General features: G+C 38.8%; 2 long non-coding RNA genes and 1 pseudogene across 3 annotated transcripts; 1 reads left to right on the forward strand and 2 right to left on the reverse strand.

Moving 5' to 3' along the window:
* Positions 1 to 3,057: 3,057 nt before the first annotated feature.
* Positions 3,058 to 4,451, reverse strand: LOC145823536 (uncharacterized). The gene is made up of 2 exons (XR_014365820.1): positions 4,338 to 4,451; positions 3,058 to 3,475 (listed from the first exon to the last, which is right to left on the reverse strand). It is a non-coding gene; the product is annotated as an uncharacterized LOC145823536 (long non-coding RNA).
* Positions 4,452 to 9,665: 5,214 nt separating this feature from the next.
* On the reverse strand, positions 9,666 to 43,076 carry LOC114304384 (uncharacterized; annotated as a pseudogene). The gene is made up of 2 exons (XR_014328225.1): positions 42,286 to 43,076; positions 9,666 to 10,711 (listed from the first exon to the last, which is right to left on the reverse strand). The product of XR_014328225.1 is annotated as an uncharacterized LOC114304384 (transcript).
* Positions 27,269 to 30,158, forward strand: LOC145789827 (uncharacterized). Its single transcript, XR_014328226.1, has 2 exons — positions 27,269 to 28,252; positions 28,289 to 30,158. It is a non-coding gene; the product is annotated as an uncharacterized LOC145789827 (long non-coding RNA).
* Positions 43,077 to 72,089: the final 29,013 nt, after the last annotated feature.

Consider the following 72,089-nt stretch of genomic DNA (forward strand, 5'->3'; position numbering starts at 1 on the left):
AAAGGCCTTATCTTAAAGCTTGATTTTGAGAAAGCATACGATTCAATAAATTGGGAGTTTCTCTGCTTCATGTTATCAAATTTTGGATTTGGCTCAAAATGGATCATATGGATGAAGAAGTGTGCCTCAACTGCCAAAGTCTCTATAATGGTGAATGGATCACCTACAGCTGAGTTTAATCCCCAAAGGGGGCTTAGACAAGGTAACCCATTATCCTCTTTTCTCTTTAACATTGTGGCTGAGGGTCTTAACATACTGTTACATAGAGCTGTCCAGTTTGGATTGATTAAGGGTGCATCAGTTGGTTCAAATGACCTTATTATTACTCACTTACAATTTGCTAACGACACAATTTTGTTTTGTGAGGAAAAAAGGGAGGAGGTACTTAATATCAAAAGAATATTGAGGTGTTTTGAAATTTTGTCTGGGTTAAGGATTAATTATCATAAGAGTGTAGTGTGTGGAGTTGGAATTAATGAAGAGCTCACTAAAGACTTTGCTGCCATCTTGAACTACTTGCATCATAGGTTACCACTGAAATATTTAGGGATGCCATTGGGTGCTAATCCTAGGAGAAGGACTTGGTAACCTGTCTTTGAAAATTTCAAATCAAAGCTAGCTTCTTGGAAGAAAAGGCTCATTTCTTTCGCTGGTCGGTTGACAATGATCAAGTCTGTGCTATCCTCATTACCAGTTTTCTACCTATCTCTGTTTAAAATGCCTGAAGGGGTAGCCAAGGAGATTGATAGAATTCAATCTAGATTTCATTGGGGGGTGATGAACTTAGAAGGAAAATTCATATGGTAAAATGGGAGGAAATCAATCACCCAAAGCAAAAGCAATGGGGGTCTTAGCATTAGAAATGTGAGAACTATGAATGACTGTCTTATTCTCAAATGGCGGTGGAGATTTGGGTATGAAACTAGCTCTCTTTGGAAACAAGTAATTTGTAGCAAGTACCCACAGTTTAGTGGGTTTTGATGGCCAGACCAAGATGCAAATTCTAGGGTATCTATAGTGTGGAGGGGTATATTGGGGGTTGCTGTTAAGTGCCCTGAGTTGCTGGAGTTCTTTAAGGCCAACTCAAAGATCATTATTGGGGATGGGAGGCTCACAAAATTTTGGCTGGATCTGTGGGTTGGCAATGATTGTTTAAAAAATTTATTTCCTAGATTATTCTCCATGTCTATTGATAAAGGTGAATCAATGGCACTGGTTAAGAGCAGAAGTAATGGAAATGAGGAGTGTGATTTGGCTTTCAGAAGAGTATTGTTTCAATGGGAACTTGAAGAGTTGAGGAGGTTAAAGGAGTTGTTACATACTGCTCCAGATCTCAGGAATGGTGTGTTAGATGGTTTGAATTGGGCTGCAGATAAGTCTGGTGTCTTCACTGTTGCTTCTGTCTACAAGTGGAGTGAGTTACCTTCTACTCTGCCTGCAAAATTAAGGGATCTCATCTAGAAGAATGCTGCCCCTTCGAAAGTGCAATTTTTTGGTTGGTTAGCATGGAAAGGGAGGATCAAGACTTCTAGCTATTTGCAATGAATTGGAGTACTCAGAGCTAATTCAAATGTTAACTGTATATTCTGCAGGAATGAAGTGGAAACTGCTACTCATGTGCTGCTGTGCAGTCCTTTTAGTTGGAGAGTTTGGTCCAATATTATTGGGTGGTGGGGTGTATCTTGGGTGCAGCTGGGGTCAGTGTCTAGACTTTTTTAGTGGTGGACTGGTTATAGATGTAATAATAGACTGAAGGTGCTTTGGAAGATAATCCCAATGGCAGTGCTTTGGTCTTTATGGAAGCAGAGGAATGAAAACCTTTTTAATGACTCAAAGGTGGTCTTGGAAAAGTTGTGTGAACTTATCAAAACACGGATTGCATTGTGGTTCAGAGCTTATAGTCCTTCTTTTTGTTATTTAGTCAATGATCTAGTGTTCAATTTGCAAAATGTGAAATTCTGCATCATGCACTGATGGGGTATAACCTGTGAACTGCTGCACTGATGGGGTGAGCTTGTGAACTGGTAGTTTGTAGGTGCCTCTCTTGTCTTGCTGCTGCACTGATGGGGTTTCCTGTTGCTAATGAGTTGTTGTTGTGCTACTACGTTTTATTGCTGTTGCTTTTGTTTATATCGATGTATTGCTTTGGTTTATATTGCTCTGGTTTTGCTCTGCTCTGCTGCTCTTTCTGGTTTTATTTTCTTTGTTGGCGTCTCATCAACTAGGAGGTTGGAGCTATGTTCAGCTCCAAACTTCTCTTTATTAATGTGTCTTTTCATACTTTGTATGGTCTTATCATCAATAAAGTCTTTCGTTTTGCCGATCAAAAAAAAAAAAAAAAATCTATCCAACTTGACCCAAAGTGTATCTGTGCAAATGCACAAGTATATTAGAAAAATTATTTGGTATCCATAGGCACATGTAGTTCAACACATAAAGAAGTTTACAGATAAATGATGAGCCATCTTTAGAAATCATTTTTGATCATTTGTTACCATGGAATGCAAAGAAATTGATAAAAATGTAAAGAAAAAAAAATAAGTACCTTCAACTTCAAAATTTGAACTAACTTGTGAAGCCAATGCTCCACAATAAGCAGATGTAGTACAGTAGCAGCAAATAAGATGAGGCTATATGAGAGGGAAAGCAAACAAAGCAGGCCAGGCAGCAGAAAATAACACCAACAATTCAGACCAGCTCAACCACACCAACAAAGCAACAAAGCAGGCTAGACAGTAGACCAATATCAGATCAGGCTATATGATAGGAAAGGAAAACAAATCAGGGAACATGAGACCTTAATAAAAATTTCAACCTTCACTTATTTATAGACAACAACCTAAATCTCACAAGAGATTCAACATTTCTCACAATAACAGCAGCTGGAGAACATCTACATATATATAAAAGTCTTAACCATTTACCTACCATTCATATTCAATAATGAAATCAATGCCACCTCCCATTCAAATGGCATCCACCTAATAAAAATTGCATCTGAGAATAAATGCCATCTACCAACTAACCATTCAACTATTGAACTAACAAAGTCCAACATAATAAAAGTCCAATAGAATATTAATAAAAGTCCAAATAATGAGTCCAATATAATAGTCCAACATACTCAATATTAATAAAAGAAAAAAAAATAATGAGTCCACACAACAGTCCACAATTAATAATAAAAGTCTTAAACATGAAATAATTAGGAAATTCAGAAACATCCAACTTCAGAAACAATTAGCCGCAATAACTTGTGGTGGTTTTCTCGATCTCAATCTCTAATTTCAGAAACCTCATTCAAACTTCATCCGTAGGAAGAGTCATGAAGCACTCACGACGCTTGTCTTTTAAGAACAATCTGACAGCCCATACATACAACTCATCATCTGAGGACACACTGTCACGACCTACTCCCCGTACCCAAAAGTTAAGCATTGTGATGTCTAGTAACTGAAGTTACCTTTGGCCAATTCTTGAACAAATAAATAAACGTGAGCAGAAATAATATTAAAGTGAGGGTACCAAAATAATTATCGGAGCTTCTATTTTTATTACAAAATTTATTGACCAAAAAGGCCGATATTTACATATAAAAATATCATAAAAGTGCGGTGTGTGTCAATTTCACAGTCTCGCTTCTAAGACTTTCTAAAAGTTATTTCTAAATTGCATTGTTTTCTGAAAAATTGGTAAACAGTTACAAGCACATGGTAGAGTGAGAAATATTATACCAAGAGTATAAGGGATACAAAATAACCATGGATAGTTATGTAACTAAAATATGTAGGATAACTTAGTCTAAACAAATAATCATTTAAGTAGCAAAACTGAGATTATGTAAATAAATAACCATAACCACGGTACCGAATAAAACAGAACAGAAGTCACAGGAGCGACAGTTAGAACAGAGATGCGGATTCAAGAGGTGGCTCGTACGGACTATAGAGGTGGCTCCCACAATAGTGTAGCACTTATCTTCGCACAGCACTTTACTCCGCACAGAACAGAGGTCAATAGATCCATGACAATAGAGGGCCACAAAGTGACCAAACAGAAGCCAATGGTTATTTAAGTCTCCCAAGGCGTGAGACTCCCGTGGTGGTGCTTACAAAACATAATTGTTTATAAGGTTATAATCAAATATTCTTTAAAATATAAACAAACATATCCATGGATTTCATTTTAACAAATAGGGTTCAGAAAATAATCCACGTAATTGAAATATTAATATAATTTATAATAATTTATAAAACATAACTTGTATAAAATAAATAATGGTAAATCAAAACATACGTAAAATATATTATGGTAACTCAAGGTATAATATAACTCACCTTAACTTTAATACCTTAATCTTTTGTTCCACTACCAAAGACCTTCTTCACTTCCAATATTCTCTTTCCCTTCTCTGTTTGCTTTATCCTTCATATCTCTCTTCTTCTTTTTTTCCTTTTTCTCTTTCACAGGTTGATCAACTCCTCCCTATTTATAGGGACGTAAAAGCCACATCCGGCCAACACGTGGCAGCTCGAAGATTTGCTCAGGATTTATACTTATCAAAATAAATATTTAAGATAATTACACTTTGGCCCAGTTTTCTAATATAACTATATAAATAAATTAATCCCTAATTAAATTACACTCTATCGTATACCAACAGAAAATTAATTATTTATTTTACTACCCCACCCATTATTATTATTATTATTATTATTGTTATCAATATTATTATTTATTTACTCTTACTTTTATATTTATTTATTTATTATCTTTTACTTTAATTTGGCCCAACTAGTATTATAATTCCATATTTCTGTTAATTTAGACCCAAATAATAATCTCTAATTAATCTCATATTTGATAATCCAGTGCCAAATTAGATTCTGTATTTATTATTATTTATTTAATAATATATTATCACATACAACCATAATACTAGTATAAAATTTATGGAACAACTTAAATTTTCGGATTGTTACACACACTAGGGATGCTTTCCAACTTCGCCAAACATTTTGCAATTGAAGGATATCTTGATGAGGTTTGTGTTGAAGTTGCTGAAGACGACTCAACCACATTAACTATACGATCAAGTGTCTTGTTAAGTATAGATGCACTAGTAAATTTCTTATTTGTCTTGCTCTTGGTTGATGAACCATTAGTGTTTGATGGACGTTTTTTGTTTAAATCTAAAGGATGAACCACCTCCAAATCAGCATCATCATGAAATTCAGTATCATGTGGGGTATGAAATTCCTCCAGAGTCTCATCAGTGTGAGGCATAACCCCTGAGCAAGGGGTGTATGCCTATTCTCATGTAGCAGCTGCATCTGAGAATAGTATGTCTAAGTCTTCAGTGAATTGCAATGGCATACGCTGAAATTTAGCAGCATCAAGATACCTCTGCAACAATTACAAAGGAAAATTTAACAATTTCAAGTAACAAAATTTGGTCTATTTAAACAAAAAAAAACAAAGAGAATATGTACATTAAGCAATTCACTTACCTCAAATTTCTTGGTCCACCACTCATCAGATGTAAATATAACTCTAGTCAATGTATCACGGCCTGAGCCTGTCTCACCCCTTAACAGATTATTCCATAAAAGCCAATCTTTTTTCAACACATCCCAATGATTTTTCATTTGTATTCATTGTTATGCTTTTCCAGTTATACTTTTAAACTTAGTTATCACATTTTCCCACCTGACCCTATCTAAGTGTGTACTAGGTCTATGTCCAGCTTTCACTTGCTTAACACAAAGCTTAATAAAAATTTCATTTGATTTTGCATCCCAGTGAACTTTAACGGATGGTACTTGACTTGATTTTCCCTTGTTCTTCCTATTTTCAGATTGTGTTTTCTCTTGGGTACTCATTCTATGAAAGAAAAAAAATTCTTTAAAACAAACTCATTCATTATTGCTTGCATTACAACAACTAGATTAGTACAAAACAACCATACATGACAACTACGTCAAACATATCAACATTCATTGAGTACAAAGCTTAGTACAATAGTTCATGGTAAACTACATTAGCACAAAAACACCAGGTATCTCTAAACGGCACCTATCATCATTTGAAGAGTAATGCAACTAACATAACAATACAAATTGTGAGTAGACCCACAACAAGCTGCTTCATGAAAGCATTGGATTGCTCAAGCATTTGGTTTTTCACTTTTAGTCTTACAGGCTCCATATTTTGATTTTGATCAAGCATTCTCTCGTTCCTCAGCCTCTCTACCATCGTCACAGATTTTGGGGTACACCACCTCCAAAATTGACAATTTCTTTTCTCACAAATGAAATACAGTCTCTCTTTAGATGGCTTGTCAGACTCGGTACCCCTTATGGCAGCTCTTAGCCCACAATCACATTTCAAAGCCTCATACCTCAAGTCGAAGGTCTCAGCACTAGAATAATAGTTACTAGATAATGACATGCCTCTGCATTAATTAGGAAGAATTGAATCCAAATCCTCTAAAATTGATTGGAAAGTTAATTGTAAATACATTGCACTGAAGAAGTATTGATTGAATAAAATGTTTCTAACATATTGACAATTCGTTTGCCACAATTTTTTTCGACACCATTTGATATATCCTCAATCAAGTCCGTGTCCAAATGATGTATTGCAACTAAAGGTGTAAACTTCAAAATTTATATTAATATGACCAAAAAAAAAAAAAAAAACCAATTGTAAATTGTTACATATAGATTAACCAGCAACATGACTTGTCCAAAGTTGGCACAAGAAATACAAGTCTTTATGGACAATACATTATCTTCGAGTAAATGCAACGTTACTCCCAATTATCTAGAATGATTTTCAGACATAGATGTTTTGTCCCTCTGTTTATTCTATCACCAGCCTTATGCTATTTATTTTTTACTATGGTTGTAACGCTGGCTGCTGCTTTATTCAGCCTCATCTCTCTCTACTTTACACAGAAGTAATCCTCTATTTCACTCTGGTAGGAGGAGTCTAATAGTGGAAAGTGTGAAGCCTGCAGCCCACTCTTATTATAGGACAAGTGGGAGGAACTCTGGTTTAACTTGGCAAACAGTGTACTGTTCCATAGTCGACTCGAAGGTGGCATTATTTGTGTGGAAGGTGCTTGATCAAATCCTGATCTTTGATAAATTATTAGGAGCCGGTTTATTCTTGATGTTTCTTGCATTAAAAACCGATATGCTGATTCAATAAACTATCTTTTGCTTCATGGCCCTGTTGGCTATGAAACATAAGGGGTATTGTGGAAAAACCTAAAAAAAAAAACCTACAATATGGATATGGCTAGGCCGATAATTTTTTTATTTTTATAATTTATAGTTAAAGGATCCAAACTACAAAAGAAATAGAAGAATTACAAAACAAAGTATGATTTGTAACAACCAAATAACAATTCAAAAAAAACATCAAACAGTATGAAAGTAACAATAAATTATACACCAACATATGAACTCTAAAATAAAACCTAATTATTTCTTTCTTTTTCTTTTTCTTTTTCTTAGATTTTAAATTTATTACTTTTTATTTCATGCAATTTTGATTGTGCATAATATCAAGAAGCAAATGAATTGTTTCTTTAAAAAAAACATATCGAAAAGAGGGGAGAATTGAAGCAAGAAGAGAGAGAGAGAGAGAGACGAATAGAAAGAAGAGGAAATGATGAAGAATCTTGCCTGAATACTTAGGTGTCGGACTCATAGAACGGCTGCAGAAAAAAAAAAGAAACAAGAAAGATGATGAAAATTGGAGAAGAAAAAGAAAACGAAGAGAAGAGCAGAGAGTGTGATCTGATCTCTGTCTGTGTAAACCCTAACTCGATGTGTGTATATATATATATATATAACAAACAAAGGGTATGAAATTTTACCTTTTTGGTGCAGATCAACGGAAAACAGGGAGGAAAGGAGTTCAATCGGCTGATCTTGGAGATGTGGAGGATCGTCGTCGGTTGTTAGAGAGGAAATGAGAAGAGAAGAGGAGAGTGTGAGAGGAGAGGAGCGTGCTAGGGCAACATAGAAGAGGGTTTATATAGTGGCAATTCAGTAATTGTTGAAGTTTTGGAGGGACATTTAAGTCATTTCATCCCCCCTAACTAGCTGTGCACATAAGTTGTTTGAATTAAGTATCTCTCGAGCAGTTTTGGAATTTAAGCTGAAAATAGTTTTAAATAAGCTATAATCTGATAATTTAAGTTGCACTAAACACAATATTATAACTTAAAATTAAGTCAAAAGTTAAATAAGCAACTTTTAAATTCTACCAGAACAATGTGAAGAGAGAGACAGAGCAAATATATTGAAATGTATGTCCCATGGTCCACTTGCACTCACTCATCTATCTACATTTCTTCCAATAAAAAAAAAAAAAAAAAAATCTATCTACATTTCTGCAGTGCGGTGGCCTCACCTATTTGACCTAGGAGAGAGAGAGAGAGAAACCATGTGGTTCATTTAACGGGCCAGAACATGATTCCCATGGAGCATGGACCCTAATTAAAAGTTTGTTTCGATACATTGGTTTTTGAAACCGGCCATTCAACCTTACATGACTTCTTATCTTCAAAAAAAAATAAAAATAAAATAATCAATCTTACATGACTTTGTCTTTAATTAATTTTTTTTAAAAATAAATAAATTGTGTTGTGAGTAAATAATATAAAGGGATAAACACCTTCTTTAGAGTGTAAATGATATAAAAGGATAAACACCTTCTTTAGACACGAGAATAACTCAGCCCCCTTTCAGTGGAATCTCCGGTTTTGGTTAACTATTAATAGACTTGTAAGCCAAATTTAATGAGTATTAAATTATTTAAATTTGATTTAAAATTTTAATTAGTTTTAAAATGTGTTTTAAGTTTGGTTTGATTATCTTTGAACAAATTTCAAATGAGTAACTAGAAGTGGTTTTTGAAGAAGCGTTAAAATTAAACTGTCTTTTTATCAAATAAAAGTCCGAGTACAATTTATTATTATTATTATTATTATTATTTTATAGAATGGAACACAATTGTGATATAAAATATAGGCCTCACGTATAGATCCTACTTATGCGGGTCTCATAATTTTATCTCATACCCTATGTCTTATTATTTAAAAAAATTCTGTATTCCTATAGTGTTCTGTAAATGATTGAAAAATGTTAAACCCAGTTCATCCACATATGTAAATATGAAGTTTGAATTGCTGGATGTCCTCCATCTTTGATAACCAATCATCATCAAAAAATTCTAAGCAGTCATAGCATATACTATTTCATCATCAAAATGACTTCTCTAGTGAATCACATTCTGCTAAGGGATAAACAATCTGCTTTTTTTTTTTTTTCCAAGGATCTTGATCTTATCTGCAGTTTCATGTCCAATTTATCCTTAATTTCAGTGCATGCACACTTGCACATTAAACCAACTACAAAAAAAAAATACTCAAAAACAAAAAATTATTCAAAAAACTCGTGTGGTCCTGAAATACCAACACTAAATTAAATTATAATCACATGGATTCACATTTCGAATAACGATTTAACATACCCTAACTGCATTCCTTACTATCTGCCTGCATAAACGTCTGTGTTGCAGTAAGCAATTATAGAATCAGCAAATCGCCAAAAAGCATATTTTTCTATTATTATTATTGAACAATTTGTGGTTATCAACCAAGAAACATTACACTAATATCATGCCATCAGCAAATTGAATATACAACTTGTGAAAATTTACAACTTCCGAGTTATAGGAAATAAATGGAAATAAACTTGTCCATATTTCATTCTTCATCACAGCAATGAAAAGGGGCAATACGCAATAAACTGCCGTAAAAAATAATTCAAACCACATAAAAAAACCTATCCGCAAATGACATAAAAATGCATACATCTGACAATCCGAAAATCATATATGTGAATAGAAACTACTCGACCTCTGTTCATCCTAACTTTTACATGGAAATTACATTATGCATTGACTATCCTCCATGACAATCTGGTTGCTACACAAATAAGATCACAAACTCCCAAATTTCCAAGTCTGTATAAAGTCTTAAGTGACCATGGCATTGGCTTCATCTTCATCCGCCTCTCCTGGTGGCACTTCATTGAACATGTACTGGCACTGATATTCCATCAAGCATTGTGTTGATCTCTTCACATCCCAAAACAGTTCATAAACTCGACTTATATCCTCCATTTCCACAAGCTTTCCCTTCCGCTTGTGGCAAGCTAATGCGGCAGATGTAATTAGGTTGATGGCATATCTCAAAGACGTATCTACCCCAATCTTTGTCAATAACACTTTCGCATCTTCGGACATCTCCACATCTTCCCCTTGGGATCTGATGTCTAGAATTTTCTGAATTTCTTCTTCTGTGTAGGGCTGTGTGGAGGTGATGAGTAGGCGATCAGGGAAATCAATTGGAATCCCATGGGGAGACTTGTAATTTGTGCCTCGGATTGTAGTGTGATCCCTCTGTTGGTGGCAACAACCAATATCGGTGCCATATCATTTTCTAAAGCACGGTTTAGGAAAGAGAAACACTCGATGTCAAGCATGTGGACTTCATCAATGAAGAGGACACCAGGCACTATCTCTGCCTTTCCTTCCTCCCTCCACTGTGCAACCTTTGTGTCAATTTGTTCGCTCACTTCAGCGCGAATTTCTCTAGTATCACCGGTGAAGAGAGCCAGAAATCCCTGTCCTGAAATTAAAAGATGATTGTGAGAGGACAAAAAAAAGAAAGCTAAAAATCAGGGGAAATATATCTACATGTGATGTTCCCACAAGTATAAAGCAATGATTTTACATTTTTATTTTGAGCAAGGGAAGAGAATCAGTGCAGGATAATTCATGGAATCTGTTCAGAAGAAAAAGAAAAGAAAATAAAAGTAGCGTTTCCTACCAGGTACCATGGATCGGTGTGGAAGAGGTATTCCTGAACATTTTCAGAAGTTCTTCAAATTGTATAAGGTTTTCAAAGCATAAAATAGTTGGTTATAGGATTATTGCGCAATTTTATTTTTTTTAAAAATTGTTAAACCAAATACTTCTGGTGTTACTTAACACCAGTTCCCTTACTTCATTCAACCTTGATTCCAAGAATATTAGTATGTCAAGTATCCAGGATTGTTATTCTCCCAATTTAAGCATCTTGTTCCAAATATGCCCAACCACACACTTAGGTCTCCTATAAGGTCATCATGTCATGCTTCTTTGAGCTCTTCCTTAATCAAATAAATTTTGGCACAATTTTTTTACCTATGTCATAGGGACTCCTTAAAATGTATTACGTATCTATGTTGGACACTCTACACTTAGATAACGAATTCACCTAACATATTCAATACTTCGACTTAACCATAAATATATGCATATTATGCAATAAATGATCAATAACACAATGTGAATACCATTTTATCCTAAAAAGTAAAAATATATATATATATATATTAAGAAATATGAATATTCTAGAGTGTTCCCACGTCCTAAGACATGAGAATTAGATAAATCAGAGACATAATTGAAGCCAACATCCTACCCAAGTACATGTAACATAGTGTTGGTATGAACCAAAACTTTGTAGGGGCCCATATGTGCACCTCAGCCTCTTCAGTGTACCTCCAAACTAATTAGCATCGGATGCTTCGGTCAAAGCCTACTAATCTAGGTTGCACATGTAAACAAGAACATAGAGAACAGAAATCTCCAGCAGCATCTCTATATATGCTAGTGCACATAGACATTTTAAAACAAAGACCCTACATAATATATGGATTAGACGAGAGCTGATAGCTAGGCACCATCTTTATATTCTCTTAAACAGTGTTTTAAGTTTCAACACTGAAACCCAGGTTCGTAGCTCCTAAAACAACTTTGTTGTTTCCATTATGTCTTCCATGTTCATCTATGTTATCAAACATTTACTGAACCTCATATATATATATATATATATATATATTTGTGGCTTGACTTTTCGTACTCCTTTCGGAAGACGAATAGCCTCACAGTTCGGACTCTCGTGGTTCTGAATCTGATTTTACAAGTGCAATGTGAAACAGTGAAAACACAAAAAAAGCCTAAATCTAACAATTCTTTTGAAAAATCGATATTTGAATCAAATGCCAAAAATGAACTGCTTTGCTAGATTTCAGAATCGCCACCTAACCCAAGACTCGTGCCAAAAGCCATTAGTCTGTCATCACTAAATTGTCTCGGCTCGGGAACTTAGGTACAAGAGGGGAAGATCATGAATTGAGCACCTCACTCGCTCGATCAAAGATCGGTCTCTATTAATCATGATGTTATTTTTATTTACATTATATGCTCTTGTTCCGATTATTAGCTATTTTTACTATGTGACGCACACACAAATATAGACTAATTTGCAAGAATTAGAACATTTGATTTCGTGTTTTATTTGAAATCGTTTCGTGAATTTGCCATTTAAAAAAATGGGCTTAAAATGGACATTTAATCAAACTATCCCAATTCAAGAAACTAGCCTTCATCCACAAGCATTCAAAAAATTATATCAATTAAACACTTAGCTTTATGGAAGTATGCTTTGATATGGTAACACAAACATTTAATGCAAGATGCTAAAACATAAAATTACTCACCTAGTACTCCGAGCCAAAACAAAGCAAAATAATTAAAAAAAATATGCATGCTCCTAATTAATGCAATATGGCTAATGCTATGCACATATTTTGTATTTTATAGGCTCGGCTATGAGTATGGCATATGATTTTATTCAAAAAATGCGATAAAGCACATATTTAAGTAATGAATTTGAACATTGATATTGGGTTAGTATGATGAGCAAAGCCTTGGATACATGTAAGGCAATGTATGCAAAGCATAAGAATGCTAATTTGAAAAAAAAAAAAAATGATGCTCTACACTAACCATCGTAAGCGAGTAAGTAAAAGGGAGAAAGACATGGGGTTGGAAGACATACAACTTATAATATAATTGTCCTCATGCAAGAGGGTGCGAATCAAAGTCCGAAAGTCCGAATTAAATAAATTATTACAAAACCAAATAAATAAATAAGTAAAGAATTAACTAGCTAACTACTCTATTATAATAAGGATAATCATGAGAATTAAACTAACTATTTAAGCTAACTAGCTATAACAATTACAAATAAACAATAATAATAATTACAACACTAATAATTAACAAGACTAATTATAACAATAATAAATTAATTAATTACAACAATACACGGAGCATTAATTAACAATAATGATGTAAGCAAGGATGCACAAGGGTTGCATGCACAATGTCCAAGAACAGCTCTGTCTGCCTAGGCCTGCTCTGTTTCAACTACAATCACTGCCCTCTGTTTTCTGCAAAACATACTGCTGACCAAACATTGATGGTCGGCTGTGCCTTAATTTCATGCAAAATCCTGTTTTGTGCTCTGAAATGAAAATAGTGCAGATAGAGTTATTCTAGACTCTGTTTGTCCCTCTCACACTCCTATGTCATGGGAAAACCTCGAGAGAAGGTTGGAATCATTTCCAAAACCATCAATGAGCAAGTTGATTGCTTGATGATTTCCGATATAATTTCGACAAAAATCAATAAATGCAATGCCACTCCCTTCTATCATAGGGTGAACTCAAAGAGGGAGGTAGAAACGCTTCAAGATTCATCAAAACATCATGAATTGATGTAAGACAACCTTTGACACAATGGATTCAACATAACGTTTGGCCGAACCTCAGCAATATAACTCATTTTTTTTTTAGGTGGGTTGGTTCATTTTAAGCCAAATTCATTAGTTTTTGCCATTCTTTAATCCATTAAGTCTAAGATGATTGTTACGTCCACTAAAGATTACATCCACTAAGTGAGAAACATGTTAAACGGGAGGTGATTCTCAACATGAACAAGAGACTACACCGTTGACAATGAACCTCTGTAGAGATTAAGTCATTAAGCATAAATCGCTAGTTTACGTTTTGAATAACCGTCAACCAATTGAAACAACTCTCAAATGAAAGAAATGAATAGCAAGTTGATTTAATAAAATGAGGTTCTTAAACATGGAAGTTAGTTAAAGAAAAGCTAAGGACAATATACAACAAGCTATGTATACAAACTTATGAGATAACAATCAAGCTAATCAAAGCATGAACTGTTTAAACAACCTAGAACAACCCTAAAACAGCCTTCAAGAGATGAAAAACAGCGGCTCAAAGTGCACGAAAAGAGCCTAAAAAGCTAATCAACAAAGAGAGAAAACAAGGTTAGTAAACAAGAACAAGGAGGGGTGACTAACCCCTCCACTTTTGAGACTTCAAAGCATGATTTTTAACCTCTTTTTAACTCTGAAAATTAATTTAGAAAGCAAAGAAAAAGTGTAAAAGTAAGGGTTTGAGCTATAAGTAAAGGTGTAAGAAATAGTGTAAACTCTCTCTACCCTTTTGATAGCTCTTCAAATCCAAACTTAAACACTTGGAAGATCATCAAAACAACACAAAACTACAAGAACTAGATAGCAATAGATAGAACAAGAAGTAAAAGAGAGCATGACAACTTTATACCTCTCAACGAAGTGAGCTTTTGTTTATGAATCAAACTAAGTCTCAACACACTCTCAAACTTGAATTATGGTGTTCAAGGCTCAACCAAAGTTCCTAGGCTAAGGTGTGAAGGTGTATATGGTGTATGGATATAGAGTCAAGGTGATAGGCTTGCTCAAAGGGTTGCTTGCACAAGAAGAAGGAGAAGAAGGAGCTCTCAAGAAGGTGTAGAGGCTTTTTTGAAAATTTTCAACCCTCAAAACAGAGATATATGGACGTTTTTATAGAATTTGAGCAAGAGGAGTCATAAATATCTTCAAAATGGATAGCTAGCAGGCTCCTACCCAGAACAGTGTTTCTCGCTACTAAGGCACGGTCGGCCTTCAATAACCACGGCCAACCCTCAATGAGGCACGGCCGGGCCACAATGTGTTCCCCTGTTTTCCTGCTTCAGACTTGGCACAGGGTAGTACAATGTGTAAAAATGGATTTCTAGGGTATAATCAGTGAGAATATGAAAGGTTTGGTATTGTTTCGAAGCTTAAACATGGCCCCTTTGTTCAGACCTCGAACCACGCACAACACCACTTTCATCATCGAGTGTACCGGGCAAAGCGCTCGAGCCTTGCAGGCGGTCAAAAATGGGGTGTTCACAATTGCCCCTCTTGGACAGAGCTCGAAGTCATAAAGTGACGTGAGTGAATATCAAAGCCCAGAGACGACCCATTTGTCATAAAGTGACATGAGTGAATGTCAAAATCTAGAGACGACCCATTTGACAAAGCCGCAAGGCTTGGGCAAGAAATCAAGACATAAATGCAAAGATTGAACTCGAGGGCAAAATGCAACATGACATGCAACAAATAACTTATGATTATGCAATGAAACATAATGTAAATGAAGTAATGAAACAACGCTACAATCCAACAAGAATGCAACGTTTTACGAAAACGTAAATCAAAGCAAAACAAATCCCGCCGTGTCTCACCCCGAAAAAAGTGAATGCAGACTTCACATGAAAAGGAAAAAGAAAGCACAAACCAACCTACCTAGAAAGGATGTAAGAAAATGTAGACGTAACTACGCCTCGCGTAGGAAGGGTGAAGGGTGAAGGGCGACATAACCATCGAGCGCACCTGAGGTTTCAACTGAGATCCTAACGCATCTCATGCGATAGGGGGAAGGGTGGTGTGAACAAACAGGTGCACCTGATGTTTTTAACCAATGCAAACAATCCCACGCGTTGCACGCGAGAGGAGGAAAGGTGGTGTGAACACCGGGCACACCCGAAGTTTTTAACCGAGGTAAACAATCCTCATGCGTCGCACGCGAGAGGAGGAAAGGTGGTGTGAACAACGAGCTCACCCGCTATTTTTAATCGGGGTAAACAACCCTAACGCGTTGCATGTGATAGAAGGAAAGGTGGTGTGAACACCAAGCGCACCCGATATTTTTAGCCGAGATAAACAATCCTCACGCGTAGCACGCAAGAGGAGGAAAGGTGGTGTGAACACCTAGCGCACCCACTGTTTTTAACCGAGGTAAACAATCTTAACGTGTCGCACGCGAGAGGAGGAGAGGTGGTGTGAACAAGCGCACCCATTGTTTTTAATCGAGATAAACAATCCTAACGTGTCGCACGCTAGAGGAGGAGAGGTGGGTGAACACCAGGCGCACCCAATGTTTTTAACTGAGACAAACAATCCTAACGCGTCGCACACAATAGGAGCAGAGGTGGTGTGAACAACAAGCGCATAACCGAGGTAAACAATCCTAACGTGTTGCACACGAGAGGAGGAGAGGCGGTGTGAACACCGGGCGCACCCGTTGTTTTTAACCGAGGTAAACAATCCTAATGCGTCGCACGCAAGAGGAGAAATGGTGTGAACAACGAGTGCACCGACTGTTTTTAACCGAGGTAAACAATCTTAACGCGTCGCACGCAAGAGGAGAAATGATGTGAACAACGAGCGCACCTACTGTTTTTAATCGAGGTAAACAAACCTAACGCGTCGCACGCGAGAGGAGGAGAGGTGGTGTGAACAAGCGCACCTGTTGTTTTTAACCAAGGTAAACAATCCTAACGCGTCGCACGTAAGAGGAGAGATGGGATTGAAAAAAAAGAACAAACAAATTTTCAGAATTTGGTAAAATGAAACAAACTCCCCCAAGAAGGCCTCGGAAAACATAGTCCACGAAGATAATTCAAATCAAGACACAACGCATAAATGTGAATTAGAAGCAAACACGAATTCTACGCAAAGACATTTAAAATCAAAGCAATCAATGCGATGTAATAAAGTGAAAGCCAATTTGCCCATCTGTTGAAACAATGAACACAATGCACCGCGTTTCAATTTGGTTGTAAAAAGGATGATGATTTTACTGTAGCACGAATGATTTTATTTGGAACTCCTCTGAATAAGATTCAGGCAAAACAATTAAAAGTTCAAACTAATTAAAAGTATTAAACAAATCAAATCAAGTCAAATCATAAGTTAAACTATGAGTTAAATAACTAAGTTTACACAATTTAAATCAAGAAACAAATAAATCAAATTATGCATCTACACAATAAAACAAAATAGAATAGAATGAACAAAATTCTTCTCTTTTTCTTTTCCGAAATCCCTCTTTTATAACCACTCATTTTCCTCTTCCCTCATTTTCCTCTGTTCTTTTGTTTTGTTTTGTTTTTTTTTTCTTTTTCATTGTTTTTCTTCTTCTCTTTCTTTTCAACTCTTTTTTTGCTTTTCTTTCTTTTTTTTTTCTTTTTTTTTTCCCCCTTTTTTAGATTAAAACTCCATAATACAAGAAATAAAATAAAGTAAAAAAAAACAAAACTAAGTTTACACTGAGAGCCGGCCGGGCCTCAATGAAGCATGGCCGGGTGCCACGATAGCCGGCCGGGCTTCGATAGCAGCAGGGGCAATTTCGGGCATCCCGCACGTTATGTTTGTTTAAAACAAACTCAAACCCTTATTTTCTCACACCCTCTCATCCAAAACTCCCTCCCCTCTCTCTCTAGATTTCCCCTTTCCTTGAAATACCCAACAACCCTCGCCATTTTTCCTTTGAAACCCTTCCCCTCCTCTATACTTTGAACCGAACAAAACTTGATTTGGTGGAGTTTGAGCTTTTCCTTCGGTTTTTCTCACATTTGCCCACACTTTCCTTCTATTCCCCTTTGATTTTCCAAAACTTTTTCACTCTCTCTCCTAGTGTTTGAATTTTGGGATTTTCACCTATTTTCACTCATCCTCTCACTTTTTCTTCACTTCCTCCACTTTTCTCCATGGCTAGTGACGAGGTTTCCATCCCAGACCCCGTCATTGGTATTAGGGTCGTCTTAGGCGCAGATATGGAGGCCGAGGATGCTCCCGCATTGCCTCTCCTCATTGACAGGCCATTTGATGCGGCCACTTACCAGCCACGTACACATGTTTCGCCCCTAGGTGGTATCTTGAGATTTGAGGGCCTCATCCCCAAGATAGATGAGGACATCCTGCTGCGAGAGCCCGCGGAGCACTTGTTCGTCAATGCCTCAACGGTAAGCAACTTTCCTTTGTTTTGATACATTGTTGAATCTCACAAGTAGACCACTAGTTAATGCCATATAGATTTCCCATTTACAGGTGATAGCTAGGAGGATTGGCGGCTACGGATCCATATCTTGCTCCCGACGCTGGTATGACAGACTGCCCGTAGAGGTCCACGCACTGGTTGATGTCGCTAGCTTTGGGCCCTTCTGCTCAGGGCTCATACAGATAAGGGTCGAGTCGTTGCTGTACAGGGCCCTAGTAGAGAGATGATGGGACACTACGGACTCATTCCACTTCTCATCGATCGAGGGGTTGACTCTGATCCCATACGATTTTTCAATGCTCACTGGCCTACGGGTCGGGGTTGGCTCCCGATCCCATATGATCCTGACATGACGCAATGGAGAGTTGCACAGCGTCAGCTTCTCCGGGCAATCCCAGACACCACCAGTCACGAGATGGTGAGGTATAGTTGGTTCTTTGATCATTTCTCTGAGTCCCAACTCGCTACTACAGATGAGGTCGTCCATTACACATGCGACTTCCTTATGTATCTCCTTGGTACTACCTTGTTTGAGAATAGAGAAAATACCGTGGGGTTATATCTTCTGAGGGCACTGGTGCACCTACCACAGGTGACAAAGTACGATTAGGGTGGCGCTGGCCTGGCCACCTTATACTGCTATATGAGCTTCGTATCCCGCCGTAAGGCGGATTCACTCGGTGGCTACTGGAGAGTTTAGGAGTTACACCTCATATTTACTTCTTTTGTTCAGCTTTACATTCTGTTCAATTTTAAATTTCCTGCTCAACTTTGCATTGCATTTCCTGTTTATTCTACTCATTTATTTCGTCTATCTTTTTCTGGTTACAGCTCTGGGTTTACACATATTTCACCTCTTTGGCTACAGTCCCGGTGAGGCCGATTGAGTTGTCAGTACCCCGCTCCCAGTACTACAACTCCCGATTTAAGCGCCGCCGCCGCGTAGACCGAGACTTTCCCTACTTTTGCCGTTTCTTTGACACGATCACTGCAGATCAAGTAACAAAATATCAACCTTTAACTTTTACATACTGTAAGCATACTGCACTGTTTCCCATACTACACAGTCATTCTTATACTGTACTGTCATTTTCATACTGCACTGACTTATGATATCTGACGTTTACTTCTACAGGTTGACTGGCATCCTTGGGCGGGCATTCCCCAGGCGTCGAGGACGACCTATGTCGCTGCATAGCATGCCTTCACCATGCGGATTCTGCTTGAGGGCCCCTTTGGCCGGCTTACTACCTGGGGAAGAGGTTTATCTACCAGATACGAGGCGTCGCTGACCCCGACATTCCACATCCTCCTCCTCCTCCAGTCATGAGGGTAGTTGATGAGCTTCAAGATGGTCCTCAAATCGACCTCCTGATGTTGGGAGCGGATGGTGATCATCATCATGAACCCGATGACTTCACCACCTTCTTACATACTCAAGTGATGGTGCTTCTTAGCCTGGGCGTGGTTCGCGCTGTTCTGGAGGTTGCTACTGCTGTTGCTGGGGCTGGCAATGCCCCTGCTGGAGGTGCCCCTACCATTGCTCCCATTCCTGGGTTTCTCGTGATTCCCACTGAGATCATGTACATGCGTCCAAATGAAGTGATCGAGCAGATCCCCCTTGAGCATATCGAGAAGAGGGGCCGTAGGCTAGCGTTCGCTCCTGGCATCGAGCAGGTACACATTTCTTTATGCTTCTACTCACTACACTTTTATCTTGCTTTGTTTTCTACCATTTCTGTTCATTGTTCTCTATTACTTCTGTCTACCTTTCTCAAATTCTATTCCTTTTGCAGATACCCCGGACGTATGCTGATGACCTCCTCCGAACGATCGACCGACTGCTCCTTATGGTACAGAGGAGACAGACCGCTTTAGTCACTCATGGGATTGAGGCATACTCTGTCTATAGTTCACTGTTGTTTCCATACTGTTTATACTTCTGTTAGTCCATACTGATACCTGTACTCTTTTCAGCTTGAGCCGGCGCCAGCAATGCCTACAGGACCTCTTCTGACTGGAAGAAGAAGGAGACAGGACCCAGAAAAGGGCCAAGGGGGAGTCGATCGAGGGAGAGGCTGAACAAGGTAGCGCTCACCTTCTGAGGAGTCTTTTGACAGGTCTACGACCCTCGAGAACGAGGAAGAAGAGGTTAACTTGTAGTCCAGTAGCCCAACGATGACAGTGATGCACCTCCTCTGCAGTCGAGGAGAAAGATGGTGAGGATGGGTTACTGATGAGGAGGACGATTTTGTTTTTGTTTTTATTTTTTGCTTTGTAATTAAAGACTAGCTTCAGATAGACCCTTTTGTTTTTTTGCAAGATTTTCAGATAGACCCTTTTGTTTTTTTGAAGGATTTTCTTTTATTTGGTTGCCTTGTAAAACAATGATCGGGATTGGACCCGCTAGTTTATAAAAGACAAGTTTTTGAATGATCTCCTTGCACAATGTGATGAATGGCGTAACCTTTGCATTGTAACTTCGCACAAGACTTAATACAATGAATATCTACTCTTACATTCATTCTTGAGTCGGATAGCAACCTATAACTGGACAAAATGTAAAATACAACTCGATAACAGGAAAACGAAATGAAAACAACTCGAAAATACTAAAAAACACTTGGTGCAAACAAAACAAGACTTAAAACAAAGTTGTGGTACGTCAGGACGAAGGCCAACATTTCTTACAACTGCACTGATCTGAGCCACCATTTAGCCGACAGGGCCTAAATAGGCACGGCCGGGCTTCACTAAGGCACGGCCGGGCCTAAGTGTGAGGTCGGTCAGTGCTGCCCAGCTGTCATGCACTGCTCCTTCTCATCCTCTATAAATAATGCTCCCATGCAGTTTTTCTGGTAGAATAACAAGTCTTTGATATTTTGCTCTCAAGATGGAAACAATGTGCAACAATAGGCTCCGAGACTGGATAGCCACTTTGGACGGCTCGAAAAAAGTGAATTTTTGTAGTTTTGGCCTAAATGCCCTTTTTCCTCTAAGCCGCACTCCTCTTTACTTTCCATTCCTCCATGCCGTTGTTCGATGTTGGAACCCGATCACTCATGTATTTCAATTTGGATCACAAGAGGTGTGTCTGACACCAGAGGAATTTCGAGCTTTAATAGAGTCCCGACGCAATGAAGAAATCGTACCGCAGCCCCGTTTTGGCCATGCCCAAGCTTTGGGACAGATGTGTAGGTTAACATTACACGAGGCTCCATCCTTGGCACATGATGGGGAGCTAGACATTCCCGACTTAGTTCATGGATTTTCCGCCATTGGATGCTCTCTGTTCATGCCTCCTTGCATAATTCCTCCTTGCCTCTAATTTCGGCGAAGCTAGTATCCGGTTGATCGAAGTGGCCCAATGTCAGAAAGAGGGTAAGAGTTGCATGGGTTTGGCACTGGCCAAAACCTTAATGGGTTTAGATGCTTTCTGTCGAGGAGAGACTACCCGATTGGCAAGTAGTCCGCTACTGCTCCAGATATTATTTTCCACCATTCTAATTTATGATTCTTACATCACTCAACACTCATTCTCTGTTTTTCTCTCATAGCCTTTCTTACTTTTCTCTCATCGTACACCTCTCTATTCTTTAATCTCTGTTATTTTTCATCCCTCCCTATGTATGGCTTATGGATAAACTGCAAGTAGTGGACCCTTGTCCCGAGTACTTGGCCCGAGCTTACTTCTTTCACCAACGGCTAGTGGATTTCCCCTCAAAGGGTTTATAGTGTGATTAGATGTGCAGCCAGTCTGCAGTTGACATAACTTGGCGTTGCCCCTGGCTTAATTTGGCTGAGATGAGCTACAACATGTCCCAACAGTCGGGTGTAGAGTTAATTGGCCTTACACATTGCATATTCTATTTTCCTTCCAGGTTCTGACGCCAGTTCGCTCATAATCAAATATGTCCAGATGATGGAGTGGAATACACAGCTTCATTTCCAGTTCATACCTCGCACCTGCCCCGGTATCTCGCAGCCTGGAGGACGAGAGAGATTCTGGCCCTTGCCATTAATTTCAGTTACACCCTGTCTGAGGAGCGTTTGGCTTGGCTTGGCTTGAAGAGGAGGCATAGGTTGGACCGTCTTTGGCGTAGAGCCACCTGTCTTAGATGTGTCCCTAGTTTTACTACTTTGATCTTTTCTTTTCAAGTTTTAAGATGTAAAAGGAACTTTGATCCAAATTAAGGAGTTAAAGAATATACTTGTTTGAAATCAATAAAAATTAAAGTTGCGAGCAATGAAAATTTTCTTTTCAGTCCCAAAAATGGTCCAAGTTGTAAAAGGGTAAAATTTTGAACAAAATCAACTTTTATTGAAACTTTTCAAAACAATTTTCGGAAACGATCACCACCTGACACGCACATAATCGATTCTCGAGATGTACAGTCCCGAATCGAAAGAAATGATAACTGCCCTGATTGCATATCACTGCTACTCTGCACGGTAATCATCTTTTCTTCCTGAAATAAAGACCATAATCGAACTAAATAGATAATGAACAAAGATGACATGATCAGGAAAACGCACAGGACAGTTGAGTTGGAGATAGTTACGGCCGAACTTCAGAGTGAAATTGCCTACATATCCCAAAAATGGGAATCAGGCCTTGTGTAGTTTGGTTCAGGTTCATTCGAGTATTAACTCTCCTTTTGCATTCTAACTTTTGCCAAAGTCGCCCTTTAGGATTTTCAATCTTGCGAGCTCAGTTTTTCTTTATTTCTAATTTTTCATGCTCTAACTTTTGCCTAGGTCGCCCTTTCGGGTTTTCAACCTAGCGAGCTTCTCAAAAGTAGTATTTCTTCAACTTGTCCATATTGATCGGTTACAAGAACTCCAGGCCATCCAAGTCCATAAGAATAACCGCCCCTTCTAACCAGATTGACTTGATGATGTAAGGACCAATCTAGTTGGGTTTGAACTTGTCCCTAGGGTCATGGATGGGAGCTCGGTTGTCTTTCAGCACCATGTCCCCTTCTTGAAGATTTCTGGACTTAATTTTCTTGTTAAAAGCCCTAACAATTCGGCATTGGTAACCCTAGACATGATACAATGCTCTTAGTCTTCTCTCATCAACCAGCATTAACTTCTCAAACCTACTTTGCTACCAATTTGCCTCTGCTATTTAACACTCAGCCATAACTCGTAGCGAGGGCACTTCAATTTCGATCGGTAAAACAACCTCTATCCCATAGACAAGAAAATAAGAGGTTGCCTCTGTAAATGTTCGGGTTGAGGTCCTGTAGCCCCAGAGCGCAAATGGCAATTTATCTGGCCAATCCCTGCAAGTTTCCACCATCTTCTGTAGAATTCTTTTGATGTTTTTGTTCGCAACCTCGACGGCTCCATTAGTTTGTGGCCTGTAGGTTGATGACTTATGGAAAACCACGTATATTTCTCAAGCAAGTCTATCACCTCTTTCTTGAAATGCGACCCATTATCGGAGATAATCTCATTCGAAACCCCGCATCGACAAATAATATTGTTCTTAATGAACTTAGCCATATGCGACGCTTTAGCACACGGAGTAGGACTGGGCCTCCACCCATTTCATGAAGTAATCAATCACTACTAAGATGAATTCATGTCCGTTTGACCCCTTTGGCGTGACTGTGCAGATAATATCTATCCTCCAAACAGAGAATGGCCATGGTGAAGTCATATTGTAAAGCTTTGATGGCAGAATGTTCATGTGATTGACATGGATTTGACATTTGTGGCAGCGTCATACAAAACCAATACAATCTTCTTCCATGGTTGACCAGTAGTAGCCTTGTCTAAGGATTTTCCGAGCGAGCATCACACCATTCATGTGGGCTCCACACTCTCCTCCGTGAATGGCCTCCATGAGGCGCTTTGATTCCTCTTCCTCAACACATAACTTGTGCATTCCCAAATGGGCCTCTTTTGTACAACTTGCCCCCGCAGATGATAAATTGAATGGCCAAACGTTGTATTCCCCTTTTGTCCTTGGCATTTGCTTCTAGGGGATACGCCTCCTTTTCCAAAAAATTCCAAATATCGTAGTACCAAGGGTTCTTGTCTGAAGCCTCATCTATCGCGGCAATGGTTTCATAGGCCAGCGTGTACTTTTGTTCAATAATGATTGGACGCATCCTGACTCCCAATGAAATGTCTACCAGAGAAGATAGAGTTGCTAGTGCATCAACGAATCGGTTGTTCTCTCTTAGCAGATGGGTAAACGTTAGCTTTTCAAACCTCGGAATTAGCATATCCAAGACCTGATGGTAAACCTTCATTTTCTCCTCTTTAACCCGTCAATCTCCGTTGGCTTGAGACACAACCAAGTTCGAATCCCCGATGAAGTCCAACTTTTTTGCCCCTAGTTCTAGGGCAGCTTCTAAACCAGTAATACACGCCTCATATTCTGCTTCGTTATTGGATACTTTGAACCGGAATTTGAAGGCTAAGGGTATATGAGAATCATGAAGCGCTATTAGCAACACACCGATTCCATAATCGTATTGATTGGCTGCTCCGTCAAAGTACATTGTCCACGATTTTTTCTCTATTTGCAAAATATCTTCATCTTGGAAAAAGTACTCCACTGCATCATCCCCCTCTACTGAGTGATCTGCCAGGAATTCCGCTACAGCTCTCCCTTTAACCAACTTGCGTGTAACATATGTAAGATCAAATTCTGAGAGAAAAAGCAACCAACAGACTAGCCTATCCATAAGCACTGGTTTCTGAAAGAGATATTTGATGGGATCTAATCTCGAAACCAAGATTACAGAGTGAGCTAACATGTAGTGCCTCAACTTCCGGGTAGTCCATACCAAGGCTAGACAAGATTTCTCGAGGGGGAGTGTTACGGGTCTCGTAGTCCAGTATTTTCTTGCTTAAGTAGTAAACAGCTTTCTCTACCTTGGCCTCGGACTCCTCAGCTAACATACACCCCATAATTGAGTTTGTCACCGACAGGTACAAAATCAGCAGTTTTTCTAGTTCTGGCAGTAATAACACAGGCGGATTCTGCAGGTACTGCTTAACCTGTTCAAAAGCAAACTAATAGCGATCATCCCATTAGAATTTCTTTCCTTTCTTCAGGAGACCAAATAGTGGTTCACAAGTCAAGGTTAGTTTGAAATAAACCGCCTTATGAATTGCACTTTATCTAGAAAGCCGCACACCTCCTTTTCAGTCCTTAGTGGTGGCATTTCTAAGATGGCCTTGATTTTGAAAGGATCTACCTCAATTCCTATCTGTGTGATCAGGAATCCCAGCATTTTCCATGTTGTTACGCTGAAAGTGCATTTTTACGGGTTCAACCTCAATCTATACTCTTTGATCCCCTGAAAAAATTTCTCCAAGGCAGTGTAGTGGCCCTCTCGATCTTTAGACTTGACAATCATATCATCCACATACACCTCAACCTCTTTGTGGATCATGTCGTGCAGAATGGTAGTTGCAGCCCTTTGATAAGTGGCCCCAGCATTCTTCAACCCAAACGACATGACTCAGTAGCAACAGGTGCCCCACGGAGTAATGAAAGTAGTTTTCTCCCTATCCTCAAGTGCCATCAGAATCTGGTTATACCCGGAAAACCCATCCATGAACGAGAGCAATGCATGGCCCGCTGTGAAGTCTACCAACTCATCAATATGCGACAGTGGAAAATCATCCTTTAGACTAGCTTTATTTAGATCCCTGAAGTCGACACAGACTCTGATTCTGCTATCCTTCTTTGGGATTGGAACAATATTGGCCAACCACGTCAGATACTCGGATACAAGCAAGAATCCTGCCTCAATCTATTTGGTAACTTCCTCCTTGATCTTCAAAGCCCAATCTGGACGAACTCTGCGCAGCTTTTGCTTAATTGGCCGGGCCTCAAGGTCAAGAGAGATCCGGTGATATACAATCACATGATCGATTTCAGGCATGTCTTCGTAGGACCACGCGAAAACATCTTTGAAATTTTTTAATAAAGCGATTAAACGCTCTCGTTCCTCCGAAAACAGCATGGACTCGATCTGGACCAAACGAGGATCTTCCTCAGTACCCACGTTAATTGATACGATTTCATCTGTACAGGGCTTAACACACCTCTCCTTCTGATGATCAACCAAAATTTTCAAAACCTGAGGAATTTCTTCCTCTTCGTTTATGTCAAAATTTTGAAAATTAAGATTGATACGACAAACCAAAGGCAAAGAGAAGTAGGCAAAGTCCACAGCATTCCCGTTCAAAAAGTCTGGATCTTCGGTTATAGTAGACTCAAAAGAAAAGCTAAAAAATGACCTGGACAAGACTTTAGTATTCGGGTTACCACTCCTAGAAGTACTGGACTCAGAGGAACTCAAATCTGACTCCGACTCCACAGACTCAGTGGAATCAAATCCGAACTCACTATCCTATCCAGAACTGTTGATGTCGCCTTGCTCAAACTTCCAGACCAGGTGTGGAGCCTTAGACATATCCACGATAAGATTGGAAAAATCTACTGCTAGGTTATCCTCAATCATTGACATAGTAAAACTATCCCCAAAGTTGGTGGTCTCAGCTCCATTAGTAGAACTTGTCAGCAAGTCAGCCAGCGCTTTTCCTAACAGCTCCTCCTCTTCGATATCCAGGTTTGTAATTCTGCCTTGATCTGTGCTAGGGCTCAGGTCTACTTGTTCATCCTCATCTTCTGGTAGCTGGTGTCCAAAAAAGATCTCGAATCCCGGATACCTTGTTTTTGTTCCCCAGTCATACCAGGGCTCTGGGAATCCACAAAAGAGGAAGTCTTCCCCTTGGTGGACAAAACGTCCGTTCAAGGTTCCCTGTATTAGTTTGTGGACTAACTCGTACTGCCTCCCAGTCAGCTTTGCTTTCAGCTTCTCTCTTAATTCCTGTCTTTTTCTTTGTCAATCTACAGTGGTAGGTTTGTATCTAGGCATATGCCCCTGTTTGTTCATCATGTAAATGGATTGCGCACTCACGTAGTCTCCATCACCCTCTGCTATGATAATTTGGACTAACCGGGGCTTCAACCAGAGAGAAATAGGAAAGGAACACGTCCTCCTCCCCATGTATGATTTCCATTAATGGTGCAGTGGTTCCCTAGGGAGGATCAATCGCAGAATTATCGTACATAGTGGCAATCCCGCCTTTGAAGGGGTACTTTACTAACTGATGGACTGTTGATGACATAACCCTCATCTAATGTAGCCAAAGCCTTCCCAGCAGTAGATTAAAAGTGGTCGGAACGTCCATTGCATGGAATTCCACCTCATGCTTAGATGGGCCGATTAGGATATGGCTTTTGAACGTTCCCATAACATCTTGTAAAAAATATATTGATATAGAGAAAGGAGAGAATAAATTGTATGTATTATTGATTGATATATATTGATGTATGTTTATTGATATTACAAATGGTGAGTGGCTCATTATATAGGAGAGGGTGAGTGTAGTAGGTGAGGAGTAGGTGAAGTGGAGGTGGTAGTGGTGTAGTGGGTTAGGTTTAGTGGAGTAGGTGAGGTGGTAGTGGTGTAGTGGGTTAGGTTTAGTGGAGTAGGTTTAAGTGGGTGAAGGTTTAGTGGAGTAGGTAGATTTTAACAGCCCCCCGCAAACTCAAGGGGGATAGGAACTAACCAACTTGAGTTTGGAGAGAGTAACAAAACAAGAAAATACATAAAAATAAAAGAGGATAGGAGACACTGTATGGTCGTGTCAGACCATTGGTGAAGACACTGGATGGTGGTGTCATAACGTTGTAGAGGACACTGTATGGGGGTGTCATAACGTTGTAGAGGACACTGTATGGTGGTGTCATAACGGTGTAGAGGACACTGGATGGCGGTGTCAGACCGATGTAGAAGACAGTTTATGGGGTCATGTCGGACCGTTGTAGCAGACAATGTTGTGACAGTTTACGGAGTCTTGCTGGACCCTTGTAGAAACTAACCGGAATCAATGTCGGGACAGTTTACAGAGTCTTGTCGGACCCATGAAGGAGCTAACCGGAATCAATGTCGGGACAGTTTACTGAGTCTTGTCGGACCTATGAAGGAGCTAACCGGAATCAATGTCGGGACAGTTTACAGAGTCTTGTCGGACCCATAAAGGAGTCGCACCCTCAAAAGGTGTGCCCAATCTTTCAAAAGGCGTGCCATCAAAAGGCGTGCCCAATCCATAAAAAGGCGTGCCATCAAAAGTTGCGCCCTCAAAAGGCGCGCCCACTTCATCAAAAGTCGTGCCCGACAGAAAGCGTCGAGCCATCAAAAGGTGAGCCGGAGACGCGGCGAGGCACGTGAGCGACAGAGCGGCATGTCGGCCGCGTCGTCTGTGTCAATATAAACCAATGCGGAGGCGGAGGAAACCAAACCAGACTGAAACCTCTGAACTTGTTATTCTGAAACAATCTGTAAATACTCTGTATCCAACCCTTATCGGAAACACTCAGCAACCCAAAAAACATGGCCTCTTCTTCCCGTTCAGCTACCCAGAATATGGCCTCTTCATCCCGTGGTCTACTCACTCTCTTTCCCGACCTCAATGAGTCAACAAGAGAGAGAACTGGTGCGGTGGCCAGTGAACCTCAACCAAACACCTCTGTGTTTGCTCCGTTGAACTTTCCGATGCGGTCGGTGGAGCATAAAATGGCGGTGCAAACTGATATTGAGGCCAATCAGTATACTCTGAAGTCATGTGTGGAAACCATGACTGCGGTCACAAACTTGTCGCACCGGCTGCAGAGCAGGACAAATGAGGTGCAACAGTTAAACTCCCAGCTGGCTCTGCTCCAACGCATGTATAAGGATGCGCGAGCAGAGATAAGTGTGCTGAAGGCAGAAAACAAGGAGCTGAAGCGGAAGGCCACCGTGATGTTCCGATTCGGAGGTCCGCCATATGCTTCAGTGGAGGAGCAGGGAATAGTGATCGTGCCCAGTGGAGTGGGAAACACGGAGGCAACACCGTCAATGGCCGCCCAGGACGGAGGCAAGAAGAAAAGACCGGCGGAATAGGCGAAGAAGTGAGGTGGGTGGGTGGCCGTCTTGGTGTTGTGTTTTGGTTTGTTGTTGTTGTTGTTGGTTTTTTTTTTTTTTTTTTGGTGTAAAATTGTGATCGGGGTTGATCCCTAATATAAATAAAACAAAGTTGTTGTGCAAATCTGTATTGTTGGTTTTTTTTGTTTTTTGTTTTTTTTTTTTTTTTAATATATATATATAGGAAAAAACGAAAATGATAAATACGGGGATAAGAAGAAAAAGAAAAATAACTTGTCAAAAGGTTGAGGGACATGCCATGTGGGTGGATGTTTTTTTTTTTTTTTTTTTTTGATTACGAAAAAAGGAAGATAAAATAAAATAAATAAAAGGAAAGTGGGGTGCAAAAGGTGATTAAAAGAAATAAATAAAGAAAGAGGGTGATGATGGATATGGGTATAGATGTAATAAAGGAATGAAAAGAAAGAAAGAAATAAATAAAGAAAGAAAAGAAGAAAAGAAAATGGGTTTGGACTATGTGCTGCTGTGTGTGTCCCCTCCATGTGCTGTCTCCTCCTGTCATCATACGAAATGGTGGGAAAGTTGACAAATTGGTGGGTGTCATTTATAATAATGGAAATAAAGGTGAGGTAGTGGATGTGTTTGGGAACTGCGTGGAAAGAGAGTGCAGAAATTTAGTGGTCGCCTATTCAGATATTAGAATACGAACCACTAGTTCTCACAACATCAAAAGACCAACAGTGGCCTCTCATTCATTTGCAGCTGCATCCTCTGATGGAGTGTTCTCTCCTTCACCATCTGACGGACCACAAGGCGATTTCCGGTATCGGGTTTGCTGTTGTGTTGGCTGCAGTTTAGGTTGAAGTGCCTTGAGTGGTCCTTTGGGCTTCTCTCCACCTTGCTTCCCCAGAGCCCAATCAGCAGAGTCAAAGTAAGCACGTTCATGGTCCTTACAAATAAGTGGTGGTTTCTTGGGCCCATACTTGCTCTTAACAGCTTCCTCCTCCTGTTGGGGTGATGGCATGGCCTTTTCAGAGTCCTCTGGGACATCTTCATCCACACCTTCATGCTCTTTGACATCTTCCTCCTTGCCTGACATAGTGTTCTTGCATCAATCCAATGTACAGCAGCGGTAAAAACAAGCTCTCGAGAGAAAGGAAAGAGAGCTTAGAGATCTCTTCTTGCAGAGTTACGGCTGTGGAGAGTGGAAGGTATGTGCAGAAAATAAGCGGAATAGATTGAGGTCCGGCGGACGGCTAAGGCGAGGTTGCCGCCCGCCGGTGAAGCGAAAAACACTAGGTTCTAAACCTGCTCTGATACCATGTAAAAAATATATTGATATAGAGAAAGGAGAGAATAAATTGTATGTATTATTGATTGATATATATTGATGTATGTTCATTGATATTACAAATGGTGAGTGGCTCATTATATAGGAGAGGGTGAGTGTAGTAGGTGAGGAGTAGGTGAAGTGGAGGTGGTAGTGGTGTAGTGGGTTAGGTTTAGTGGAGTAGGTGAGGTGGTAGTGGTGTAGTGGGTTAGGTTTAGTGGAGTAGGTTTAAGTGGGTGAAGGTTTAGTGGAGTAGGTAGATTTTAACACATCTCGGCTTGTATTGTCATAAGCCTGGATAGCTTGGGTCGTGGGTGTAAAGTCAATCGACCTCAAACCGATGGCATAGGCAGTTCTCAGTGGACACACATAGATCGCCGATCCGCTATCCACTAACACCACCAGAATTCACTTTTTTCGACTTTCCAGGGTTACATATAAGAGACGGTTGTGGTTGGCACCCTCAGGTGGTAACTCCTTATCTGTAAAAGATATCACCGACGTAACGTCCCAAATGTAACCAACGATACCAATTGGTCCGCAGTGGTATCGATAGGCAGTTTAGTCCAGTTCATCACATCTAACAGTGCTTGCCTATGCTCCCGAGAAGCCATTATCAGCTCCCAGATTGATATGTTAGCCTAAATCTTCTTGAGCTGTTTTAAGACTAGGTTTTCTTCATCCTTCTCTTTTGATTTCTCAGCCTCCTTTCCAGAGGTCTCTTGTTGGTCTAATGCTGCGAGTTTGAAATACCGACTGTTCTGGGTCATATGATTGATCTCGTCAGTATACCAGGTGTCATCCGAGGTATCAGCTTTCCAACCTTCGTCAGTGTACGCATGACTCAGGTCGCTGTCTTCCCACCACTCTCTCACATTCATGGCCAGGCTGGCATCAGGTTCTATTTAGAGCATGTTGACATCACGCGCCCTATTATCATACCATTCTTCCTCCACCACAGTCTTGGTTTCTGAATCTCGATATTTTCTGAGCTTCCTCAACATCATTTTCTAGTCGCTGGGCTCCCATTCGACCTTTTTAGTAGTTTGGGCATCACCCTATGTGGTCTTGGGTTCTTCTTTCTCTTTTCCTTTTCCTTGCTCCAGAGCTATCTTTACTTGGATCTCTTCTATCCTTTCTCTGTGAAATTGTTCCAGTGCTTGTTCTTTTTCAGTAAGAGATGCAGCCTCAGCCTTGCTACTAGCAGCAATTTCATTTTCTGTCCCAGTCTCTCCTATTTGTTTTTCTACATCGGACTCTTCCTCACTTAACCATCCATTGCTTGTTTCTGGCTAGCTCAGGTCCCACCATCCCACTTGAACACTGCTTGTATCCTCCTTTTTGAAGAATTATAAATCCTCCAGATTCTCCTCTAGATCAGCCAAATCCTCTTCTAAGTCAGCCAAGTCATTTAGGTCTTGTTCAGGCCAATCATTCTGATGTTGCCCTAACTAGCCTTCCCCGATAGCATTGCTGCTGAAAAAGTCCAGTAGTATGACTACTGGCTTCAGCTGATCGATGGCCACAATGTATAAACTGGGATGGTACTCCTCTGCAAGCGAGACCCCCTTCTCTATGACACAGGTATCAGGTGACCCTATCTTCAGTGCATTCTTCTCTTTTTCTATTTCTACTACCACAGGCCTGGATTGGGTTTGTGGTGTTAAATCCATCATGCACATGTCTGTGCCTTCTAGAATGACCACCTCCAGTTTTGGTAGGTGGTATGAGGTAATATACGTGTTAGGGTTGAAGGTGGGCAATAGTGTATAGATGTAGTTAATGTTTCTGGGCGAGAGGACTTGGTTTTGCACAGGAAGTGGATTGGTTATTACGTTTGGTTTAGCGGGTGGAGCGATGACTTTGTTGCCAATGAGATCCTGGATCTCATGACGTAAACGGTAGCACATGTCTGTGGGATGGCCATGTTGTTGGTGGAAGATACAATACTGGGTAGGGTCATGTTTGGGTGGCAATGGGTCTGGAAGTGGACGAGGATCGAGAGGCTTGAGATGTCCTTTTTGCATTAATAGCTTGAGGGCTTGGGTTGGGCTCATATGGAGGGGAGTAAAAACTCTTCGATTCCGAGGTGGGCTAGTGTTTTGTGAAGGTTGTGAGGTTGTGGCAGTAACAAAGGGATCAACCATCTTGGCTGTTGAAACAACAGTACTAACATCTGCAGGCCGTAGAATAGTGTTACTACTAGCATTGGTACTCCGAGAGAACGGCTTTCTTGCAGGTTCGCTTGTTCTATGGATAATACCCTTTTGAATGCGCTCTCAATCTGGACCCCCAGCTCATGTAAGGAAGCAAATGTGGACAATAGTGTCACCATCATTCTTTGTAACATGTCTAGCTCAAGGTTCTGGACCACTAGTCGGACTTGTTCTCTTTCGGCAAGTCTATTTGTCATTCGGGCTGCCTTATCTCTCCACCAGGCAACAAAATCGATGAATGATTCTTTGGGGTTCTGGGTAGTAGCCTCCAGCTCATTAATGGTTACTTCTATCTGGGTGTTATATGAATACTAATTAACAAACGCCTCAAATAGCTCCTCCCAATTCCGCTTTGTTGAGTCTTCCAATTTAGCGTACCAGATGGCCGCCACATCAGAGCTTCTGCACTCGAGACAAACCCATGGGCCTCAATACGTCTAAAAACAATCAGACATGCACAATCGGATCCCCACTCCCATCGAATCTGTCGATGTGGGGCATCTTAAATTTCTCCGATAATCTGACCGAAGCCTCAGTGTACCCGTCTTTGATATCTGGAATGGAGTTGAAGCATTGGGATTTCTTCAATGCTTTCTCCAATCTAGCAATCTTAACCAAGGCTAGATCAATTTCATTGATATCGAAAGGAAAGATTCCTACGGGGGGTTGAACCGGAGGACCATAGGCTGGAGCCGGGGGAAACATGTCCTGAGGATCTAAGACTGGCAGATTTTCAACCGGTGGAGGTAGATCCGGGTTTGGCTGAGCAGCCGAGATCGGATGCACGATTGATATGGATGCCCCAGATGTACATCGTAGATCGGCAATAATTTCATCTTGCGCAGCCATCCTCTGGTTTACAGTGTCCATGGTTCTTTGGAAAGCCGCCATCATGGCAGCGAATTCCTCCACATTCTGTGATGTATTCTGTGCCATTGCTGGTTTGGGTGAACTAGATGTTGGTAAACTGATTGAGTGAGAACGGATAGGTGTTTGCAGATTGCTTTGTACTGATGCTACTGACTGTCTGTTCCTTCTTCATCGGGTGACTGGCAAAAGCAAGGCTACCGTGGGCTGACCACCAACAAGGTCTTGAGCTTCACAAAGCCTACCAAAATAAGTCCACACAACTTGGGGAATATCGGGTCTTTCTGAAGCTATGATGCTAAACTACCTAGCAAAAACAAAGAAAAAAGTAACCAAAATCGGACAACACTTCGACCCCAATTCACAACAGTCATAACACATAGCTGAACTGTAATCCCCACTGAACTCCGTTCTCAAACACATACTAATACGAACCACCCTGTACAGTCTCACTGTAAAAGCACATACCAAGTAAAAGAACCAAAACACCCTTATGAGGAGGTAGGGTTACCCTGTCCTAGATTTTTAGCATGACCTAGACTACACTATTTCAAACAACAAGTTTCACAACATCCGGCAAATGGGTGACATCCTGTCCGAAGTTGAAATAGTCACTATAGCTTCACTATATGCAACTAGGTCAATGGTCGAAAGGGTATCTCAGCAAAATTACCTAATATACCTCTCACGCCTAACACCGAGAAGTGAAAAGTGGATCAAGCAATACAGCGGTAATCCAGATCCAAGGGTTGTGTTTCCAACATGGCACAGCCATGACTGGTCAGCCTTTTAGCAAGCCTATTGGGTAAGCCTTCGGCAAACCATCCAGGAACAGCAGATGGAAAACACTTAAAGTAACCATGCAAATGAAATGCAAAAAACATATAAGTGTAGATAAAAATTCACATCATGAGTTTCAAGTCAAGTCCTCTAAATCTCCAGCAGAGTAGCCAAAAACTGTGGCTTGACTTTTCGTGCTCCTTTCGGAAGACGAATAGCCCCACAGTTCGGACTCCCGTGATTCTGAATCTAATTTTACAAGTGCAATGTAAAACAGTGAAAATACAAAAAGAGTCCAAATCCGGTAATTCTTCTGGAAAATCGTTGTTTGAATCAAATGCAAAAAATTGACTGCTTTGCCAAATTTCAAAGTCGCCACCTAAATATTTTTGAGAAATTTAGGAAACCCAAGACTCGTGCCAAAGGCCATTAGTCCGTCATCACCAAAGCTTCTTAGCTCAGGAACTTAGGTACGAGAGGGAAGGTCATGAATTGAGCACCCTACTCGCCTGATCAAAGATCGGTCTCTACTAATCATGATGTGATTTTTATTTATATTATATGCTCTTGTTCCGATTATTAGCTATTTTTACTATGTGACGCACACAAATATAAACTAATTTGCAAGAATTGGAACATTTGAATTCGTGTTTTATTTGAAATCGTTTTGTGAATTTGCCACTTGAAAAAGTGGGCTTAAAATGGACATTTAATCAAACTATCTCAATTCAAGCAACTAGCCTTCATCCACACGCATTCAAACAATTATATCAATTAAGCATTTAGCCTCATGGAAGTATGCTTCGACATGGTAACACAAACATTTGATGCAAGATGCTAAAACATAAAATTACTCATCTAGTACTCCGAGCCAAAACAAAGCAAAATAATTAGAAAAAATATGCATGCTCCTAATTAATGCAATATGACTAATGCAACGCATACATTTTGTATTTTATAGGCTTGGCTATGAGCGTGGCATATGATTTCATTCAAGACATGCGATAAAACACATATTCAAGTAATGAATTTGAACATTGATATTGGGTTAGTATGACGAGCAAAGCCTTGGATGCATGCAAGGCAATGTATGCAAAGCATAAGAATGCTAATTTGAAAAAAAAAAAAAATAATAATGATCTACACTAACCATCGTAAGCAAGTAAGTAAAAGAGAGAAAGACGTGGGGTTGGAAGACATACAACTTATTACATAATTGCTCTCATACAAGAGGGCGCGAATCAAAGTCTAAAAGTCTGAATTAAACTAATTATTACAAAATCGAATGAATAAATAAGCAAAGAATTAACTAGCTAAGTACTCTATTACAACAAAGATAATCCTGAGAATTAAACTAACTTTTTAAGCTAACTAGCTATAACAATTACAAATAAATAATAATAATAATTACAACACTAATAATTAACAAGACTAATTATAACAATAATAAATTAATTAATTACAACAATACACTGAGCATTAATTGACAATAATGATGTAAGCAAGGATGCACAAGGGTTGCATACACAATGTCCAAGAACAGCTCTATCTGCCTAGGCCTGTTTTGTTTCACCTTCAGCCACTACCCTATATTTTCTGCAAAACATACTTCTGACCAAACATTGATGGCTGGCCATGCCACAATGAGGCCCGGCCGGGCCACAAATGGGCCGGTCGTGCCTTAATTTTATGCAAAATTTTGTTTTGTGTTCCGAAGTGAAAACAGTGCAGACAGAGTTATTTTAGTCTCTGTTTGTCCCTCTCACATTCCTCTGTCATGGGAAAGCCTCGAGAAAATGTTGGAATCGTTTCCAAAACCATCGATGAGCAAGTTGATTGCTTGATGATTTTCGATACAATTTCGACAAAAATTAATAAATGCAATGAACAACAACTACTCATCCCTCCTATCATAGAGTGAACTCAAAGAGGGAGGTAGAGACGCTTCAAGATTCATTAAAACATCAAGAATTGATATAAAACAACCCTTGACACAATGAATTTAGCATAACGCCCGGCCGAGCCCAAGCAATATAACTCATTTTCTTTAAGTGCGTTGGTTCATTTTAAGCCAAATTCATTAGTGTTTGTCATTCTTTAATCCATTAAATCCAAGATGATTGTTACGTCCACTAAAGATTACGTCCACTAAGTGAGAAATATGTCAAACAGGAGGTGATTCTCAACATGAACAAGAGACTACACCGTTGACAATGAACGTCCGTAGAGATTAAGCCATTAAGCATAAATCGCTAGTTCACGTTTTGAATAACCGTCAACCAATTGAAATAACTCTCAAATGAAAGAAATGAATAGCAAGTTGATTTATTAAAATGAGGTTCTTAAACATGAAAGTTAGTTAAAGAAAAGCTAAGGACAATATACAACAAGCTATGTATGCAAACTTATGAGACAACAATCAAGCTAATCAAAGCATGAACCGTTTAAACAACCTAAAACAGCCTCAAGAGATGAAAAACAGTGGCTCAAAGTGCACGAAAAGAGCCTAAAAAGCTAATCAACAAAGAGAGAAAACAAAGTTAGGCCTAGTTTGGGAAGATTAAAAAAAGACAAAAAGTCAAAAAGTCACTATCCTATTTAAGTCACATCATCTTATTTAAGTCACATCACCTCTCTAATACATCACTTCAAACCCAACCCAAACCCAACCCATATTTCATAAAAAGTCAAAAAGTGTACTTATTTAGTCTTCCCAAACTAGGCCTTAGTAAACAAAAACAAGGAAGGGTGGCTAACCCCTCCACTTTTGAGACTTCAAAGCATGATTTTTAGCCTCTTATAACTCTGAAAATCAATTTAGAAAGCAAAGAAAAAGAGTGTAAAAGTAAAGGTTTGAGCTATAGGTAAAAGTGTAAGAAAGAGTGTAAACTCTCTCTACCCTTTTGGTAACTCTTCAAACTCAAACTTAAACACTTGGAAGATCATCAAAACAACACAAAACTACAAAAACTAGATAGCAATAGATAGAACAAGAAGTAAAAGAGAAGATGACAAGCTTATACCTCTCAAAGAAGTGAGCTTTTATTTATGAATCAAACTAAGTCTCAACACACTCTCAAGCTTGAATTATGGTGTTCAAGGCTCAACCAAAGTTCCTAGGCTAAGTTGTGAAGGTGTATATGGTGTATGGATAAAGAGTCAGGCCCCGTTTGTTTTCAGAGGTAGAATGGAGGGAATTGATAGTGAGGGGATTGTTAATGAGGGGATTGATAGTGAGGAGATTAAGTAAAATTGTGTTTGTTTTGATAATAGTTGTTAGATTGTTAAATTATTTTTATATAAAATAATAAAACAAATAAAATATACAAAAACATTAAACATTAATGTTTTAAAAAAAATTCCCAACATGTAAAAAATTTTAAATAAATAAAAAATAAATATATAATTTCTAGAAAAAAATAAAACAAATAAAATAATGATTTTTACTTAACAAAAAATACAAAAAATTAAACATTAATGTACAAAAAAAAATGCTCGACATGTAAAAAATAAAATAAAAAATAAATAAAAATAAAAAATTTCTAATCCGCCGGACTATTTTTCTAATACCAAGTCCTGGAGGCCCATCTGAATCCCCTTGGGAAGGCCCATCCTAATCCGGAGCTCCCTATCAATCTCTTCCTCATCTCTCAAAACAAACACAATATTAGTGGGTCCCACCTCACTACCAATCTCAATCCCCCTCTAACTCTCCAAACAAACGGGGCCTCAAGGTGATAGGCTTACTCAAAGGGTTGCTTGCAAAAGAAGAAGGAGAAGAAGGAGCTCTCAAGAAGGTGTAGAGGCTTTTTTGAAATTCTTCAACCCTCAAAATAGAGATATATGATCGTTTTTATAGAATCAATGTGTAAAAATGGATTTCTGGGGTATAATCAGTGAAAATATGGAAGGTTTGGTATTGTTTCGGAACTTAAACATGGCCCCTTCGTTGAAACCTCGAACCACGCACAACACCACTTTCATCATTGAGTGTACCGGGCAAAGCACTCGAGCATTGCGGACGGTCAAAAATGGAGTGTCCACAATATTTCATACTGCTTAACCAAGTGAGGTCATTCAATCTTTGAATGCATATATGAGAGAAATTTCAACAAGTAAAAATAGTACGAGGGAATAGCATGAGACAACTGAATGCCTATAAGATGACATAAAAATGAGGTAACTTTTGTTTGGTGCAGTTTATTGTAAGTTAAAAGCTGATAATTAAAAAGTAGTAGCTAAAAGCACCCCTCCCCTACCTTTCAAATAATCTTTTTTTTGGGCTTATTTAAGATATTTCTACCTAATAAGTTATAAGAAGAAGTTGCACCAAACAGTCTGGCACAAACTCCCCAATTAAAATAAGCTATAATCAGCTCTTTTAAGCTGCAACAAATAGACTACAAAATAACATATTGAAACACAAACACATTGGCACTATTAGGAGCTAATTTCAAATAATGGCAACTTACTAGGCAGACATATGTCTATATTTTTCACTTTTTGTGTTGATGAAAATGGGGCAATGGCTTGCTCTGTGTCAATAAAAATGCTAAGTAATTTGAAATAGAAGCATGATAAAGATATACGATTTTTTTTTTTTTTTTCTTCGCAAAACTAAAAGTCCATAAGACAATGAACAAAAAATAATGATGGCCTTATTGCTTCTCCACACTACAGAGCAGCACCAGCAGTGTCAGAAATCAGAAACACCATGTCAAATTTGAATCTTTATAGGACCCTCATGGTATCTGTAGAAATTTAATGTATAAAGAGAAATAGAGAATTGTATTATTGATTGATTTATATTGATATCTATTACAATGATTCATGATTCCTATATATAGAAGAGGGTGAGTGTATAGTAGGTAAGGAGTAGGTGAAGTGGAAGTGGTGTAGTGGGTTAGATTTAGTGGAGTAGGTTTAAGTGGGTGAAGTAGGTGGAGAGTAGGTGGATTTTAACAGCCCCCCGCAAACTCAAGGGGGATAGGAACTAACCAACTTGAGTTTGGAGAGAGTAACAAAACAAGAAAATACATAAAAATAAAAGAGGATAAGAGACACTGTATGGTCGTGTCAGACCATTGGTGAAGATACTGGATGGTGGTGCCATAACGTTGTAGAGGACACTGTATGGGGGTGTCATAACCATGTAGAGGACACTGTATGGTGGTGTCATAACGGTATAGAGGACACTGGATGGCGGTGTCAGACCGATGTAGAAGACAGTTTATGGGGTCATGTCGGACCGTTGTAGCAGACAATGTTGTGACAGTTGTGGTGACAGTTTACGGAGTCTTGCTGGACCCTTGTAGAAACTAACCGAAATCAATGTCGGGACAGTTTACAGAGTCTTGTCGGACCCATGAAGGAGCTAACCGGAATCAATGTCGGGACAGTTTACAGAGTCTTGTCGGACCCTTAAAAAGTCGCACCCTCAAAAGGTGTGCCCAATCTTTCAAAAGGCGTGCCATCAAAAGGCGTGCCCAATCCATCAAAAGGCGTGCCATCAAAAGGCGCGCCCACTTCATCAAAAGACGTGCCCGACAGAAAGCGTCGAGCCATCAAAAGGGGCGCCTGACACGCGGCGATGCACGTGATTGACAGAGCGCGTGTCGGCCTCGTCGTCTCTGTCTTTATAAACCAAAGCGAAGTCTGAGGCTTGGAAGCATAACAAACCAGTTGAAACCTCTTCGTTCTCTGTAACATTCTGTAACCAACCCTTCTCTGAAACACTCAGCAACCCAAAAACATGGCTTCTTCTTCCCGTTCAGCTACCCAGAACATAGCCTCTTCTTCCCGTGGTCTGCTCACTCTCTTTCCCGACCTCAACGAGTCAACAAGAGAGATAACTGGTGCGGTGGCCTGTGAACCTCAACCAAACACCTCTGGTTTTGCTCCGTTGAACTTTCCGATGCGGTCGGTGGAGCAAAAAATGGCAGTGCAAACGGATATTGAAGCTAATCAGTATACAATGAAGTCCTGTGTTGAAACTATGACTGCGGTCACAAACTTGTCGCACCGGCTGCAGAGTAGGACAAATGAGGTGCAGCAGTTAAACGCCCAACTGGCTCTGCTCCAACGCATGTATAAGGATGCGCGAGCAGAGATAAGTGTGCTAAAGGCGGAAAATAAGGAGCTGAAGCGGAAGGCCACCGTTATGTTCCGATTTGGAGGTCCGCCATATGCTGTAGTGGAGGAGCAGGGTGGAGTGATCGTGCCCAGTGGAGTGGGAAACACGGAGGCAACACCGTCAAGGGCCGCCCAGGACGGAGGCAAGAAGAAAAGACCGGCGGAATAGGCGAAAAAGTGAGGTCGGTGGGTGGCCGTCTGCAGAAAAGAAAACAAATCTTGTGGTGTTGTGGTTTGTGTTGTTGTGGTTGTTTTTTTTTTTTGTTAAAATTGTGATCGGGGTTGATCCCTGAGATGAATAAAAGATGGTTTGGTGTACAAAGCTATATGGTATGAATGGAATTTGAAAAAGATTAAAAAATAATGTGAAAGAAAAATAAAGAGAAAAATAATAAAAATATATTTGAAATCAAAATAAAAGATGGGGGAAATAAGGAAAGTGGTTTGGAGAAAATAAATAAAAATAATGGATTTTGAAATCAAACGGAGGAGAGAGAGGGGACAAGCCCATGTGAGAGAGAGGGGAAAAATGATAGCCGATGCACCCAAAAATAATCTAGCTGCTATCCACAGGCGCTTAGGGGAAGGAAATGGTAGCAAGAGACGGCCAACACCATATATGGCTATAGCAAAGAAATGGAGTATCAAGCTCAATGGGCTAGGATTTAGACCAGAGAGTAAAGCCACTGGTCCTGTTGAACACACACCTCCAAGGCTCAAATAATCAAAACATGCTTCACGCATTTCCTTCCTTGCTTGATCAGGAGATGCACAAAACACCTTATACAGGGCTCCAGTCATTCCTCCACCAGTTAAAGGATGACGCATGTTGAAAGCATCACCTATTAATAGTGCTCCAGGAGTAGGGTAAGGAGCAGCTGGCATACTTCTATTGGGCATTGTTCTAATACTTCCCTTATCAATTGCAGCTATAAATGAATCATGCAGCTCAGGTGGAACCTGGGGAGCCACCAGAGGGAAGCAAAGCCGAAGGCTGCTGCAAAGCCGAAGGCTGTAAAAGCGAAAAAGGAAAAGAAGGCTCCGGCTAAGACAAAAGCTGCTGCGCCAAAAGCTAAAGCCGCTGTGAAGCCCAAGCCAGCGGCAAAGGCCAAGCCAGCTGCGAAGCCAAAAGCTGCTGTGAAACCGAAGGCTGCCGTGAAGCTGAAAGCTGCAGTGAAGCTCAAGGCTGTGGCGAAGCCCAAACCAAAGCCGAAGGCGAAGGATCCTAACAAGAGGCAAATGAGCATGGAGGAGAAGCATAGATTGAGTGTTGGGTTGCAGAGTTTGCCCCAGGAAAAGATGCCACAGTTAGTGCAGATTATGAAGAAGAGGAATTCACATTGGCCTCAAGAGAGAGGATTTAGGCAGTGATGGGAAGGTATGTGTAGAAAATAAGCGGAATAGGTTGAGGTCCGGCGGGCGGCCAAGGCGAGGTTGCCGCCCGCCGGTGAAACGAAAAATACTAAGTGCTTAACCTTGCTCTAATACCATGTAGAAATTTAATGTATAAAGAGAAATAGAGAATTGTATTATTGATTGATTTATATTGATATCTATTACAATGATTCATGATTCCTATATATAGAAGAGGGTGAGTGTGTAGTAGGTAAGGAGTAGGTGAAGTGGAAGTGGTGTAGTGGGTTAGATTTAGTGGAGTAGGTTTAAGTGGTGGATTTTAACAGTATCTATAAAGACTTTACATATAGATAAACAATACAAAGTAATCACACCAAAGCTAGAAGGCATTATCAGTTTAACCCCACATTTAATTTAAGCTGGTTCTTCATGGTTCAAGATCCCAGTTTTATTGGTTCCAAGGCAGTACAATCTTACATCAAATGACTATGGAGAAAAAATAACAATACCTGCTATTGATAACATCAATCGCGTGAAGATTAACGCAAGGCACGACCTCTTTCCTCTTCTGCAACTCCCCATCAGAACACTGCACGAACTTGGTCTGCGGTCCCATGGCATCGTAATCTCTACACCTCGAAAACGACCTCCCATGCTTACTAATCTTCCCAGAAGCTTTATCAATGGTAATTACATCCCCACTCTGAACCTTATCCTTCCCCAAAGCCTCAATCATCTTGGCCCCCAAATCATACACTGTCTCCATCTCCGTCGTCTTCAGCACCAGCTTCCCAGTCTTCGAGGCTGCTCCAGCCACAGCAGGCCGATCAATTTGAATCTCCACAACTTCTCCTTCAATCACCTCCGTTTCTTCTTTGATTCAGACTCCGAATGCTTTACGAAAGGCTTGCATTAGGCCTTCGGTTTTGGACATCTCGAGAGAGGAGTTCGCTGCCGGCGAGCATTGCCGAAGGGGTTTCTTGGCCGAGTGACTTGGCCATTCCCATGGCGATGGCGGTCTCGACGATGCCGGGTTGGCCGGCGAGTAGAACGGCGCGGCCGGCGATTTTGCCTTCTTTGACCACCTGGACGATGACGCCCGCGGCTTTGAGGGCCGAGGTCTGGCCGACCATGCCCTCGGAGATGGAGCGGGGCTCAAGGGTCGAGTCGAGACCCAGGCCTCGGATGTGGGAGTGTGCGCCGATTCTCTCTATTCGGGTTAGGTCTCGGGACTCTGAGAGTTTCAGCTCCGCCATGGCTTGTAGTAGTGGAGAGAGATAGAGAGAGAGAGAGAGAGAGAGAGAGGGGGGGGAGAGGATTTGGGGTTTAGGCCAGTTTGTTCGAGGGTTAAATAGATGGTAGGGAATTAGGAGAGGTGGGTTATTTAGGTGTAGTTTGAAAAGTTTGAGGAAAGTTAAAAAATTATTTAAAAAGTTAAAAAGTTAATATTATTCCTCAAAAGTTAATAATTATGATTGTATAATTTTTATTTTTAATTTTTTTTTACAAATTAATTTTTATAATTTTTTATTACACATTTTTTTATAAAAAGTCAAAAAGTTAATCCAAACATCTATATTTTTTTCCTCAACTTTTTAGTCTAAAAATACAAAAAAATGTACTTATTTATGACACCCCAAACAACCCCTTAGGTGAGGTTATTTAGTGTTGTATTTGTTTGTAGAGTTGGAGAGGGGATTAGGATGAAGGAGGTGATATAGATGGAGGTTGGAAGGAGGACTGAGATGGAGGAGGTGGAAATGGTATCAGAAAAATAGTGAAGGGATTAGAAATTTTTTTATTTTTTATATATTGGGAATTTTTTTTTAAATATTAATATTTAATTTTTTATATTTTTTATTTGTTTTATTATTTTATATAAAAATAATTTAATAATTCCTACATTAACAACTATCATCAAAACAAACACAATTTTATTTAATCCCCTTACTAACAATTCCATCACTATTAATTTGCTCCATTCTACCTCTGAAAACAAACGAAGCTTTAAGATTTGGAACGAAACGAAGACGAAAAGTGAGAGAGGGTTTAGGGTTTTGTTTACATGAATGACTTCAGTCTTCCGTAGGGATGGCACCATTACCCGCTCCTGTCCGCGGACAAAGCCCACCCCCTCCCTACCATGGTGGAATTTTTTAATTTCATTCTTGAGTAAGGATTGTTTGGGATGACTTAAATAAGTGCACTTTTTATCTTTTTATGAAAATATGTATAGAAAAATAAAGAAGTGATGTGATGGAAAAAAGATAAAAAGATAAAAAGATGGATTATTTTGGTGTTGCCAAACTTGGCCTAAATATCAGATCATAATTTAAATAGTCAAAAATAATTAAAAATTATTTAAATTCTTAATATATTAAATATTATTTTTTTATTTTCATATATATATATATATATATATAAATAGTGAGACTTTTAAAATTATTATTTATATTTAAACAAAATCACAGATTTTTAATTTTTTTTTATATCTAATTATATTTTATATATATATTATTAATTATATCCGATTGGGTTTAGATCGAAAAAAGTGAAATCAACCCTTGTCTCACCCCGGTTGCAAACTACTAAAATATAATTCACTCCCACCCCACATAAGGCCAAGTTTGACATACTTCAAATAATCCATCTTTTTATCTTTTTATCTTTTTTTCATCACATCACCTCTCTACTTTTCTGCACATTTTTCCGTAAAAAGACAAAAAGTATACTTATTTAGGTCATCCCAAAAAACATGGATCTCGCAGATCAGATTAAAATGATCCTTCCCCGTCTTCAGTATAAACAAAATAAATAAATCACACACACATAAAGCTTGTTTAGAATGTAGGTTGACTTTTTTATTATTTTAGGCCTCGTTTGGGAAGCGACCCATTTAGCCAAAAAGTCACTAAAAAATCAAAAAGCCAATAACTCATATCAAAAAGTCAAAGATTCTCTTTTTTCTCTACTTTTCACATATCTTTTCGTAAAAAATCAAAAAAGCATCCTAAACATACTAGTTTTTTTTAGTTCATATTTTAGCCAAATAGCCAAAAAGTTACTAAATTAGTCTGTTCCTAAACGAGGCCTTAGTCAGGGGTTAAAAAGTCTCGTTTGTGATAGATTTTTTTTGATTTTTTGTAACTTTTGTGAAAGAAAAAATGAAATAATTATGAGTTAGATATGACATTTTGTCCTATTTAACTAAAATAACTTATTTTGACTTATATGACTATTTTAATCCTAACAAGCATGTCAAACGAAAACATATATATATATATACACACAAAGGTGACACATTCTAAAAACTTCCTTTTATTTAAAAAGAAAATGCTATAGATCCCAAATTTTCTACCAAACAGGACATTTGATCATTTATTTGGTAAAAAAATTGATATCCCTAACATTACTCTATTTAAAAAGATTACATCAGTATGCCTTTTTCATTTAAGTATAAATTTATATACAAACTCAATTTCAATTATAATAACTAATTTTATATAGACTCTATTTGAGAAATATATATTTTTCATAAATTTTTTCAGATTTTTTTATATATATATATTTTTTTTAGATTTCTTTTATATAGTTGATATTTAAATTAAATTATTAAGACAGAATATTCTTAATTATGTTCATTATAATGATCATAATTTTCTTTTGTATTTTATATTTTTTGTCTATCATATTGATGTCTTAATATTAATTATATTTAAATTTTTATTTAACATGAAATTATTTATCAAAAAATATTTATATTTAATTTAAATTTTATATACCTATATACAATATGTATGTATAATTCAAAATGGATATTAAAGAATAAATTGATACTCCACATAATTAATTTATGTATTTTCTTTTTAATTCACTCACAACATATTTTTGTTTAATAAATAAATAAATTTTGTGTAGTTCAACTTTACATATTTTTATTTGTCAAATAAATATAGAAATAAAAATTAAATTAAATAATTAAAATTTCTTTTAATTTTATATTACTAATTCTTTTTCTAATTTAAATATTATTTTTAATATCAAAATGAGTGTTTATTTTACTATCTTATAATTTAATATATATCATATAAAATTATTATATGATAATTATCCTTTTATAACACAATAAAACTAAAATTATCAAAATAAACAAATAATTTAACTAAATTTATTATGTATAAGTATTCAACTAACACTTTTATAGAACAATGAGATTAAGATTATTAAAATAAATAATTAAAATTAAAATTTTATGTTAAATTAAAATTAATATTATTTTTTTGTAACACATCATAATATAAAATATCATTATATTAATTAAAGTTAATTTCATTGTGATTTTATGTCAAATATCATATTTTTAGAAGTGATTTATATATATGTGTTGCATCTAATTTGATATTGATTGATTAAAATAATGGAACTCAATACTTTGTTTTGTTAAGTTTTTAGAAGATAAATTGACAAATGTCAAATGATAAATAGTGTGGAGTATTATTTTAAAGAACAATAATTCATCGAAAATTATTATGTATATTTAAGGCACCTGTTGATATTTTCTTGAACAATTTTTAAATAAAAATTTTGAATTTATAGTATTACTCATAATGCACCTTCATGAGCTCTACCAAAAAAAATATGCAAAAATAATTTGGTTAGAATAAAAAATTTGTGATTATTATAATGTGTCACATAATTAATCAAAACCTTTTTGAAAAAAATTAGATTATTAAGGTTATAGAGATTTTGTGACTAATTCCTTTTGAGGGACACTATTTATGATTTGAGTTTATAATTTTTTATGCATCAATAAAAATAATTCTTACGATCTTACTGATATAAGCATAAATCCTACATTTGAGTCAACCTACCTTAAACTATTTCTCGTGTAATAAAATACTTAAATGTTGTCATATAAAAATATTGTAATAAATCACAATCAAATTATATAATTAAATATTCGATACACCACTTTAGACATAACCAAAATATAAGAAATTAGCAAAGACTTTTTTGATTAATAAACAAAATAATACACCATGAGTTATAATCAATTTATAATTTGTATATTATAGAATTTTTAGTTATTTTTATTTTTTTAAAGAAAAAATATTTTGATACAAGTGAAATTCATGAATTTGTTAAATTTGATTAATATAAATGAGGATTTGATTTAGTTTGAGCATTTATATATAAATATTTTTTTTTTACTTTGAATAAATTATTTTTATGAGCCTTTCATATAGAATTACATACAGAGAAATAAAAATTTTCATTAACCATTAGTAAATCTGTTTGTATTTGATTTTCATTAACCATTAGTAAATCTGTTTGTATTTGATTTTCAATTGTTAAAATTTTATAAATAAAGTATTTAAGACTCAAAATCAATTTTTTATTTTAAAAATAAATTCTCGTGCATTGCACGGGTCACCTACTTGTTGTAAAATATAATAAACCCAAGGAAAATATGTGAATAAAATTTTTTTTAAGAGTAAATATGTGAATAATATTATGAAAAATATTTAAGACCTACAAAAAACTTTTACAATTGTATTCACGATGATATAGTATTATGGCCTATTTTGGCAAGTTGGTTAAAAGTCAGCTTTTTGGTTTTTTTGAGTCACATCATCTCTCTATTTTTTTTTACATGTGTCACGACTCAAACCCGCCGCTATAAGTTTAGCATCGTAACGAACCAGTAATATGTGATTACCAAATGCCTGATTAACATTAATGACAATAATACATGATATGGGCTGACGGAAGTCAATCAATAATAAGATAATGCCCAATGAGCTGTAAGGACCTGTATGAAAATAAAATTTTATGTACATAGTCATATTCTTAACCACTTATGCCAAAACACATGTATATAAGACAATATGCAAGTTAGGGAATTAATTCCATCGTCATGGGCAGTATAAGCAAAAGTCATAAACATTCTTTACACCTAGCAAAAACAAAAGGGTGGACTTGAGCCACCCAAAAAGCCTTGACACGTGAAGGTTTGGAACCTCGCTTTGAGGCATAATAGCTAGCTTGATAAAACAAAGGTTCGGGTCGGCGCCACTAGCTTTGTTTGGGTGCTCGATCACCTACATATATATAGAAAACTGTGAACTAAAGCCCAGTGAATAACAAATGTGTAAAAAGGTTAAGAATGATGTCCTTACGGTCTCGAAACAATCGATGTCAATCAATATTCTTTGTTAATCAATCATTTTCTTGTTCATATAGGTCATACGTGGTACATCTCATAGCAACAATACAATACAATAGGTCTAAAAGACCGAACAATCAATTGATGGCCATCAAACAATAACAATATTTCTAAGATTTGGAACTGACAGAGATCTTTGTAACAATAGCGATATCAATAAGCTATGGATGCCATGAATACAATTCAAAAAAGGATCATTATTCAATCGATAAAAAGTAACCAATTAGAAATAATATAATATATCATTCAGAAAATAATATAATTTGAACATATCTTTACAACATTGTTCCTCACAGTGGACTTCTCGATACACGTACTATTGGTTCGGTGTCCGACCTAAACAAACAAATTCAAGCACAATAATTCAATGACTATCATGTCGCTAGTCAATTCTATTCGATTCGGTTGTTACTTCTTCAATAACTATTCATCTTTACTAATTCGGTTCTAATTTTTCATTTATAGACTCTAATGCACTTTCTGAGATGCCAATGATCATGAAAACCTTTTAAAACCATGTAATCGGAGGCCCGGAATGCGGAGAAGAGAAGCGAAACACAAGCCGGGTCTGCCCAAATAGGGCCGCACGTGCGGGGGTTCCAGCGGCACGTGTGAGACCTTCACCGCACCTGCCCCCCGCAGGTGCATATTTTTCAGAATGCATAGCAAAATTGCCCTATTTTCCGCACGTGCAGGGCTCCAGGCCACATGTGTGACAGTGTTACAGATTCAATCCGAAAATTGCTCTATTAGGCAGTGTACCTAGTTTACAAATTTCAACTCCATTTATGTGTAGACCACTCTCAAAACTCAATTGAATATACTGGAATTTGGGTTGAACACATCAAATAAAAGAAATACTTGGAAACAAACTTCAAATTTCCTAGTTGAAAGAGCATAGACTCCAATTAACTTACAAAGGTATAAACCATGAGGTTTGAAGCTTCAATCTCAAAGTGTATGAAGAAATTCCCTTGGAAACTCTAGAATTCAAAGGGTTCATGCAAAAATGACATGTAAGAGCAATAATAAAATCAAGCAAATCCACAATTTAAATTAAGTTTTCCAATTTGGTTGATCAAAACTTCCAAGAAGTGAAAAGAGCATGAGTCATGTGTTTTAATAATTCTAATTCTAAACTTTGTGAGGAAAACTCTTTGAAACTTGTACTCTCCATAAAGATCATGCAAGAGGATATGCATATAAACCTAAATGTCTTAAATTCATGCATGCATGGAGAAATTAAGGTCAATTTCCTTTGATTCATTCCTAACTTAACTTGCATGTTCTAACTTGTCCATTTCCACAACAAAACTTCCAATTAACCATGAATCCATCCTAATTAACCTTATATCTTAGGAAATGATGAGTGTAGGAGTCTCAAGTTCAGGAATTTGAAAAGAGAAGCTTACCTTACTTTGATGATTTAAGAAGATTCAAGCTAATTTCCTACCTTTCTCCTAACTCTTTCTTTCTTCTTCTTCTTGTTGAATTGTTGAAGTCTTACTCTCTCACAATCTTCCCCTCTCTCTCTACGTGGCTGATTCTATTCAACACAAGGCCACTATACTCTATATCCCAATTACATGATTGCATAATTGAGTAGGACACTTGAATAGATTTATCATATTCAATTCTTTTTTCTTTTTTTTTCAATATTTCAATTAATTCAATTAATTAAAATCAACTTTACTTAAATTAATTAATCTCATTTGAACTAAACTAATCTCCAACATTATAGCTTAAATCAAACTAGTTTTAATTTTCCTAATATGAATTAGGCTCTAATTTCATATTCTATTATTAAATTTTAATTTGGTAAAATTAGCAATTCAGACAGGTTAAATCCATGAAGCTACATATCTGTTCACAATAACACTACAATATCAATCAATACAAGCATCTATCATATGGCACATAACTCACATAACATATAATCACATGATTAGCAATAAGCATATAATTAATATACTTAATTTATGTAATTAAGGAGGCGGTTGTCACAACACATTTTTCAAAAAAAGTCAAAAAAGTCAAAAATTCAACTTTTAACTAATTTCTCAAAACAATTCTGTATGTGTCAATTTTTGATTTGTTACACATCAAATGATATGAGACCCAACTCCATTCATTCATCACTGTGGATGAATTTATAAATTTAAAATGTGAGTCTTTGACATTATTTTAATATTATTGAGAGTAAATTACATTAATTTTCCATAATTATAATGATCTCCCCCATTTCAAGTTAGGGTGGACATGGATTGAACTTGGATAAGTACTAGTTGGATTCATATTATATAATAACACTTGAAATTATTTTTTAAATTCAGCCTAATTTCAGATCAAGCCTATACTTTATTTTTAATTTCATCTATTAAAACATTTCTAAACTTGCCCACATAGTCCGGATATTATTTAATATAATATTTTTATATATTTTAATAAAATTGTAATTAACTTAACTTGGTTGGTGTCTCTTTAAGTTATTCCAGGCTAGTAATTCAAATTTACAACTAATTCTTTACATAATTAGTAATATGTCATTTATGTTTATAAAAAAATAATAATAAACAATTAAATTATATATAAATATGCATATTTATAAAGCATATATTCTATAATATAGTTTGTGGTTGGATCAGGTTAGGCTTGAAACACTATTTCCAAGCCCAGCCCATATTATAATTGAGTTTAAAAAAAGGAGACTTACGGGGCCGGTTCTATTGACCAGATTTATTTACCTGTAAGTCCTACTCATTTTTCACTTTTCAATATCTCCAAAATACCATTCCTACACCTCATTTAACAACTCAAACATCAAATCACTGTCATGACCTACCACTTCTCACTTCTAGCCATCGACGAGTACTTCCAACCGCCGGTGATAACCTCTAGTAACCTTTGGCACTCACTACTTTCACTAACTCCTAAGATCTAATAGCGACAAGAAGAAGAAGAATGTAAGAGAGAGAGGGAGAGAGAGAGAGAGGAAAAGGAAAATGATGCCTTTACCATCTGCTCTTTGTCCTCTTTCCAGTGATAATTTATTCACTGATAGATTGATCCATCCAACATATTCACATCTACAATGAAAAATCAGTGATAAATTCATCACTGTATAAATATAAAAAATCAGCAACAATATACAGCATATTCAACAAATCAATGATAAATTTATCACTGATAGATTAATCATACTGCATATGCATCTCTCTCTAGTGACAAAAATGATAAATTTACCACTGATTGTTTCTTAAAAAATTTCAAAAAGAAAATCTCATCATCATCGTCACAAATTTACACAATATTCGAAGACATATTCAGTAATAAATTTATCAGTGACAAATACATTCACTGATAAATTTCTCACTAGTTGTTTGTTAAAAGGTTACAAAATAAAAAATAAAAAAATCTTGTCATCATCGTCACAAATCAACACAAGATTCAAAAACATATATCAGTGATACATTTATCACTGATACAGTAGATTTGGTTTACGAGAAATAAAAAAAGAGAGATGGAGTGAGGAAGAGAGAGGTGATAAATATAACATGAACAAAAATCAGTGATAAATTTATCATTGTATTAATATCAAAATTCCAACAGCAGCAATCCACAACATATTAAACAAATCAGTGATATATTTATCACTGAATTAAGTGATAAATTCATCAGATTAGTTCAACATGTTTTACAAATGTAGATCTTCACCAACACATCGTAGAAGGAGTCTCGATCTCATCGGCAACCATGTAAAGTACCAGATTGGCACTGAAAATGGTAGATCGACATTAAAAACAACTAGATTTGAAGTCATTGGTGAAGTTCGATGTTGATCGGCAAGTACTAACACCTTCTTCGTCGCAGGCCGTGCAAAAAAACTAACTTGCCCACAAGCGCACGGTTTCTATGCAGCAGAGTCTAAGGGAGACCATAATCGACAACAAGGCCAAAACTGCTGAGCTAGATAAGCTGAAGGCCACTCAGGAGACTGTGGTGGCCGAGTGGGGTCAGTTGGCCGAGCGGTTGGCAAGGGCGAATGATAAGAAACAAAAGTCCCTTTAGGCGAACAAAGCAAGGTACATCGCCGAGCTGTGTAAGCTTCGTGTCCCCAAAAAGCTGAGTTGGAGACGCAAGTAGATGACACAGAGAATCGCGGTTACGCCGAGGGCGAGAAAATGCATGCACGGCAGGTCGAAGCGACGAAAGACATTTTCTTCCAGTGCGACTAGAAAGCTGCCGCAAAGAAACTTGGTCTCGCGCAAGATTCTGATGTGTTCAAGAATCCCCCAGTTGCTTTCATTCCTGCCCACATGTAGGCTTACGCCAATGCTGTGTAACAGAAGCTTATTGAGGCGGCCCAACTTGCAGCGATGGCTGACACATCTGTCGCTCAGCCAGCCAATCAAAATTCGTCACTGGTGGGATCCGAGGAAACTCACAACCTGACCGAGGAGGATCCTGAGCTGGAAGATAATGTCACGTTCGACGTTGAAGGGGAGTCCGAGAAAGAAGTCGCCGACCAAGCTAACATGGTGAACGTGGATTAAGCTCTTAGTATTATTATTATCATTGTTTTTCTTTTTCTTTTTTGATGTAACCGGGCTGGCGGCCCCACCCATTTTGTAATCAAATTTCAATACTAATGAAAATCAAAATCTTTTTGCTCGTTATGTGCATGTGTCTTCAATTTGTAGAAACTATGGTTTTATTGTTGCCGAGATAAAACCAATTGGTTTTTTTATCGTGCTAAATTTACATATCACCGAGATAAAATTGCTCAGTTTAACTTCTGAATGTGCACACATGTAAAATTCTCTTTCAAAATTGGGGAAGCATAACTGTCTCTTTAGTGATCAAATTCAGCTCGGTCTGAGGGCAAAAACAATCCATGGATTAGCCTAATCGCAAACTCATTTCCTGGCAAGCAAAGTCAGCTCGGGTTAACGAGCAAAGTCAGCTCAGTTTTATAGCAAAAGTTGGCAAATGCCAACTTTTTCCTTGGTGATAAAATCAGCTTGGAGAACACCAACCCTTTTTTGTGAGCAAAATCAGCTCGGTTCAAACACAGAAGTTGGACAGAACACCAACTTTCTATTAAGGTGAGCAAACTCAGCTCGAAGGAGGCGAGCAAAATCAGCTTGGGAAAATATGAGCAAAATCAGCTCAGAACAAGCGAACACGGTTGGGGATGGCACCAACTGCTTGCACGGCAGGCAAAATCAACTCGGTTTGAGCAAAGTCAGCCCGATCTTGTGCCCTAATTTTTTGCACGGTGGACCATCACAGCTGAGTCCGAATTGCCCCTAGCACTCAGTAGCTTAATACTTTAATACAAAAACACATAATATAAGAGAAAGAAGTGGCTTTTTTCCATTGCACATCAAACATTACATGTAGTGACAAAAGGCCAAGTTTCGAAATAAAAAAGAAGAAAGATTACATTTCAAAAGTAAAACAGCTTGAGGTTGGTCGCATTCCATGGCCTTAGTATGGCTATGCCGTCCAAGTCCTCCAAATGGTGTGCCCCTTTGTCCGCCAAGCCTATTATCTTGTACGACCCTTCCTAATTTGCACCCAACTTGCCCTCGCCCAGGACCAGCATGTTGCCCATCACATTCCTTAAAACCCAATCCCCCACTTTGAATAGACGTGGATGCACGATCTTGTTGTATTTCTTGGAGAGCTCTTGTTGGTAGGCCGCAATGTGAATTAGTGCCATTTCTCTTCTTTCTTCGGCTAGGTCCAACTCCAGGGCTATAGCTTCATTGTTCAAGTCGGGCTCAAAGTGTTTAGATCGGATGGTTGGCATGCCGATTTCCCTGGGTATGACCGCCTCTATTCCATAAGCCAAGGCGAATGGAGTTTCCCCGGTTGAACGTCTTGGGGTGGTTTGGTATGCCCAGAGTATGTCGGGGATTTCCTCGGCTCACCTCCCTTTGGCTTTTTCCAACCACTTCTTCAGCCCGTCCAAGATAGTCTTGTTTGAAGCTTTAGCTTGACCGTTTGATTGAGGGTAGGCCGGTGTTAAATTGTGAGACCCCTAACTTTTGTAAACCTTATTAGATCCCTAGATTTTGAGTTATTATAATAAAACCCTTAGTTCGTCGATTATTCGCAAATTAAACCCTAGAATCGAAAACGCATCACGGAGGAACCCATATAAGCCCTAATCAACCCTGGAAGCTTAGAAATCATTTCTAACACTCTAATATTAATTATTTAACTCTCAAATTTTAGATTAATCACTCTAAACCTTAACTTCCGATTTTCACAGTTTTCGTTCGGTTATTTATCTTTAAATTCAAAGCAAGATAATACAAATCGAATTATTTTTCCTAACATTAATTTATTAATTCTACACTTGAAATAGATATTTTAATTGAGCCCAAGCCCTCACATTTTTATTAAATCACAAATTGACCTAAAACAAGTACCATTATATATTTATATATACACTTGTACCCTAAAATCTTTTTTTAACATTATATTTTACAATTTCCAAGATTTGTACACAAAATATATATATATATATATATATATAAACTAAGTCCCTCAAATTACCATTTATGGCTAGCCATGCTTACATAGATATGATGAATATACTTTTTGAGACAATTTTGCATGATTTAAGGAAGAAAATCTTTGACTTGGTACAAACTTTTATATATATATATATACATATGCAACTAGGTTGGTCTGATTAGGAGGAAAACCTAACTAGATCATATTTAGAAACCTAATTAAGACCTTTAATCCTCCACTATTCTATTGAATTCAAACTAAATTCAAACTATCCAATCCAATTCCAACCAAGGGGCATTTAGGACCTTTTGCACCAAATTCATTATATAAACAACCCCTCCCTTAGCATTTTACATACAAGAACAACACTTATACACACTATATTCAGCTGGGAAAGAAGAAATGATGGAGGGTGAGCTTGGTAGAAAAGATGAGAGGAAAAAAAAGTTTGCTAGCAATTCTAACAACCCTCAAGTAAACCACAACACAACTCTCTCTTTCATTTTCCTCTTTCAAATACATGTTATTAGAAGTTTAAAATGGTATTTTCATATGTGTTCTAATGGTATTCTTGTGTTAAAAATGAAAGGATTTGAGCCTTGATTCTACCCTTCTTCTATTTCTCTTAATCGATGTAAGACTACATTTTTCTATATCAATCTCTCAAAATTTTTAAAGGCACACCTTTACCTTAAATTTTTGAGTTTAATACATATTATTTAGCATGTTTTTGTCACAAGAGAAGTGGAAAATTTCTACTAGCTGACCTCTTTTCTCACCAATTTTCTATTTTCAAGAATTGTGCCATAAAAATCTATTTTACAGCCACCTTGCAAAAATTTTATAAAAATGTATAAAAATCTTCTAGACCTCCATTTTATTTCAAAATCTTTCTCAAGGAGTTTTCTTTCAATTAAAATTGGCTTCATTGAAAACGAGTGAGCGGTTTGTGAGAAAATCCAATTTTCGTAATGATCGACGAATCTGGACAGAGCTGGAGTATTTTTGAAATAACTAAAAATTTGGAAAAGCTGTTCCATTTCTAAAAAATGTTCTGAGAACTAGATAAAATTCCCTATGAACCATAGGAAGGCTGGGCTCTGGAAAAATCTGAAATAGCCCTTTTGAGTATAATCTTTAGGTAGTACTGAATCTGGAAATTTTGTTTTCATTGGTGTTTTATGCTCTTATGTTCATGAATACACTGATTAATTTATGATCATGTCTCGGTATGATATGCCACGTGTCATAGGTTTATGTATTTTATTTTAATCCTTCGATGGTGCTCACACTTATGCAAATTTGGAAATTATATTCTTGTGCGAAATTATTCCCTTAATTACTTGAACATGCCTAGAGCTACTTGCGCCTATCTTCATATGTGAATCTCATGTGTTGTAACTTTATTTCCTTCTATTTGTACTATTTAGTTGTTCATACTTGTGCAATAGATGTTGTTTCAAGAGCATGTCCTAACTTTGACTTAAATTATCTAACTCAAAAGGGAAACCTAATGGATGGTGATGGGTTGCGAATTTTTGGACGAGTTACTAAGATATTGATTGGTTGACGGGATGCGTTCCCTATTTGGAAGTTAAAGTCTTGCGCAAGTGGTTTTCAGAACCCTTGAACGGAGCGGTTGTATTCGGACCCTAAGTATTTGGTGTAAGGAGAGATTTGGGCAAGGCCCATTATTACCGTCTCTTTTGAGGCCCTGCAGTTGGCGCTACGTGGTATATAACCGTTGCTAGGCATTCGAGGTAAGTTCTGCAACAAATGAGCAAAAGAGAGGGCATACCGAATAATTCGCGTCCGATACTTGTGGTTGGGAGGATGAAAACTCTTTGAGGGATTTCTAGACTACTAATAACTAATCTTGTAACCTGTGTTAATCACTTTAATGTCATGCTCCTTTCCCCTATTGTTGTAATTTGCTATTGTGTATTAGATTGAGAAAAGGAGACGGGGTGTGTGTGTGTTTACTAGGCATTCAAAGCTCATGATGTTTCATGCCAGGTATCGAAGAAATGTACGAAGCCAACGAAGAGTCAAAGACATTTGAAGTTAAGTTTGCCTTAGAGAAAGTTTGGAACCATTTCGCTTATTAGTTTGATTGTGCTTTTATTTATTCTTGGATTATCAAGCCATAATTTACACTTGGACAATTTTGCATACAATTTCTTTTCTCTCGAAATCTGCAAGGTAGTTCTCAAATGGTTTTCATGTTCTTCACTGCTTTTGGAGTAAATCAAAATATCATCAATAAATATGACAACGAATTCATCCAGAAACTGTTTGAACACCCTATTCATAAAGTCTATAAAAGCAACAGGTGCATTGGTTACCCTAAACGGCATGACTAAGAATTTATAATGCTCATATCTAATTCTGAATGCGGTCTTCTCTACGTCTTCTGTCTTGACCTTTAACTGGTGATACCCGGATCTAAGATCAATTTTAGAAAACACTTGGGCTCCCTGAACTTGATCGAACAGGTCATCAATTCGGGGCAGTGAGTACTTGTTCTTGATGGTCACTTTATTCAACTCACGGCAGTCAATACATAGTCTCAAGGATCCATCTTTCTTTTTAACAAATAAAACCTGAGCACCCCAAGGTGAGGTACTTTGACGGATGAATTTCTTATCTAAGAGTTCTTGAAGTTGGACTTTCAACTCTATCAATTCAGAATCGACGTCCTATATGGAATCTTGGAGATGGGTTATGTTCCAGGGATTACATCGATGGTAAATTCAAGTTCCCTATCAACTAGATCTCCAGGTAGATCATTGGGAAACACATCAGGAAAATCACAAACCATAGGAATGGTTTACACCAAAGCTATCTAAAGATTCAGTCAATGCACAACACAAGTAGCCCTGACAACCTTTCCTTAATAATTTCTTAGCTTTCATAAACGAAATCAAGTATGGTGGAGGAACTACCCCATTCCCAGTGAAAGTAAACTCAGGCATACCAGGTGGTTTGAATATAACGGTTTTGTTCACACAATCAATAGTAGCACAATATTTAGTCAGCCAATCCATACCCAAAATACAGTCAAAATGATCAATGTTCAAGGGCAGTAAGTCAATGTACAATGTCATGTCACCAATTATAATATCACATGCCGGGTATACACAAGCACATATCATAGAACCCCCAGATGGTGTAGACACAAATAACAAACAATTCACAGGTTCTATTGGTCTAGTTAATTTTTGAGAAAAAACATGCAAGACAAAAGAATGCGTAGAACCAGAATCAATCAGTACATAGGCGTTCTGAGCACGGATAGGAATTATACCCGACGTCACTGTTTCGGCATTCTGTACATCTCCAAGAGTGAGGGCAAACACTTTTCCTTGCCTCAATGTTTCATTTCCAGTATTACCTCTACCATTTGTTTTAGTAGTTATAGCGATCCCGGTTGTCCTTTTACTGTTCTGTTGTATTCCGGACTCAGTTCCGTGGAGTTGGTAGTTGTATTTGTCTTGTTGTCATCCTTTAATTCCATTTGTTCGGGTTTTAGGATGTATTGGGCAGAGTTGTTACAGGTTGGTTAGGCTTTGGTTTTAATTCTTTGTTGCCTAGATTTTAGGAGGTCCGCTCGAGCGGGTCTTCTTGCGCTCGAGCGGAGATTGCACACTCCCAGTTTTTTGTGTCCCTGCAAAACTTCTGCATGTGTGATTTTTACGCTTGAGCGGGTTTCTCTACGCTCGAGCGGTGGCGCTCGAGCGGGTACTCTGGCGCTCGAGCGGGTAGTACTTTTTGGTGTAAGTTCTAGGAGGGGGAAATCTACGCTCGAGCGGACTGGTTTACGCGCTCAGGCGGATGTACTTTATTCTTGTGTCTTGGCGCTCGATCGGGCCTTATCACACTCGAGCGTACCTAGTTTTTTGTTCTTGACGCTCGAGCGTTGTGTTCTCCGCTCGAGCGGGAATGCCGTATATCAGTTGGCAGCTGGACATTTTAAAATCACTTTTTACATTCTCTCTCTCTCTCTTACTTTCTAAAAAGCCATTTTGAGAGTTCCTCTCTCTAGAAACTCCCTTCTCTCTAGGGTTTGATCTAGTTAGAGTGTTTCTTCTTCCTTCGGCCTTTGTAAAAGTTGGGTTGATCGTCGAGGGCTATCCATTGATCCGAAAATATTGAGTTTTGGAGCACGTTGAGTTTCTTCATCTTCTTTCCTTGAGCTCCGAATTTGAGGTAGGGATTCCTACTCACTCTTATGGGTTTTAACCTAGATTTTGAGCGTACTGTTTAAATGGTTGATTTTGAGACTTAGGGTTTCAAAATGTGTTAAAGAGGGTTTTTATGATTTTGGGCTCATAATATGTATTTTGGGTTTCAAAATGATGATATTTTTGTTGGTTGTTGATATTTAGACCATTGGGTCAATATTTGGAAATCGGGTGGAAAACCCTAATTTTGGGAAAATTGTGACTTTATAGAATTGAGTTGGAAATAATGAAATTTGTGCATTATATGGTTGAATAGTGGAGTTAGATTTATTAATCGCTCACTTTTGAAAACATTGATATTTTATCTGTTGTAGCTTTTATTATCTGTTTAGAAATAATTGCTTGGGCTACCGGCGGAGGGTAGTTTTGATTGTTGTAGACAATGCATGATGATTAGGCAAACTAAAACTAATCAATTGGATATGTCATAGAGTATGACGGTTGATAGAATACATTAACGTTATGTATTGATTGATTGTGTATATGACATTTATGTATATACGTTGTGTGTGTGGGAGGAGATAGGGGATGTACTCCACGGTTTAGAGGAAGATAGGGGATGGACCTCTAAACCGGATGTTGTTTGGGAGGAGATAAGGGATGGACTCCACTGACACAGCTCATATGCTTGTCAGATAATGTGTTGATATAGCTCATATGCTTATCTTTGGAAGTGTTGATACAGCTCATATGCTTATCATTGGAAGTGTTGATATAGCTAATATGCATATCTGTTGAAATGTGGATACAACTTGTATGCTTATCTGTTGAGATGTTGATACAACTAGTATGTTTATCTATTGTAAAAATGGGAAATGTTTAATATGAGTCATTGTCTCATATAAGTGGTTGGCCAGGTTCTGAGCCGTTGATGTAAATTGTGAAATTGAAATGAAATGGAAATGGGTTATGAATTGGTTTATGAAAATTGAACATTTATCAATTGCCAATGTCTTAGTTATTGCTCATACTGTGTTTAGCATATCTCTACTAGGCGTTGGCTCACCCTATATGGGACATTATTTTCAGGTACAGGTAGTATGCCACCTCCAAGGACATAGCTTGGATGATGATGAGAGTTGAAGACTCTTTTTTTTTGTTTATCTTGATGTATTACATGTAAATTCAAGCCAAGGGCTTAGTATGTATTGAGTTAGCACTCTTCTTTTTATAACCAAGTGTTAACTTGGAAAGCTGTAAGCCATAGGGCATTTGCTTTTGTTGTCCACATGCAATACAGTTGTAAGAATTACTCTGATGAATAGAAATGGTTGGTTTCTTTTATATTAATGCATGTCTAAAGTGATGGGTTTTATGTATTATTTTGAGGGCGTTATAACTTGGTATCAGAGCGTACTGGGTTCGAATACTTTGGGTACGTGGGAAGTGATTAGGATCACAATGGGTTTGTCTCGCTTGATAGAGACTTAGATGTACTGTCATAGGCTATGTGCTTAATTGATAACATGTTTATGTGACTATGTGGGTATGGAATGTAGTTTCTAGGATGTTGATTGGATCCTTGGGTTTCTGGGAGTCTTATTGGAAAAGCACTTGATCAATGCTGTTTCTAACCGGAACTCTAGTAACGCCTCGGGACTATCATTATCCGGAAATAAAATTCGTAGGTGCTTATGTGTTTATGTGCTTACGTGGAGTGAATTACAGTTGTCCATGTATTAGGACGCGAGTGTTTAGTATTGGCACATTTATGAATGTGCTAACGTTCTTCGTTACCTTTATTAAGATGTCAGGACGAGGACGTGGTAGACGAAGTAGACGAGGTAGGCAGGAGATGCCTTTACCGGATGATATTCCGGCACAGTAGGAGGGGGTTGGCCAGACCAATGTGGCCGAGCCAGCAGGTCAAGAGGCTATGGGCGCTTTAGCCCGAGGGATAACCGATGCTTTGAGGGAGTCTGTGGGTATTTTCCGAGCTGAGAATCTAGTTCAGGCTCCAGTTTAGGCCCAGGTTATTGAGGCAGGGCCTTCTTTCTTGAAGAGGAAATTCTTCCGGTCCAATCCGGACGAGTTTGATGGGGATCCGAAGGAGCCACTTAAGGCTGACGAGTGGTTGGAATAGATGGAGAAGACGTTCGAGATGCTTGGCATCGAGGACGGGGCTTTAAAGGTGACCTTGGCATCCTTCCAGCTGAAGGGAGATGCGGGTCAATGGTGGAAGTACGATAAAGGTAGTGTTGGTGGTGCATGGGAGGCGTTTGTGAATGCTTTCCAGGAGAAGTTTTTATCTTCAGCTGCTAGGGAGAAGCTGAGAGAGCAGTTTTGCCAGCTTAGACAGCAGGGCTTGTCAGTGGCCGAGTTTGAGGCTACTTTTACTAGTCTGTCCAGGTTTGCACCTGAACTGGTGGCGTCCGAGGAACGCCGTTGTTTTGAGTTTGAGCGGAAGTTGAGACGTGGACTCAAGTTGAGGGTTGGAGGGTCCTTTATCCGAGAGTACAGACGTTTAGTTGATGCTGCTGCTCATATGGAGATTATGATACAGGAGGAAGACGAGGGGCAGAGAGGCTCCAAGAGGAGCCAAGATGGTCAGGGTGACGGCAGGAAACAGAGGGGTTCTAACCCTCAACAGTCTCAGGGTGGTTTGGCTAGATCAACCTTTCCAGTGCCGAGTGCAGGTTCTGGGAGAGGTAGTCAGGGAGGCTTGACTTGTTTTGCATGTGGCCAGCTGGGTCACAAATCTTTGGTTTTCCCGCAGAAGGGAGGGGGTCAGCGAGCTGCTTCTTCTTCAGCTAGACCTCAAGGCCAGAGTCAGGGCAGGGGCCAGCCTTTGTCTTGCTATCAGTGTGGTCAGCCTGGGCACCTGAAGAGGTTTTTCCCACAGTTAAGTGCTACTTTAGAAGCGTCTGGTTCTAGGCAGACGCAGAGTTATCAGCCAGCTCAGTCTGTGCAGGCCTCGAGGGCCAATCCGGGAGCTTCGTCATCCCAGTCAGCGCAGCAGTCTTTTGCTCCTAGAAGTGAGCAGGTAGATCAGGGGCCTACAGGGCGCGTGTATGCTGTTACCGCGCAGGACCTAGTACCAGCTCCATCAGTAGTGAGAGATACCTTTCTGTTTTGTAACTCGGTTGCTAGTGTTTTGATTGATACGGGTGTATCTCATTCTTTTGTGTCTGCTGTATTTGCATCTATTTTGGAATTGGAGTTGGCACAGTTAGCATCTCCTATATGTGTAGTATCGCCTGTTGGTGGTGAGTTGATCTTGAAACAAGGTATTAGAGGTTGTGATATAGAGGTCGCCGACCATAGGCTTCCTTTTCCCTTTGTTGTCATGCCCATGAAGGGTTTTGATGTTATTTTGGGTATGGACTGGCTATCGTCATACCGGGCTATTATTGATTGCTACCACCAGAGGGTCACGGTTTGTACCTTGAGCGGGGAGTGTTTCCATTTCCTAGGGGATCGGATCGGATCGGTAGTGTATTGCCACCGTTGTATGATTCGCGAGGGCGGAGTGAGCTTAGTGGTCTACTTGCTAGCGTTTTGAGTGGTGAGTGTGATGAGACCTAGATTGTATTGTCAATGGTGGTTTGTGAGTATTCGGATGTTTTCCTCGAGGATCTCGTTAGTTTACCACCCCACCGAGAGATACAGTTCTCTATTGATTTAGTGTCCGACACAGCGCCGATTTCTATGGCACCTTATCGTTTTGCCCCAGCCGAGTTGAGTGAGTTGAAAACTCAGCTCCAGGAATTGCTAGATAAAGGTTTTGTTCGCCCTAGTGTTTCGCCGTGGGGAGCACCGGCCCTCTTTGTTAAAAAGAAAGATGGCGCTTTAAGATTGTGTATAGACTATCGGAAGTTGAATCGGGCTACGGTCAAGAATAAGTACCCTATGCCCCGTACAGATGATCTATTTGACCAGTTGAAGGGTTCCCGTTGTTTCTCTAAGATAGACTTGAGATCGGGTTACCACCAGTTGAGGGTCAGAGAGGAGGATATTCCTAAGACGGCATTCCGTACGCGGTATGGCCATTATGAGTTTCTGGTGATGCCATTCGGGCTTACCAATGCACCGGCAGTCTTTATGGACTTGATGAACCGGATCTTCCGGAAATTCTTGGATCGATTTGTAGTCGTTTTCGTGGACGACATTCTTATCTATTTGCCTTCTAAGGAGGAGCACGAAGAACACTTGAGAGTGGTGCTCGAGTTGCTTAGAGCCCATAAGCTGTATGCCAAGTTTGGAAAGTGTGAGTTCTGGTTAAGAGAGGTCAAATTCTTAGGCCATGTGGTATCCGGTGAAGGGGTGTCTGTTGATACATCCAAGGTAGAGGTAGTGCAAGATTTGGCACAGCCTAAGAGTGTGTTTGAGATCCGCAGTTTTCTGGGATTAGCTGGGTATTACCGTCAGTTTGTGAAAGATTTCTCCAGGCTAGCTTCGCTGTTGACTAGATTGATGCGAAAAGGGATCAAGTTTGTGTAGAGCGAGACTTGCAAAAGGTCGTTCCAAGAATTGAAGGTTAGATTGACCACCGCTCCGGTTTTGATTATTCCAGAGAGAGGGTTGGGTTATGCGGTTTATTGTGATGCCTCACGAGAGGGTTTGGGTTGTGTGTTGATGCAAGAAGGGAAAGTGGTAGCTTATGGCTCACATCAGTTGAAAATACACGAGAAGAATTACCCTACACACGACCTAGAGTTAGCAGCAATGATCTTTGCCTTGAAAATTTGGAGGCACTACCTTTATGGTGAGAGGTTCGAGGTGTTCTTGGACCACAAGAGTTTGAAGTATCTGTTTACACAGAGGGACTTGAATTTGAGGTAGAGGAGGTGGATGGAGTTCATTGAGGACTATGATTTTGAGTTGCATTATCACCCGGGGAAGGCCAATGTTGTGGCCGATGCCCTTAGTAGGAAATCCATTAGTGATGTAGCTTGTATAGCCATCAGGAATGGGAGATGTTGGGTCCACTTGGCGAGTTTGACTTGCTTCTGAGTGAATCAGCTGAGGCTGCGGCCTTGTTTTCTGTTGTTGCGCAGCCTACACTTGTGACTCGAGTGTTAGAGGCACATAGAGGTGACCTTGAGGTAGAATCCCTCCGAGAGAAGATCTCAAATGGGAAGGTTGAGAAGGGTTTGACGGTGTATCCCAACCTGAGTGTGAGATACTGAGACCGTTTGTTTGTACCGGAGTCGTGCTGAGAGGAAGTACTCTGAGAGTTCCATCATTCACGTCTTGCAGTGCATCCGGGGGGCACTAAGATGTATCGAGATTTGGGTCGCCAGTTTTGGTGGCGGGGTATGAAGAGAGAGGCGGCTGTTTTCGTGTCTAAGTGCCTTACTTGTCAACAAGTGAAGGCCGAGCATCAGAGGCCAGCGGGTTTGTTGCAACCCTTGCTTATTGCCGAGTGGAAGTGGGAGCATGTCACAATGGACTTCATTGTAGGTCTTCCGAGGACTCAGCGGGGCAGTGATGCTAGTTGGGTGGTTGTAGACCGGTTGACTAAAACGGCGCACTTCATTCCTATGCGCGTGAGAGATTCGGTAGATCATCTTGCCGACTTGTATATTCGAGACATAGTGAGATTGCACAGGGTCCCAGTGACGATCGTCTTAGATAGAGATCCTCGTTTTACTGCTAGGTTGTGGCAGAGTTTGCCGAGTGCCATGGGCACTAGGTTGACCTTTAATACGGCTTATCATCCTCAGACTGATGGGCAGTCCGAGCGTACTATTCAGATCCTTAAGGATATGCTTCGAGGTTGTGTCCTTGACTTTAGTGGGACGTGGGAGAGGCATTTACCCTTGGTGGAGTTTGCCTACAACAACAGTTTTCAATCTAGCATCAGTATGGCACCATTTGAGGCCTTATATGGCCGACCGTGTAGGTCTCCAATGTGTTGGGCCGAGGTGGGTGATGCATCTTTGTTGGGTCCGGAGTTGGTTAGGGAGATGACGGAGAAAGTTGAGCTTATCCGTAGGAAGCTTGTTACAGCCCAAAGTCGCCAAAAGAGTTATGCCGACCGTAGGAGGAGGCTTTTGGCGTTTGAGGTAGGTGATCATGTCTTCTTGAAAATATCATCTAGGCAAGGTTTGATAAGGTTTGGGAAGAGTAAGAAGTTATCCCCTCGGTTTATCGGTCCCTTTGAGATCCTTGAAAGGATTGGCGAGGTTGCTTATCGTTTAGCTTTACCACCGCAGTTGTCCGGAGTGCATGACGTGTTTCATGTGAGTATGCTTCGGAAGTATGAGTCGGATCCGTCCCATGTGTTAGATTGGATCGACTTGGAGGTAGATGAGGATGCCTCGTATGAGGAGAGACCGGTTCGGGTCTTGGATAGGCGGGATCAAGTCCAGCGTGGCAAGACCATTCCTTTGGTGAAGGTTTTGTGGAAACATCACGGAGTGGAGGAGGCCACTTGGGAACGTGAGTTGGAAGTCCGCGAGAAATATCCGGACTTGTTTATTGATGTGTAACCATGTATTGGTAATTTTGTAATATCGTTGAACTTTAAGAACATTATATGTGTCTTAAGTTGTAAAACATTGTGAATGTTTTGGTTAATGGAAGTTTGTTTTAACATTGCATATGTTAATTACATTGTGGAAATGCAAGCATGATGATAATGTTTCATGTATTATGGAATTGTGGAAAATGAGTTGAAATTGGTAAATTTCAAAAGAATGCATGTTGTTATGAATAATGTGTCATACCTCTTGAAAAGAGGGGATTGACCGGTAATGGGTCGGATTGTTTAATATTATGTTGTAATATTGTTGAGAATGGAGAAAACCTATTTCTTGAAAAGCTTGTATTTAATTTTGGGGACGAAATTCTTTAAGGGGGGGAGGTTATAGCGATCCCGGTTGTCCCTTTACTGTTCTGTTGTATTCCGGACTCAGTTCCGTGGAGTTGGTAGTTGTATCTATCTTGTTGTCATCCTTTAATTCCATTTGTTCGGGTTTTAGGATGTATTGGGCAGAGTTGTTACAGGTTGGTTAGGCTTTGGTTTCAATTCTTTATTGCCCAGATTTTAGGAGGTCCGCTCGAGCGGGTCTTCTTGCGCTCGAGTGGAGATTGCACACTCCCAGTTTTTTGTGTCCCTGCAAAACTTCTGCAGGTGTGATTTTTACGCTCGAGCGGGTTTCTCTACGCTCGAGCGGTGGCGCTCGAGCAGGTACTCTGGCGCTTGAGCGGGTAGTACTTTTTGGTGTAAGTTCTGGGAGGGGGAAATCTACGCTCGAGCGGACTGGTTTTCGCGCTCGAGCGGATGTACTTTATTCTTGTGTCTTGGCGCTAGAACGGGCCTTATCGCGCTTGAGCGTACCTAGTTTTTTGTTCTTGACGCTCGAGCGTTATGTTCTCCGCTTGAGCGGGAATGCCGTATATCAGTTGGCAGCTAGGCATTTTAAAATCACTTTTTACATTCTCTCTCTCTCTTACTTTCTAAAAAGCCATTTTGAGAGTTCCTCTCTCTAGAACTCCCTTCTCTCTAGGGTTTGATCTAGTTAGAGTGTTTCTTCTTCCTTCGGCCTTTATAAAAGTTGGGTTGATCGTCGAGGGCTATCCATTGATCCGAAAATATTGAGTTTTGGAGCACGTTGAGTTTCTTCATCTTCTTTCCTTGAGCTCCGAATTTGAGGTAGGGATTCCTACTCACTCTTATGGGTTTTAACCTAGATTTTGAGCTTATTGTTTAAATGGTTGATTTTGAGACTTAGGGTTTCAAAATGTGTTAAAGAGGGTTTTTGTGATTTTGGGCTCATAATATGTATTTTGGGTTTCAAAATGATGATATTGTTGTTAATTGTTGATATTTAGACCATTGGGTCAATATTTGGAAATCGGGTGGAAAACCCTAATTTTGGGAAAATTGTGACTTTACAGAATTGAGTTGGAAATAATGAAATTGGTGCATTATATGGTTGAATAGTGGAGTTAGATTTATTAATCGCTCACTTTTGAAAACATTGATATTTTATCTGTTGGAGTTTTTATTATCTGTTTAGAAATAATTGCTTGGGCTACCGGTGGAGGGTAGTTTTGATTGTTGTAGACAATACATGATGATTAGGCAAACTAAAACTAATCAATTGGATATGTCATAGAATATGACGGAATACATTAACGTTATGTATTGATTGATTGTGTATATGAACTTTGTGTATATACGTTGTGTGTGTGGGAGGAGATAGGGGATGTACTCCATGGTTTAGGGGAAGATAGGGGATGGACCTCTAAACCGGATGTTGTTTGGGAGGAGATAGGGAATGGACTCCACTGACACAGCTCATATGCTTGTCAGATAATGTGTTGATATAGCTCATATGCTTATCTTTGGAAGTGTTGATACAACTCACATGTTTATCATTGGAAGTGTTGATATAGCTAATATGCATATCTGTTGAAATGTGGATACAACTTGTATGATTATCTGTTGAGATGTTGATACAACTAGTATGTTTATCTATTGTAAAAATGGGAAATGTTTAATATGAGTCATTGTCTCATATAAGTGGTTGGCCAGGTTTTGAGCCGTTGATGTAAATTGTGAAATTGAAATGAAATGGAAATGGGTTATAAATTGGTTTATGGAAATTGAACATTTATCAATTGCCAATGTCTTAGTTATTGCTCATACTGTGTTTAGCATATCTCTACTGGGCGTTGGCTCACCCTATATGGGACATTATTTTCAGGTACAGGTAGTATGCCACCTCCAAGGACATAACTTGGATGATGATGAGAGTTGAAGACTCTTTTTTTTTTTGTTTATTTTGATGTATTACATGTAAATTCAAGCCAAGGGCTTAATATGTATTGAGTTAGCACTCTTCTTTTTGTAACCAAGTGTTAACTTGGAAAGCTGTAAGCCCATAAGGCATTTGCTTTTGTTGTTAACATGTAATATAGTTGTAATAATTACTCTGATAAATAGAAATGGTTGGTTTCTTATATATTAATGCATGTCTAAAGTGATGGGTTTTATGTATTATTTTGAGCGCGTTACAATTGGTCTTTGTTACAAGAACGGATCCGGCTGAACTTGCCGCTGGATGGCTAACATTGTCAAACCTCATTGGACAATCTCTAATCATATGACCGGTTTTGCAACACCGGAAACACACACCCGATGCATGTTGACATATGCCTTTGTGCCTCCTTCCACATTCTGAGCAAGTTGGTATAGATCCAATACTCTGGCTAGAACTGCTTGAAGATCCCGTATTTTGCTTTTTGTTCGTGAAGAAGGAACGACCCTTGTGAAAATTAGATCCAGGCCTTTTGCTTTTCCATTCCGTTACTGGTGTTTTAGCTTGTTTCGTTGCTACTATTGTGGCCTCTGTCATTTTGGCTCTGTCTAAAACTTCCATATAGGTAGGTAATTTCAAAACGCCTATTCGGTCAAACACGTATAGATCCAGTCCGCCCTCAAATTTTCGTGCCTTTCTATAATCAGTATCTACTATATAAGGAGCAAATCGGGCCAACTCAATGAATTTGGCCTCATACTCAGCCACAGACATTGCCTTTTTTAAGTTATTGGAATTTAGAAACTTTTCGGTCTCAGAAACATTGGGGAAAATATTTATCATAGAAGATTGCATTAAATTGTGCCCACGTCATATTCCCATTACTACTTCGGATTAGCAACCACCACCTTCGGGCTTCATCTTTCAAAGTATAGGTGGCTAGAAGAACTTTCTGGATCTCAGAACAAGGGAACACTTCAAATAGCTTCCCCATTTCAAGTAATCATGTTTCGGCTTTTAGCGATTCAATGCCTCATAAGAAAGTCGGTGGTTTTATCTTCAGAAACTTCTGAGTTAAACTTATGAGATCATTGTTATCTGGCTCCACCTGGACCGGCGGGGGAGGTAAGTGTTGTTGCCTCTGTTGTTATTGAGTCATTGTCTCAGTCAAAGCTGCAAGCATTTGTTCCATTCGGCTCATTCGAGCCTTAGATAATTCAGTTATTTCATCACTTCTTGCATTGTCCATTGCTATAGGTAAACGGGGCATTATGAACATAGGCAAATAGTCCTTTTTACATTATTCATATTGTTTATTCCCATATCACATGATTATAATCGGATTTATGCTTTCACTTTTAAACACACACACTTATACATGCAGATGGAATGCCCCTACTTCTCACTAGGACATCCTAAACTTATATGGACTTGTGTGTGTGGTAGAACATGTGCTTTGAAACCATTCTGTCACGACCCAAACCCGCCTCTATAGGTTTAGTGTCATAACCGGCCAGTAATCCTTGGATTACCAAAGGCCTCTTGACATAATAACATATAGTTAGGAGCTGAGGAAGCAAATATACAAAACATACGAAGTCCATTGAGCTGTGAAGACATACATGGAACTGAAAATCTTAAACTTTATACACATACAAGTGACGTCATAGGTACAATATTTACACGTCATTATCAAGCACTATCAAGTACATATAAAAGGCGAACTTGTTCATAAAACAAAAGAAACAGTCTTATACATCCATGTTGATACAGCCACAATACATGACTTGATCTGGAACCTCCTCATGAGGCGCAAAGGGTGGCTGACGAATACAAAATACCCCAGGCATCATCTTAAGCCTGATCACGAGCCTGCTCACCTATATACATAATAAATAACTAGTGAGTGGAGGCCCAGTGAATAATAACAAAGTAAAGGGGTAAATGAATGATGTCCCATAACTGTGGCTAAAACTGAAATTCACATTCGTATTCTCATTCTGAGCATACATAGAATTTAGAGTTCATGCTTAGTCTTGCATAGTACATCCATTAGCACTGACTGATTACGTGCCGAATATCTTAAATCATACTTGTCAGTTCTATAAAGAACCTCCGGCGGGGTAAGAATAACTTGTCAGTCCCATAAGGAACCTCCGGACTGGGAACTTATAAACTTGTCAGTTCCACTTAGGAACCTCCAGCTGGGTATAGATAGCTTGTCAGTCCCATAAGGAACCTCGGGTACCGGGAACTTGCATATACTTGAATCATGGTATTACTTGAATCATAGCATAATGTCATAAGTGCTTGTTAGACTTGGACAATCATTCATTGCTAACACATGACATTTCATATAACAGTTCTTAATCCGTGAGCAGAAAATATTTTACTCAAATATAGCTTTACTAAGTTATTACTCACAGATAATAGACGCTCCAAGTAAACAAACTAAGCAGCCAATTCAGCCTCCTTGTGGCACGTGACCTAAACAGCACGACAGATACATACATTGAAACACACATTTGGATTATACTTAACTTATTTCGTTTGTTCTTAGTGTGTTTCTACCTTTTTATTCTCATTATTCTGTCTTAATCATGGCCTATGAGTGCCTAGGATGGAATGAGGATGCAAAAATGCACTTGAAATCATCTTTCAAAACTTGCTGAAAGCAGGGTCCACGCTCGAGCCTGGCTTTCCTCGCTGGAGCAGATATGCAAAATGTGAAGGTCCGCTCGAGCGTAATCTCCTTCGCTCGAGCGGCCAGTAAACTTTGGCAAAAGAGCTGGTTGCTTGATTTTCACACTCGACGGACGCTCGATCTCCACTCGAGCGTGAGACTCAGTTCCTTGCTTGAGCGTGACTCTTGTCGCTCGAGCGTGCTACAACTCATATGAACTTCTGGATACATGCATTTCACGCTCGAGCGTGCCTCGGGTCGCTCAAGCGGAAGTGCACGCACTCAAAGTGCTTGCTCGAGCGTGGATACAAATTTTGGAATTTTCAGATTGATCTTCAAGCTTAAAACTCAAACTTTAAAGCATCAAAGTCGATTTTTCTGGGTCAAAACTGGAGGAAATACATAAAAACTCTTAAAACAACAAGAATGCAAGTTGATTTCAAAGAATCATGGCTCAAAAGCTTGTCAATTGTGCAAAATTCATCTAAAAATTCATGAATGATCCATGAACATAACATGCATGCATTTCTTTGAACTCAAGCTTCTTAAAACATGATCAAGTGCTACAAATCAACATAAAACTCAATGTTTTCCCAAAATTAAAGTGAATTCAAAACATGCATGAGGGAATTCTTGAAGATTAAACTCAAAACATGGGAATTTATGCATGGATGTATGGAATGACTTTGCTTTCTTAAATTCTAGCTCAACTCCATGTGAATTCACCTATTTCATTTACATTCATGTACTAAATGTCTCAATTTCAAGGTTGTAAGGTTGAGCTCTTACCTAGGCTACTCAATTGAGCTCCCCTTAAGCAAAGTCTCGAGCAATTCATCTAATCTCCTAGCAATTCTCTCATATCCCAACTTTGATCTCAATTTTCCTTCCCTCTCTCTCTCTCCCACGTTTGTATGTGTGAGTAGACTCAAAAATGTGTTGACAACCCAAGAAGGAGTTAAGTGGAGTATGTAAGGAGTTCACATAGGCTCACTTGGAGATATAACTTAGAGTTAATCAAATGGTCATTATATTAATCTAATTTAATCGTTCCGAATCGAATTTCAATTAAACCTACCATAAAATTCTAAAAATCCTAATTAACATATAAATCAAATCAATTTCTGAATCAGATGCCGAAAAGTCCTTCAATTCACAAACCGAAGCGAAATCACGAACAGGTTTTTCTACGTTAAACATATATAAACACAAAATGATGCAATGCACATATAATTAACTGAGGATTTCTTCTTAATTACTCATTTGGCATACTTAAACATGAATTAGCGTTAATCATGGGTCGGGGTTGTTACAATTCTATCATCAAAGGATTGAGAAATGTGGTTTGCATAGATGCCAGGCCAGCCAATTTGTCGGCTTGACTATTCTCTTCACGGTTGATTTGTTCTATTCTTATTGTGATGATTTTTTTGACCTCAACGCGTACCAGCGCTTGATACTTGGTCATTCTTTCATCATTGGCCTCATATTCCCCAGAGACCTGATTGACTACCAGTTTGGAGTCGCTTTATCACAACCTAACTCGCCCCTGTAGGTTTAGCATCGTAACCGGCCAGTAATCCAGGGATTACCAAAGGCCTTTGAACTGAATATCATATGATAAAGAGATGCAGAAGCAAATATAGAAATATTCATAGTCCATAGGGCTGTGCAGACATACATAAAAAAAAAGCTTCAAAATTCGATACGTAAGAGTGACGTTAAATAAATACATTAGTCATACGTCACTAAAGCCACATATACAAAACTTCTAAAAACATGTCCAGACAAAATATAAACATCAGAAGGTATAAAAGCCCTAAAGGCTTGTTTCTCAAAAACTTGATTGGATCTCAAAAAGGAACCTCCACGGGAGGCACGGTGGCTAGTTGACCCAAACTCTCCAGGCAACAGCTTAGGC

This window comes from Camellia sinensis, chromosome 4 (assembly GCF_055761805.1).
Source record: "Camellia sinensis isolate YWXY chromosome 4, ASM5576180v1, whole genome shotgun sequence".
Classification (NCBI taxonomy): Eukaryota; Viridiplantae; Streptophyta; class Magnoliopsida; order Ericales; family Theaceae; genus Camellia; species Camellia sinensis.